Source organism: Bos javanicus, chromosome 18 (genome assembly GCF_032452875.1).
Source record: "Bos javanicus breed banteng chromosome 18, ARS-OSU_banteng_1.0, whole genome shotgun sequence".
Lineage (NCBI taxonomy): Eukaryota > Metazoa > Chordata > Mammalia > Artiodactyla > Bovidae > Bos > Bos javanicus.
This window is the reverse complement of record NC_083885.1, coordinates 66,263,882-66,329,841: the sequence shown is the minus strand read 5'-3', so window position 1 is coordinate 66,329,841 and position 65,960 is coordinate 66,263,882. Positions and strand designations below refer to the sequence as shown.

Below are 65,960 nucleotides of genomic sequence, written 5' to 3'. Positions count from 1 at the left end.
GCCTGGCCCTGGCCCTGGCCCTGGCCTGGCCTGGCCCTGGCCCTGGCCCTGGCCTGGCCCTGGCCTGGCCCTGGCCTGGCCTAACCCTGGCCTGGCCCTGGCCTGGCCCTGGCCTGACCCTGGCCCTGGCCCTGTCCCTGGCCCTGGCCCTGGCCCTGGCCTGGCCTGGCCCTGGCCCTGGCCTGGCCTGGCCCTGGGCCTAACCCTGGCCTGGCCCTGGCCCTGGCCTGGCCTGGCCCTAGCCCTGGCCTGGCCCTGACCCTGGCCTGGCCTGGCCCTGGCCTGGCCTGGCCTAACCCTAGCCTAGCCTAGCCTGGCCTGGGCCTGGCCTGGCCTAGCCTGGCCTAACCCTGGCCTGGCCCTGGCCCTGGCCCTGGCCTGGCCCTCACCCTGGCCCTAGCCCTAACCCTGGCCTAGCCTGGCCTGGCCTGGCCCTGGCCCTGGCCCTGGCCCTGGCCCTGACCCTGGCCTGGCCCTGGCCCTGGCCTGGCCTGGCCTGGCCCTGGCCCTGGCCCTGGCCCTGGCCCTGGCCTGGCCTGACCCTGGCCTGGCCTGGCCCTGGCCCTGGCCTGGCCCTGGCCCTGGCCCTGACCCTGGCCCTGGCCCTGGCCTAAGCCTAACCCTGGCCTGGCCCTGGCCCTGGCCTGGCCCTGGCCCTGGCCTGACCTGGGCCTGGCCCTGGCCTGGCCTGGCCTGGCCCTGGCCCTGGCCTGGCCCTGGCCCTGGCCCTGGCCCTGGCCCTGGCCTGGCCCTGGCCCTGGCCCTGGCCCTGGCCTGGCCTAACCCTGGCCCTGGCCTGGCCCTGGCCTGGCCCTGGCCTGGCCTGGCCCTGGCCCTGGCCTGAGCCTGGCCCTGGCCTGGGCCTGGCCTGGCCCTGGCCTAACCCTGGCCCTGGCCCTGGCCTGGCCTGACCCTGGCCTGGCCCTGGCCTGGCCTGGCCCTGGCCCTGGCCCTGGCCCTGGCCTGGCCCTGGCCTGGCCCTGGCCTGGCCCTGGCCCTGGCCCTGGCCCTGGCCCTGGCCTGGCCTGGCCCTGGCCCTGGCCCTGGCCTGGCCTGGCCTGGCCTGGCCTGGCCCTGGCCCTGGCCCTGGCCCTGGCCTGGCCCTGGGCCTGGCCTAAGCCTGGCCCTGGCCCTGGGCCTGGCCCTAGCCTGGCCTGGCCTGGCCTGGCCCTGGCCCTGGCCCTGGCCTGGCCCTGGCCCTGGCCCTGGCCTGGCCCTGGCCCTGGCCTGGCCTGGCCCTGGCCTGGCCTGGCCCTGGCCTGGCCTGGCCCTGGCCCTGGCCTGGCCCTGGCCTAGCCCTGGCCCTGGCCTGGCCTGGCCTGGCCCTGGCCCTGGCCCTGGCCTGGCCCTGGCCTGGCCCTGGCCCTGGCCTGGCCCTGACCCTGGCCTGGCCTGGCCCTGACCCTGGCCTGGCCTGGCCCTGGCCTGGCCCTGGCCTGGCCCTGGCCCTGGCCCTGGCCCTGGCCCTGGCCCTGGCCTGGCCCTGGCCCTGGCCCTGGCCCTGGCCCTGGCCCTGGCCTGGCCTGGCCCTGGCCCTGGCCCTGGCCCTGGCCCTGGCCTGGCCCTGGCCTGGCCCTGGCCCTGGCCCTGGCCTGGCCCTGGCCCTAACCCTGGCCTGGCCCTGGCCTGGCCCTGGCCTAACCCTGGCCTGGCCCTGGCCCTAACCCTGGCCTAACCCTAACCCTGGCCTGGCCTGGCCCTAACCCTGGCCCTGGCCTAACCCTGGCCCTGGCCTGGCCCTGGCCTGGCCTAACCCTGGCCTAACCCTGGCCTGGCCCTGGCCCTGGCCCTGGCCCTGGCCTAACCCTGGCCTGGCCTGGCCCTAACCCTAACCCTAACCCTGGCCCTGGCCTGGCCTGGCCTGGCCTGGCCTGGCCCTGGCCCTGGCCCTGGCCTGGCCCTGGCCCTGGCCCTGGCCTGGCCCTGGCCCTGGCCCTGGCCCTGGCCTGGCCCTGGCCCTGGCCTGGCCCTGGCCCTAACCCTGGCCCTAACCCTGGCCCTAACCCTGGCCCTGGCCCTGGCCCTAACCCTGGCCCTAACCCTGGCCTAACCCTGGCCCTGGCCCTAACCCTGGCCCTGGCCTGGCCTGGCCCTGGCCCTGGCCCTGGCCCTAACCCTAACCCTGGCCCTGGCCCTAACCCTGGCCCTAACCCTGGCCCTGGCCTGGCCTAACCCTGGCCTGGCCTGGCCCTAACCCTGGCCCTGGCCCTAACCCTAACCCTAACCCTGGCCTAACCCTGGCCTGGCCTGGCCTGGCCTAACCCTGGCCTGGCCCTGGCCTGGCCTGGCCTGGCCTGGCCTAACCCTAACCCTGGCCCTGGCCCTAACCCTGGCCTAACCCTAACCCTGGCCCTAACCCTGGCCCCTGGCCCTAACCCTGGCCCTGGCCTGGCCCTAACCCTGGCCCTAACCCTGGCCTGGCCTGGCCCTAACCCTAACCCTAACCCTAACCCTAACCCTAACCCTAACCCTAACCCTAACCCTGGCCCTAACCCTAACCCTAACCCTAACCCTAACCCTAACCCTAACCCTAACCCTAACCCTAACCCTAACCCTAACCCTGGCCTGGCCCTAACCCTAACCCTAACCCTAACCCTAACCCTAACCCTGGCCCTAACCCTAACCCTAACCCTAACCCTAACCCTAACCCTAACCCTAACCCTAACCCTAACCCTAACCCTAACCCTAACCCCTGGCCTAACCCTAACCCTGGCCTAACCCTAACCCTAACCCTAACCCTAACCCTAACCCTAACCCTAACCCTAACCCTAACCCTAACCCTAACCCTTAGCCTAACCCTAACCCTAACCCTAACCCTAACCCTAACCCTAACCCTAACCCTAACCCTAACCCTAACCCTAACCCTAACCCTAACCCTAACCCTAACCCTAACCCTAACCCTAACCCTAACCCTAACCCTAACCCTAACCCTAACCCTAACCCTAACCCTAACCCTAACCCTAACCCTAACCCTAACCCTAACCCTAACCCTAACCCTAACCCTAACCCTAACCCTAACCCTAACCCTAACCCTAACCCTAACCCTAACCCTAACCCTAACCCTAACCCTAACCCTAACCCTAACCCTAACCCTAACCCTAACCCTAACCCTAACCCTAACCCTAACCCTAACCCTAACCCTAACCCTAACCCTAACCCTAACCCTAACCCTAACCCTAACCCTAACCCTAACCCTAACCCTAACCCTAACCCTAACCCCAACCCTAACCCTAACCCTAACCCTAACCCTAACCCTAACCCTAACCCTAACCCTAACCCTAACCCTAACCCTAACCCTAACCCTAACCCTAACCCTAACCCTAACCCTAACCCTAACCCTAACCCTAACCCTAACCCTAACCCTAACCCTAACCCTAACCCTAACCCTAACCCTAACCCTAACCCTAACCCTAACCCTAACCCTAACCCTAACCCTAACCCTAACCCTAACCCTAACCCTAACCCTAACCCTAACCCTAACCCTAACCCCAACCCTAACCCTAACCCTAACCCTAACCCTAACCCCTGGCCTAACCCTAACCCTAACCCTAACCCTAACCCTAACCCTAACCCTAACCCTAACCCTAACCCTAACCCTAACCCTAACCCTAACCCTAACCCTAACCCTAACCCTAACCCTAACCCTAACCCTAACCCTAACCCTAACCCTAACCCTAACCCTAACCCTAACCCTAACCCTAACCCTAACCCTAACCCTAACCCTAACCCTAACCCTAACCCTAACCCTAACCCTAACCCTAACCCTAACCCTAACCCTAACCCTAACCCTAACCCTAACCCTAACCCTAACCCTAACCCTAACCCTAACCCTAACCCTAACCCTAACCCTAACCCTAACCCTAACCCTAACCCTAACCCTAACCCTAACCCTAACCCTAACCCTAACCCTAACCCTAACCCTAACCCTAACCCTAACCCTAACCCTAACCCTAACCCTAACCCTAACCCTAACCCTAACCCTAACCCTAACCCTAACCCTAACCCTAACCCTAACCCTAACCCTAACCCTAACCCTAACCCTAACCCTAACCCTAACCCTAACCCTAACCCTAACCCTAACCCTAACCCTAACCCTAACCCTAACCCTAACCCTAACCCTAACCCTAACCCTAACCCTAACCCTAACCCTAACCCTAACCCTAACCCTAACCCTAACCCTAACCCTAACCCTAACCCTAACCCTAACCCTAACCCTAACCCTAACCCTAACCCTAACCCTAACCCTAACCCTAACCCTAACCCTAACCCTAACCCTAACCCTAACCCTAACCCTAACCCTAACCCTAACCCTAACCCTAACCCTAACCCTAACCCTAACCCTAACCCTAACCCTAACCCTAACCCTAACCCTAACCCTAACCCTAACCCTAACCCTAACCCTAACCCTAACCCTAACCCTAACCCTAACCCTAACCCTAACCCTAACCCTAACCCTAACCCTAACCCTAACCCTAACCCTAACCCTAACCCTAACCCTAACCCTAACCCTAACCCTAACCCTAACCCTAACCCTAACCCTAACCCTAACCCTAACCCTAACCCTAACCCTAACCCTAACCCTAACCCTAACCCTAACCCTAACCCTAACCCTAACCCTAACCCTAACCCTAACCCTAACCCTAACCCTAACCCTAACCCTAACCCTAACCCTAACCCTAACCCTAACCCTAACCCTAACCCTAACCCTAACCCTAACCCTAACCCTAACCCTAACCCTAACCCTAACCCTAACCCTAACCCTAACCCTAACCCTAACCCTAACCCTAACCCTAACCCTAACCCTAACCCTAACCCTAACCCTAACCCTAACCCTAACCCTAACCCTAACCCTAACCCTAACCCTAACCCTAACCCTAACCCTAACCCTAACCCTAACCCTAACCCTAACCCTAACCCTAACCCTAACCCTAACCCTAACCCTAACCCTAACCCTAACCCTAACCCTAACCCTAACCCTAACCCTAACCCTAACCCTAACCCTAACCCTAACCCTAACCCTAACCCTAACCCTAACCCTAACCCTAACCCTAACCCTAACCCTAACCCTAACCCTAACCCTAACCCTAACCCTAACCCTAACCCTAACCCTAACCCTAACCCTAACCCTAACCCTAACCCTAACCCTAACCCTAACCCTAACCCTAACCCTAACCCTAACCCTAACCCTAACCCTAACCCTAACCCTAACCCTAACCCTAACCCTAACCCTAACCCTAACCCTAACCCTAACCCCAACCCTAACCCTAACCCTAACCCTAACCCTAACCCTAACCCCAACCCTAACCCTAACCCTAACCCTAACCCTAACCCTAACCCTAACCCTAACCCTAACCCTAACCCTAACCCTAACCCTAACCCTAACCCTAACCCTAACCCTAACCCTAACCCTAACCCTAACCCTAACCCTAACCCTAACCCTAACCCTAACCCTAACCCTAACCCTAACCCTAACCCTAACCCTAACCCCAACCCTAACCCTAACCCTAACCCTAACCCTAACCCTAACCCTAACCCTAACCCTAACCCTAACCCTAACCCTAACCCTAACCCTAACCCTAACCCTAACCCTAACCCTAACCCTAACCCTAACCCTAACCCTAACCCTAACCCTAACCCTAACCCTAACCCTAACCCTAACCCTAACCCTAACCCTAACCCTAACCCTAACCCTAACCCTAACCCTAACCCTAACCCTAACCCTAACCCTAACCCTAACCCTAACCCTAACCCTAACCCTAACCCTAACCCTAACCCTAACCCTAACCCTAACCCTAACCCTAACCCTAACCCTAACCCTAACCCTAACCCTAACCCTAACCCTAACCCTAACCCTAACCCTAACCCCAACCCTAACCCTAACCCTAACCCTAACCCTAACCCTAACCCTAACCCTAACCCTAACCCTAACCCTAACCCTAACCCTAACCCTAACCCTAACCCTAACCCTAACCCTAACCCTAACCCTAACCCTAACCCTAACCCTAACCCTAACCCTAACCCTAACCCTAACCCTAACCCTAACCCTAACCCTAACCCTAACCCTAACCCTAACCCTAACCCTAACCCTAACCCTAACCCTAACCCTAACCCTAACCCTAACCCTAACCCTAACCCTAACCCTAACCCTAACCCTAACCCTAACCCTAACCCTAACCCTAACCCTAACCCTAACCCTAACCCTAACCCTAACCCTAACCCTAACCCTAACCCTAACCCTAACCCTAACCCTAACCCTAACCCTAACCCTAACCCTAACCCTAACCCTAACCCTAACCCTAACCCTAACCCTAACCCTAACCCTAACCCTAACCCTAACCCTAACCCTAACCCTAACCCTAACCCTAACCCTAACCCTAACCCTAACCCTAACCCTAACCCTAACCCTAACCCTAACCCTAACCCTAACCCTAACCCTAACCCTAACCCTAACCCTAACCCTAACCCTAACCCTAACCCTAACCCTAACCCTAACCCTAACCCTAACCCTAACCCTAACCCTAACCCTAACCCTAACCCTAACCCTAACCCTAACCCTAACCCTAACCCTAACCCTAACCCTAACCCTAACCCTAACCCTAACCCTAACCCTAACCCTAACCCTAACCCTAACCCTAACCCTAACCCTAACCCTAACCCTAACCCTAACCCCAACCCTAACCCTAACCCTAACCCTAACCCTAACCCTAACCCTAACCCTAACCCTAACCCTAACCCTAACCCTAACCCTAACCCTAACCCTAACCCTAACCCTAACCCTAACCCTAACCCTAACCCTAACCCTAACCCTAACCCTAACCCTAACCCTAACCCTAACCCTAACCCTAACCCTAACCCTAACCCCAACCCTAACCCTAACCCTAACCCTAACCCTAACCCTAACCCTAACCCTAACCCTAACCCTAACCCTAACCCTAACCCTAACCCTAACCCTAACCCTAACCCTAACCCTAACCCTAACCCTAACCCTAACCCTAACCCTAACCCTAACCCTAACCCTAACCCTAACCCTAACCCTAACCCTAACCCTAACCCTAACCCTAACCCTAACCCTAACCCTAACCCTAACCCTAACCCTAACCCTAACCCTAACCCTAACCCTAACCCTAACCCTAACCCTAACCCTAACCCTAACCCTAACCCTAACCCTAACCCTAACCCTAACCCTAACCCTAACCCTAACCCTAACCCTAACCCTAACCCTAACCCTAACCCTAACCCTAACCCTAACCCTAACCCTAACCCTAACCCTAACCCTAACCCTAACCCTAACCCTAACCCTAACCCTAGCCTAACCCTAACCCTAACCCTAACCCTAACCCTAACCCTAACCCTAACCCTAACCCTAACCCTAACCCTAACCCTAACCCTAACCCTAACCCCAACCCTAACCCTAACCCTAACCCTAACCCTAACCCTAACCCTAACCCTAACCCTAACCCTAACCCTAACCCTAACCCTAACCCTAACCCTAACCCTAACCCTAACCCTAACCCTAACCCTAACCCTAACCCTAACCCTAACCCTAACCCTAACCCTAACCCTAACCCTAACCCTAACCCTAACCCTAACCCTAACCCTAACCCTAACCCTAACCCTAACCCTAACCCTAACCCTAACCCTAACCCTAACCCTAACCCTAACCCTAACCCTAACCCTAACCCTAACCCTAACCCTAACCCTAACCCTAACCCTAACCCTAACCCTAACCCTAACCCTAACCCTAACCCTAACCCTAACCCTAACCCTAACCCTAACCCTAACCCTAACCCTAACCCTAACCCTAACCCTAACCCTAACCCTAACCCTAACCCTAACCCTAACCCTAACCCTAACCCTAACCCTAACCCTAACCCTAACCCTAACCCTAACCCTAACCCTAACCCTAACCCTAACCCTAACCCTAACCCTAACCCTAACCCTAACCCTAACCCTAACCCTAACCCTAACCCTAACCCTAACCCTAACCCTAACCCTAACCCTAACCCTAACCCTAACCCTAACCCTAACCCTAACCCTAACCCTAACCCTAACCCTAACCCTAACCCTAACCCTAACCCTAACCCTAACCCTAACCCTAACCCTAACCCTAACCCTAACCCTAACCCTAACCCTAACCCTAACCCTAACCCTAACCCTAACCCTAACCCTAACCCTAACCCTAACCCTAACCCTAACCCTAACCCTAACCCTAACCCTAACCCTAACCCTAACCCTAACCCTAACCCTAACCCTAACCCTAACCCTAACCCTAACCCTAACCCTAACCCTAACCCTAACCCTAACCCTAACCCTAACCCTAACCCTAACCCTAACCCTAACCCTAACCCTAACCCTAACCCTAACCCTAACCCTAACCCTAACCCTAACCCTAACCCTAACCCTAACCCTAACCCTAACCCTAACCCTAACCCTAACCCTAACCCTAACCCTAACCCTAACCCTAACCCTAACCCTAACCCTAACCCTAACCCTAACCCTAACCCTAACCCTAACCCTAACCCTAACCCTAACCCTAACCCTAACCCTAACCCTAACCCTAACCCTAACCCTAACCCTAACCCTAACCCTAACCCTAACCCTAACCCCAACCCTAACCCTAACCCTAACCCTAACCCTAACCCTAACCCTAACCCTAACCCTAACCCTAACCCTAACCCTAACCCCTAACCCTAACCCTAACCCTAACCCTAACCCTAACCCTAACCCTAACCCTAACCCTAACCCTAACCCTAACCCTAACCCTAACCCTAACCCTAACCCTAACCCTAACCCTAACCCTAACCCTAACCCTAACCCTAACCCTAACCCTAACCCTAACCCTAACCCTAACCCTAACCCTAACCCTAACCCTAACCCTAACCCTAACCCTAACCCTAACCCTAACCCTAACCCTAACCCTAACCCTAACCCTAACCCTAACCCTAACCCTAACCCTAACCCTAACCCTAACCCTAACCCTAACCCTAACCCTAACCCTAACCCTAACCCTAACCCTAACCCTAACCCTAACCCTAACCCTAACCCTAACCCTAACCCTAACCCTAACCCTAACCCTAACCCTAACCCTAACCCTAACCCTAACCCTAACCCTAACCCTAACCCTAACCCTAACCCTAACCCTAACCCTAACCCTAACCCTAACCCTAACCCTAACCCTAACCCTAACCCTAACCCTAACCCTAACCCTAACCCTAACCCTAACCCTAACCCTAACCCTAACCCTAACCCTAACCCTAACCCTAACCCTAACCCTAACCCTAACCCTAACCCTAACCCTAACCCTAACCCTAACCCTAACCCTAACCCTAACCCTAACCCTAACCCTAACCCTAACCCTAACCCTAACCCCTAACCCTAACCCTAACCCTAACCCTAAACCCTAACCCTAACCCTAACCCTAAACCCTAACCCTAACCCTAACCCTAACCCTAACCCCTAACCCTAACCCTAACCCTAACCCTAACCCTAACCCAACCCTAACCCTAACCCTAACCCTAACCCTAACCCTAACCCCTAACCCTAAACCCTGACCCTAACCCTAACCCTAAACCCTGACCCTAACCCTAACCCTAAACCCTGACCCTAACCCTAACCCTAAACCCTGACCCTGACCCTGACCCTAAACCCTGACCCTGACCCTAACCCTAACCCTAACCCTCTAACCCTAACCCTAACCCTAAACCCGACCCCTGACTCTCAACCCTAACCCCTGACCCTAAACCCTAACCCCTGACCCTAAACCCTAACCCCTGACCCCTGACCCTAACCCCTGACCCTGAACCCGACTCCCCCCCCGAACCCCGACCCCCCCGACCCCTGACCCCTGACCCCAACCCTATATAACCCTAACCCTAAACCCTCATCCTCACCCTCACCCTAACCTCTTAACCGTACCCTGTCCTCTATGAACATCTGTAATCACAGAGTCCCTCACAGGTCTTTCTTTAAAGATTTAGCTGGCAAATGCGGGTAATTTTCCTGGCTCAAATCTAGGATTTGCCGTTAACTACAATTACTTTCCTCTGGAGCCCGCGTGCTGCAACCACGGAAACCCCGGCACCTGGGGCTTGCGGTCTGCAGGAAAAGAAGCTGCCTCACTGAGAAACCTGTGCACGCAACTGAAGAGTGGCCCCTGCTCCCTGCAACTAGAGAAAGCCCGTGTACAGCAACAAAGACACACAGCACAGCCAGAAAAATAAATGAATACAATGTTTGCAAAGCTTCAAATTTTATGTAAGGTACTTTTATTCATCTCCTACTCACTGTATGAGGATGGCCGTTAGAACATACTTACTTTGCCTGCAGATAAGCAGAAAAACGATGGAATCTGACAATATTCTTTTTCCCACATGATTTCCAAAACCAAGAGGTAGGTGAGGACAGACCCCAGTCCCTGTTTCTGGACAAGAGAGTGGTTTGTGGGAATTGTGGAGGAAGGGGCAATCGCTCCTCGTTTGGGACTATTTCTTCCAGGGCATTGGAAGCCATGGGATTTCAGGACGTCTAACCTCAGCAAATAAGGGCGAGGTGACCTGAGTCTGAATCCCCCCACTGGAAGCCCAGGCTCCGGGCGCTCCCTGGACAGAGGAAGCGGCATCTCCGCTGCCCGAGGGCCCAGCGAAGGCTCTCACGGCGCTGACACAAGGGAAGCACCAGGTCTGCGTGCCCTTCAAGGTCCACGTACCACGCCAAGCCCCTCTGTGACCCAGGGGCGGTGACGAGACAGCTGGGACCGTAAACACTGACGGAAGATCGTCCCTGTTGCCTCATTTTCTGAAAATTGTACCTTTAAGAAACACTTTTAGAAATGACGCAGGGAAGGACATGATTTCCTGAAAATGCTGCAGTGTAACTCACACTGAAGATGTGAGAGACACATCCAACCACAGGGAGGAGAGAAATAATAAGGAAATAAATACAAACAGTCAGGCAGGCAAGTGTGCACACAGGACGTCGTTCAGGGCCGGGCAGACGCTGGGGCTGTGCTCTGCCTGGGGGTCGTTGTCCCCGATGCCCCGCAGACCAGAATCCACCTATGCTCGGGCCTTGATCAGGTGCCCGGAGAGCTGTCCTCGCCCTCCCCCGGCTGCCGCTGCCGCTCCAGCCCCGCCAGCTCCTCGCTGGACGGCTCTGCGCCCCTGGCCCTCGCCCGCGGGGCACGGAAGACCCTCCGCAGAGAGCAGGCCTTGAACGTGGCGAGCAAGCCGTGGGTGGGTGGCTGGCTGGCTGAGGGCTGGGGCATCCGTGGGCAGGTCCTCCACTCGCACGTCGTCGGAGAGGTCGTCCAGGTTGCCAGGGCGGCGGGGAGCGCGGTCCAGAACGAGCAGCGCTTTGAACAGGGGCGCGTGCGTGGCGCAGTACCTCTCCACCGGGGCAGGACAAGTCCCCGAGCCGCTCCTGGAAGAAGCTCCTGGTGACCCGGGCCCCCTGTGCGAGCGCCACAGCGCGGGCATGTTGGGCTTGGAGAAGCCCCCTGAGCGCACCCGGGTTCTCCGCGAGAAACACCAGCAGCGGCAGGGTCAGGAGATAGCGGGCGCCTGTGAGCCCAGGGTCCGGCGTCTCCGCCACGGAAGGGCCCGTCCTGCTGGGCAGCCGCCTCCAGAACAACCGGGTCTCCTCCCCCACGGAACACCTGCCGGGCCGCGTCGCCGCCGTCCGGGATCTGTCTCTGCAGCGGCGCCGGGCACCTGCGCGCAGTCAGAGCAGCGCCTTTAAGCGCGCGAACCAGCCACAGCTGGTCTCGACGGTCTCAGGCCCAGCCCCGCGCCTTGCGCCCGCTTGAGCTCCGCGAGCAGGCTGCGGGCCCTCTCCTGGCCCAGCACCGCGCTGCCGGGCGCCGCGCACCTCCTCGGGTCCTCGATCCGCACGCTCAGCAGCCGCTCCATGATCTCCATCACCAGGCTGCGGCTGTGCGTCAGCCTGGCGGTGGCGCGCGGCGTGGATGCTTGCGAACTCGCTCGGATCTTGTCCTTGTCGCGGATAGTAGCCACGGGGGTGGCGGACAGCCCTTGAGTCCTCCTGATCCCGCTGAGCTTCTCTCCAGCTCCAAGAGCCGCAGCACCTCGAGCTTCACCTGCAGGTCAATGGCCTTGCAGTCCCGCTTCGCGCTCTGGCGCTGGCGCGCACGCGGCGGCCTCTCCAGGGCGGGCTTCAGGCCCACACCGCTCTCTCCAGCATATTTCTGCTCCCACCTTGTGGCTGCCGATTTCAGGACCGCTGCCGCCCCTGCCCCGGCCCGCTGCAAAACGGGTGACGGCATTTACTGGTGCTAAGTGCCCACGGGCCTGGGGGAAACCATCAGAGGTCACCAGCTGGTGTCTCGCTCTAGGTGGGGGATTTCAGGCCATATCTGGCCGGAGCTCGCTGCTCACGGGATGGATTATTGCCCAACGGACCACAGAAACTTCACCAAAAACCCACTGCCACCTGCCCGGGCTCCCAGTACTCGCAGGCCTCAGTGAAGCCTCCAGGGTGGCAGGACACACCGCAAACTGATGTCAGACCAACCACAGAAATTACCAGAGGTCAGAACTTGGCCCCAGGGACGGCAGCCACAGTACACGACCCCAGCTCCCCGTTTGGCAGTGGCCAGGCAAAGGAGAGGAGCCAGCCAGCCAGCGGCGGCTGCCACGTCAGGGCCCTGACTTACCAGACGTGAGCCGTGTCGCTAAGGGTGTCAGGACTCAGGGATTTTGTTTCTGGGTGTGTTGTGGGTTTTTTTTTTTTTAATTCACTTATTTTGGGGCCATGCCACAGGGCATGTGGGATCTTAGTTTCCCCAACCAAGGTGGAACCCGAGCTCCCCGCTGTGGAAGAGCGGAGTCCTAGCCCCTGTACCCCTATGGACATCCTGTGTTTGTTTCTATGGAGGAAATGCTTGTGCAGAGGAAAGCCGCCCAGACGGCGTACTGCAGGCCCTGCGTCCTTCCACAGCCCAGCGCTCAGAGGCAGCCCCGCAGTCAGGACGGGTGATGGGAGCCTGACCCGGGAGCACCCCAATTGGTCTCAGAGTTGCCGGCAGGACACCAACTGAGCCCGACTCGGGCAGGTCTGGCAAGGCCGCTGCAGATGCTCCCAGGCCCGGCAGTGTCTCAGGAACACCCAGGAATGGCAGTCGGCAGTGGGGAGGGCCGGGGTGGGTTCCCCTCTCCCCCCTCATCAGGCCACGCTCCTGGGCTGGTCTGCTCTCCTTCCTGCGTGTGAACAGGTTCCTCTCATCATGGGGCAGACCCTGGGTTACCCACCAGGATCACAAACACGCAGGAGCCCCTGACAGAGAGAGATGTTCTGGTCCCATCCAGAGGACAGGCAGACCCGGAGTGAAGAAGAGCCCAAGAAGGCAGAGCCAAGATAATGCTGTGTGTCTCAGAATGACAGGCGAACAGCAGCCCTCATGCCCCATCAGCCTGGGCAGACAACTCCAACAGAGCCACTAAAGGCTGGGGCTGCCTGCACCACTGGAGGGGAGCCCGGCACGAATGAAGTGACAGCAGTGGGCTGCAGAGTGTGGATGGGGCTTTCTTTTGAAACATCTATGTGGCCCACATTCACGCACACATCCATGTGTGCACTGCCCGTGTGTACATGAGGGATGAAGGACACACAGTGGGTGACAGTGACCATCTCCAGGGAGGCAGACTGAGTGTGAGGCCTAAACTTTATACACTTCTGCTGAGGTCTGAATTACTATAGAATGCACCTACATTTTACATTTTTCTTTAAAATCAGAAGACATAATTAGCACTGTATTTCTATCTTTGTCCAACAAAAACTGCTAAACTATAGTAAGTCCCCTACATAAGAACAAGTTCTATTCCAAAAGCACATCTGCAGGTCCAACAAAGTTAGCCTAGGGACCTAACTAACACAACTGGCTACACAGTACTGCAACAGTACTGTATTTAGTACGGCTACATAATACTACAATAGCACTGTATATAGTACTGGCTACATAGCACTGCCATAGTACTGTATATAGTGCTGGATACATAGTACTGCCATAGTACTGTATATAGTACTGGATACATAGTACTGCCATAGTACTGTATATAGTACTGGATACATAGTACTGCCATAGTACTGTATATAGTACTGGCTACACAGTACTGTGATAGTACTGATATAGTACTGCCTACATAGTACTGTGATAGTACTGTATATAGTACTGCCTACATAGTACTGTGATAGTACTGAATATAATACTGGCTACACAGTACTGCATAGCACTGTATACAGTACTGGTTACATAATACTATAATAGTACTGTATGTAGTATTGGCTACAGAGTATTATAATAGGTTTATAATACTTTTCACATAAATAATACATAAGAAACACATAAAATAAAGAAAGCATCTTTAATCTTACAGTATAATACCTTAGAAAGTATAGGAGTATAGCACAACACCTGATTAGAGGGACTGGCATGGAGTGAACAGGCAAGAAGTTACTGGTGGAGCTGGGCGAGGAGGGGGAGCTGGCAGAGAGAAGGACCGTCAGCAACGGAGACGGCAGGTGGGCTGTGACGTCACTCAGGCCTGACTTCGAGGCACAGGTTCTGGCTCCTTGCTGGATTCAATTCCATCTCCCTCTTTAAAAGCCGATCCAGGGATGTCTGGGCAGTGGCTCTTTTCTTCTCATCATAGATGACACGGTAGCACTGGATTGCATTCTGAACGGCTGCCTCAACCTTCGTGTACCGTTCTACATTTGGGTCCTGGGCCTCAAAAACGAACAGTGCCTCCTCAAACAGAGCGAACCCCCTGGCCATGTCCTGCATGGTGAATCTCTTCAGCTCTTCACCTCGTTCTTCCTCCTCCTGTCTCTCTTCGTCCTTTCTCTGGGCCTCAAGTTCCATCAGGTCTTCATTTGTGAGCTCCTCGTGTTGCACGGCAAGGAGTTCAATGAAGTCATCCTCCTGCAGATCCAGCTCCAGCTTCTCACTGAGGGTCACTAAGTTGCTGAAGACCTCTCTGGACTCCTCATCCACCTTCTCGAATTCACGAAAATCATGAACAAAGTGCGGGCAAAGGTTCTTCCATACACCATTCATGGTGCCGGCTGTAACCTCACGCCAAGCAAAATCAATGTTTTTTATGGCTTTGTAGATGTTATAGTCCTTCCAAAATTGTCGCAAGGTTGTTCCTGACTCATCACTCGCCTTTACTGCCTGACGAAAAGTGTGACGTAAATAATATTTCTTGAAAGTTGATATAACTCCCTGGTCCATGGGTTGGATAAGGGGTGCAGTATCTGGTGGGAGACGCACTACTTTGACATTGGGATGAAAATCGTCCATGAACAGGGGGTGGCCTGGAGCACTGTCAAGCAACAAAAGAATGTTGAATGGGATGTCCTTCTCCAAGCAGTATATCTCTACCTCCGGAATAAAGTGGTGGAAAAACCAGTCCTGGAAAATGGCCTGCGTAACCCAGGCTTTGGGGTTACTCTTCCACACAACAGGAAGAGAGCCCTTGGCTATATTTCTAAGGGCTTTTGGGCTCTCTGAATGGTAAACCAAGAGAGGCTTCAGCTTCATATCTCCAGAAGCATTGCCACCAAACAGCAGAGTCAGCCTGTCCTTTGCTGCTTTATAACCTGGCATCAACTTTTCCTCCTTACTGATGTAACTTCGGTCTGGCATTCTCTTCCAGTAGAGTCCTGTCTCATCCACATTAAAAACCTGCTCTGGTAAATATGCCCCTTCATCAATAATTTCTCGAAGGATCTCAGGAAATTCCCGGGCAGCAGCCACATCTGCACTCACTGCCTCGTCACTTACTTTTACACTGTGAAGATTGGCTCTGGCCTTGAACCGATAAAACCAACCACAGCTGGCATTAAAAGATGGGCCGTCTGATTCTTCACCGTATTTCTTCTTCAGGTCTTCATACAGGCTTTTAGCTTTCTCTTGAATCAGCATTATGTTGAGCGGGGCTCGACGCTGATGCTGGTCCTGCAACCACACACTGAGAAGTTTCTCCATCTCCTCCATCGCTTTCCCACGCCGCTTGGATATGATCGTCGACATCATCGACACAGCAGACTTCACGTGTTCCAGGATCTTGTCCTTGTTCTTGACGATCGTGCCAATGGTTGAACGGTTCAAGTTAAACGAACGAGCTACGTCTGTCATCTTCTCGCCTCGCTCCACTCTCTCAATTATCTTCACTTTCGTTTCCATCGTTATCGCATGGCGCTTCTTAGCAGTACCAGCTACATCACCACTGCTCTTACGCTTGCTTCCAGACATCCTGGGCTTGAAATAAAGATACTGTACTACTGTACTGTGAAGTACACAAAACACACAACCCCATGTAGAGGCTGCACACATGTGACAATGTACCCCAGACACATGAACTAACTTACGTGACGGGACATGCAAACACATGTTCACATCTTTAAAAGTGTGCAACCGGCAAATTCACATACAAGGGACTTACTGAACTCTGTATATGATGGTGTGAGCCTGGACCAGGGTGCCAGGCAGGGGCCAACCCAAGGGTGAGGGACCAGGGGCGGGGGGCCAGGGGGTGCTGGGCATAGCTGCTTACGGTGACCTTTCCAGGGCTGGGGTGAAGAAGGGTTGGGGGGCAGAGTTCAGCAGGATATGGCATCTCTGACTGTGAAGGACTCACAGCTCACCTGAGCTCCATCCGAGAAGGGCTTGGCTGGCTCTGCGAGGTCTGCAGGCTGTTGGTCCTCAGGAGGGGCCTGGACCAGGGCTGAGGGGGAAGGGGAGTGTTAGAGTCTGCAGCCCCGCCCCACGGACACAGGGGTCGGACACCCAGAGGTCAATGTGCAGCTGGACACTGGCCGGGGACTCAAAGTTGGATGAGACCTCGCTGCCCTCAGACTCACAGAGGGTGGCAGCCCCTTCTGACCCGCACACGTGTGACCTCGAGAGCACACCCAAGGCCTTTGAAACCCAAGTCACTGAAATGCCAAAGAAACAGTCATCAGATGCTTCCTTCGGCTACAGCTGGGTAGTCGGTAAAGAGCTGTGTCAGCAGGCCTGAGCTGTCCAAGCCCTGCACACTCCCAGCAAAAGTCTGGCCCTTGATCTGCTCCCAGTAGGGGACCTCAAAGCCCTTGGAAGATTCTGCCTGGTAACATCAGGCAAGATCCCCGGGGGACAGCACCCCAGGCATGCTGCTGCACATCACTGCCTGGGGAACTAAGCATGACCCACACAGCTCCCACAGGACAGGACTCTGGAATCTCATGCCTGGTGTCTCACAGACTGGGCACCTGTTCCCACTGCTGACTTTAATCTGCATCCTTTCACTGTAATAAACGACAACCAAGACTATAACAGTCTTGTCGATTCCTGCAGCTCCTAGCAAATCACGAAGCCTAAGGGGTGGTCTTGGGGACCCTGAATAAAAACATCTGTCTGCACAAACAAAGTATACATAAGTTCACATGAGCATTAACCCTAATAGCCAAAAGGTACCAACAACCCAAACATCCATTAACACTTAAAACAAAAACAGACTGTGCTATAACCATACAATTGGATATGACAAGGCATAAGAACGAATGAGATACTGACATACTATACCATGAACGCGGAAAACATTACGCTCAATGAAAGAAGCCCATCCTCTAAGCCACATACTGTATGACTCCACTTACTAAGACATCCAGAGTAAGAAAATACACAGAGACACCAAGCACGTTAGCGGCTGCCAAGGCACTGGGAGAGGGCAGAACGAGGAGTGACTGCTGCTGGGCACAGAGTTCATTTGAAGGTGATTACACTATGGTGTTAGACACGGGTGGTGGCTGTACAACCTCGTGAATGTACTAAAACCCATGAACTAGACGATTTTTTGACATGTGTGTTACAGCTTACTAAAGATGGGTTTTTGTTTGTTTGTTGAAGTGCTATGGTTTCCACCCCTTGATACAAGGCGCCAAGCAGGCAAAGGAGCTGCACAGACACTGAGTGAATGAGTACACAAAGGCCACGGGGACCTGATGGCTGTCACCAGCCATCTCTCCTGCCTGCTGCGTGGCTGTCACCTCCTCAGGTGTGTAAGTGCACATCCAGACCAAGGTGAAGACATTGTACAGCACGAACCGCAAAGCCACCCTTGGCCGGGCTTTCCCCACTCCCTCCAGAAAAACGAGGACACCCTACTTGTGACTGGAGGGTCTCATCATCCAACTCTCAAACCAGACTGGACTCCACCAGGCCAAGGACCTTGCTCTCTCCCCTCCCCACTGGACCCACAGGGCTGGCACATGCCATGCACTCAGTGAATTTTCCAGGAAGAAAAAGAAAAAGAAGGCTCAGAGTACCCTCAGAGGGGGAAATGCCACAGCAACTGCAGGCTCGCACCTCTGGGAGGCTCACAGGCTAGGAAAGTCTTCAAACAGGTCATGGCTTCTGAGCCTTCTTCCCAGCAATGAGGACACAGAGGGCCGGGGCACAGTGAGCAGGCATTCAGGACCTACGGTCATGGGCTGGGTCCCCCTGCACATTCCCCTGCCCCAAGCCCAGTCCCTGGGGCTCACCAGTCTCCTGAAACATCTGAGCGAGGTCCTCCACGAGCGCCACAGCCTCCTCGCCGCTCTCGGGGCACTGGGACTCCACCCAGACCCGGGTGTCGGGGGGCAGCATGCCCAGGAACTGCTCCAGCACCAGCAGCTCCAGCATCTGCTCCTTGGAGTGCACCTCGGGCCTCAGCCACTGGCGGCAGAGCTCCCGGAGCTGGACCAGCGCCTCGCGGGGCCCCGCGGCCTCCTCATAGCGGAAGCTGCGGAAGCACAGCCGGGGGTCCCAACCGAGAGCAGGCAGGGGGGTGTGGGGCTGAGGCTTGGAGAACGGTTCCGGATCCCATGGGACGTCCTCGTCCTCCTCCACCTTGATGATCACGAGCTCCTCCTGACCGAAGGGTGCCGGGTCAGCTGCCATGGTGAGGCGTGGGGAAGCTGGCCTCCCCGTCTTCACTCAGCCACACGCACCGTCTTCCTGGGACACACACACACACCCAATCAGGGCTGTGGACCACCCACACCTCTCCACCCACTTACACCCTGCAAGGCCACTTGCCGTGAGGGAGAGCATCCCCAAACCCGGCCACCTGGGCAGCTGGTGGAGGACACCTTGTACTGAGAACCTGGTTAGGACAGTGAGGGAGAGGGTCCTGGAGAGAAGCCTTCAGGAGTTCAGGCCAGACTGGGCCAAGGAGGAGGGCTGCTCCTGGGGAGGGAGCGTGGACATGTCCAGTGTCTCAGTGACAGAAAACCCGGTCAGCAGCCAGGCAGAGGTGTTAGCGGGAACTAGCGGAGGCCCAGTGACCAGGGAGGGTCCCAACCCAGGGACCAAGCGCACAAGTGCAGGATGCAGTCTGCGGGGCACTGGAAGGAGCGACAGAAAGGAGAAGTGCACGACACGGCAGCTGGGGACAATGAGAGCAGCCACACAGGCAGAGCAAGAGCGGGCGCCTACCCTGAGGGCCTTCCTTCCTTCACCTTAGGCTCCTTTGGGGCCCGGCCCTGTTGAATGGTAAAATTTCCAAACAGCAAACAGGAGCTACTGCTGTAAGTGTTCACCAAAAGATCCTGAAAACCAGCAATTCCTCAGCTGGCAACTCTGGGGAAAGGAATTGGAGGAAGACATCTGCTTTTCCTTTTGTAACGTCTGCAAAGCATCTGAATTTCTATCTTTCCACCGGTCATTTGCTACCACTGTAACTTAAGAACATAGATCATTTTCCGTGCCAACGCATGGCTTTAACAGGGTTTGTCAGGGATCCCCTGAGCCAGGCCGCTCAGTCCAACAACGCCCAAACACCCGGGTTCTGACCCCCGAGTACCCTGCCTAGACCCGCCTGCACTCTCACCTCAGGGGGGCACGCGCGCAGGTGCAGCGGAAGCAGGGAGGTGCCCTGAGCTGCAGAAATCCAGGAAGACTTCTCAGGAGAGGTGCGTTTAGGGGGAGCTAGGCGGAAAAGCTGACCCAGTGTGTCCACAGAACTGGGAACCGCCGGCCGGAGGCCCAGAAACTCCGCCAAGAAAGCGACCACCGCGGATGCACAAGAACTGACCCTGAAGCGCGGCGAGAGCCCAGCTCCTCGCGGATCACTTCCGGCCCGCGACTCGCTTCCGGGACAGGCCCAGTCCCACCGGACTCCATGTCCCAGCAGCCCCCGCGCCGCCGATCCGAGGAAATCGCTGAGGGACTCAGGGAGCGGGTGGTGCTCCTACGCCCTCTTGTCCCGCGCCCTCTGGCCAGCTGCATACCCTGCCTCGGGCTTTTCCCCCACGCGCCTGCTGTCTCCCGCGGACTCACTGCCCTCGGGAGCTACGCCGGCTGGCGTGGAACAACGCCACCGTGCAGAAAAGACGACCAAACACCCTGGGGTCCCAGGACCAGGAGTTTTCTGGCTGCCCCACGGACTATTTCCGAAGCCTTGTTCCCACCCCGCCCCTCGCCCCCTCTCCCGAGCCCCCAGCCACCTCCCCACGACGCTGCACGCTAGCCAGCGGAGGTGAGTTGGGGTAACCCGACGCTTCTGCAGCTCTATGACAACCTCCCGCGCCGGGAAGTGGAATTGGCGCGAGTCCCGCTCCGCCTCTGAGGCCCGCTGGGAAATGTAGTCCTTGGCTTGTCACAAGACCCTCCCAGCCCAGCTGCGGATACTACATTTCCCAGGGGGCAGCTGGGGAATGAAGTTCTTCAGGGCCCCGAGACCGGTGCTCCACTGCTCTTGGGCTGAGGTCCGGTCCTGTCCCTTGTTCTGAGGAAAGCAGCCGATGGGTCGACGCGCGCGCGGCCTGTCCACCATGGCCTGCCTCACGACCTCACCTGCGTCTCTACCCCTCCCTCCGTTAGGATGTGGCATCTCCTCGCACTGGGTCCTGTCTCTTCCAGCCGCTGGGCCACACTCCGGCTCCACCGGGGCTGCTTCTGCCTCCCCGTCCACAGGCGTTTACCAGCCACACAATGCTGGGCCGCCTCAACACGTCCCTATCTGATGCCTGGCATTTTGAAATGACCGGCTTCCAAAAGCTGGGCACCACCTCCCAGAAAACCTCCCCTATCGGTCCCGCTGGATTTGGGTCCCTCCCCGGTCACCCATCGTAGCCATTGTCACACAGAACGTAACCGCCTCTGGACTGGCAGCTCTGAAACCAATCTCTCCCACCCTGGTCTCCCCACACCCAACATGTTACAAATGCCCATAATTTGTGTAATTTATTAATATAGTCAGTCACCAGGCTCCTCAGCAAAGCGCCTTCTCTTCTTGCCATCCCTTTTGCTGCTCTTGCTAGGAAAGCAGGCCAGGGGCCACATCTGACCTTTCTCCCTGGAAGGCTGGACCCCTGCCGTGGCTCAGGCTGCTTTTATGTGCTGACAGCACGCCCACCACTGCAAGTGCTAGCTGAGTGACAGGAATGCTCTCTCCCAACTTCACTCTTGGTGTGTCTGCGTGTGCATGTGCACATGTGTGTACAAGTAGGTGTGTGAGCATGCACGTGCACCCACACAGGCACAGATACCTGTGTTGAAAGGAGGCCAGACAGCCATGTCTCACCACCTGGGGCTCATCTAGTTGGGGTACAAGAACACCTTCCCTTGCAGACTTTGTGTTGATAATCCATATGGTATGTCTGCAGACTCAGGCGGATACCCCAGTGTACGTCAGACATCACTTTGCTGATAAAGGTCCGTATGTCCATCTAGTCAAATTATCATCTTTTCATCTTTTCCGATGTGAGAGTTGGACCATAAAGAAGGCTGAGCGCCCAAGAATTGATGCTTTCGAATTGTGGTGCTGGAACAGACTCTTGAGAGTCCCTGGGACTGCAAGATCAAACCAGCCAATCCTAAAGGAAATCAACCCTGAATATTCATTGGAAGGACTGATGCCGAAGCTGAAGCTCTAATACTTTGGCCATCTGATGCAAAGAGCCAACACACTTGAAAATGACTGATGCTGGGAAAGACTGAAGGCAGGAGAAAGGGGGTGACAGAGGATGAGATGGTTGGATGGCATCACCGAATCAATGGACATGACTTTATGCAGACTCCAGGAGATAAAGGCATAGCAACCCACTCCAGTATTCTTGCCTGGAGAATCCCATGGACAGAGGATGCCGGTGGGCTATAATCCATAGGCTGGCAAAGAGTCAGACATGACTGAAGTGACTTAGCACGCACAGCACCAGGAGATGATGGACAGAGAAGCCTGGTGTGCTGCAGCCCATGGGGTTGCAAAGAGTCAGACACAACAGAGACTGAACAGCAACAAGGGGACAGAACAACAAGCTGAACGTTGAGGCCACTGAACCCCCAGGAATGACTGAGTTTTTACAAAGAGCTCTAGATCTGGAAGACCATCAGAGTGACAAAAGTTCGGCCTCAGAGGCTAGAGGGAAGCCAAGATAACCACAGCACAGAAACCCAGGGAAGAAAAGATCTCCAAAGCAAGGAATGGTGCCTGGTATCAAAAGCCACACATGCCCATAGGCTCTGGCACAGTGCAGGCTCAGACAACACAAGTCATAGAAGCCCAAAGGGGTGAGGATGGCATGGAAGGTGAGCCAGAACAGTAGGAAACCCCCATCCAGAACTGGTGGGAAGTCACAATAGGGCACAGTCAGTCAGGGCTGGCAAACAGGAGAGGCTCGTCTCAACCATGGCCCCTCACCACAAGGAAGGCTGCTCTGGTGGGCTGTGCTTGGCAACTGCTGTTCTATAGGGTGTGTCTCTGACATGGATGGGCACTCCTGGGTCCCGCAGCTCATCTGCCAATCAGAAAACACTGCCCTCAAGCCTAGTGTTCTGTGTGCCACTGTACAAAGTTGGCCGTGCATGAGGTACGAAAACCATGAGTCAGACGTGGCAGGGTCTACCCTCCAGAAACAAAACTCATCAGACAAAGCACATCTGCAATCAGGCCCAAGCCTCAAATCACACAGGTCATTTAAAGAGGTCTGTCCTTCAGAGTCTGTGGGCCCCACCTGGGCTGAGTGCAGGCTTCCTGACGCTTTTGTTGCCACCATCAGGGGGCCTCTGGAGGCCCTGCAGCAGCCCGAGCCTGTCGCCTCCTTTCCCGGAGCAGCTCCCGGAGGTGGGCAAGGGCACAGTGGACAGCCCGGGCCACCCACAGGCTGCGCTCCCGGTTGGGATCGTTCTCTGAGAGGACCTGCAGGCCAGCAGCGAAGTGGGACAAGGCCCGGGCCAGGTGCTCTGAGCACAACGCAACCACAAGTGTGTCCTCGGCCTCCGCACCCCCTGTGGCCTCCGACTCCGGTCTTCTAGAGGCCAGGCCCTTCCCACACTGGCAGGGCAGCCGAGGGCCACGGGCGTGCCCACCGTCCGTGCCCAGGGAGGTGGGCGTGGGCTCCCCGCGGGCCTGCAGCAGATGGCTAACATCGGCCTCAGCCACGTCGCCCAGGCCTGTGCGGCTGGCTAGTGTCTCGATGCTGCGGGGGAGCTGGGGCACGGCGCTGGGCTCGGGAGCACCAGCCAGCACGCACTCGGGCCAGAGCTTCCTCCAGGCACTGTTCATGGCAGCGGGCTGCAACTCCGCCCAGGCCTCAGCGATGTTGTCCACAGCAGTCATGACAGTGTAGCTGCGCCAGAACTCCCACACGGAGGGCCGGTCTGCACCGCCCATCTCCTGGGCCAGCTGGCTGAGCGTGCGGCGCAGATACTGGGCCTTGAAAGCAGTGATGACACCCTGGTTCATGGGCTGGATCAGGGTGGACGTGTTCTTGGGTAGGAACTCGACCCGCACATGGGCTGAGAGGCCACCCAAGTGGGCAGGGTGGCAGGGCGCACTGTCCAGCAGCAGCAGGGCACGGTGCGGGAGGCCATGGCTGGCACAGTAGCTTTCCACAGCAGGGCAGAAGCAGCTAGTAAACCACTCCTGGAAGATGACAGGCGTCAACCAGTCGTTGCGGTTGGAGCGCCAGACCACAGGCAGGCTGGCCTTGGAGCAGCCCCTGAGGGCACGCGGGTTCTCCGAGGGGTACACCAGCAGGGGCTTCAGCTTGAAGTCACCAGCCGCATTGCCACCGAGCAGCAGGGTCAGGTGGTCCTTAGAGGCCTTGGGCCCGGGCCCAGCTGTCCCCTCCAGCGCCAGAAGCATGCGCTCAGGGAGCCGCTTCCAGAACAGGCCCGTCTCGTCCACGTTGAAGACCTGCCGCGGTGAGTAGCAGCCCTCCTCCAGGATGGCGCGCAGCACTGCCGGGTAGCGAGCGGCAGCCTGGGCGTCGGCCACAGCGGGCTCCTCCGTCAGCAGCACGTTGTGGCGCACCTTAAACCGGGCAAACCAGCCGTTGCTGGCCCCAAAGGTCTCGGCCCGGCTGCCGCCGCCCTGCTCGTGCTGCAGCTGGGCGAAGAGCCGGCGTGCCTGGTCCTGGATGAGCAGTGTGCTGACCGGCAGGTTCTGCCGCTTCTGCTCCTCGATCCACAGGCTCAACAGGCGCTCCATGTGGCCCATCAGTGCACCCCGGCAACGTGTGAGCTGCGTGGTGCAGACGGGCGCGGCTGCCTGAGAGCTGGCCCGGATCCTGTCCTTGTTGACACGGATGGAGGCGACCGTGGAGGTGGCCAGCCCCAGGGCCCGGGCAATCTGTGTCAGCTTCTCCCCCTCCTCAAAGCGCCGAAGTACCTCCAGCTTCACATGCAGGGTGATGGATTTCCGGTCCCGCTTGGCACTGTGGCGGAGGCCAACCCCGAGGGGTGCCTTCCCCAAGCCCTGCGGCTGGGGGGGCTTCAGGCTGCCTCCCTGAGCCATGCATCTCAACACACTCTCTTCCCTCTGCCCGTCGGCGGTACCCAGCGTCGTGCCACAGTGGCCCCTGGGCCTCTCCTGCCACTCCATCTCTGCCTGAAGAGGGGAACACACGGGAGTTACTGTGAGTCCGAGAGAGCCGAGACCAGCACCTGGCCCTCCCGTGCTATGACCTAGAGCCCGCAGCCCTGTGGCCCACTGCCTTGAAGGCAGGTCCAGTCCCTTCTCTCCCTAATGCGAACCAAACTGCATACACACTTCTGAGCATTCTTTGCAACCAGAGAAGCATTTCACTTAGTTTTCGTTTATGAGGTCAAAAAGGTCTGCTGGAGGGCAGCAAAGGTGACACAGACATAAAGAACAGACTTTTGGACACAGTGGAGGAAGGAGAGAGTGGGATGATTTAAGAGAATAGCACTAAAGTATATACATTACCATACATAAAATGGATAGCCAGTGGGAGTTTGATGTAGACACAGGAAACCCAAAGCCAGTGCTTGGTGACAGCCTAGAGGGATGTGATGGGGAGGGCATTCAAGAAGGAGGGGACATATGTATACCTATGGCCAATTCATGTTGCTGTTCAGCAAAAGCCATCACAATATTTAATTGTCCAGTAATTAAAAAATAAATGAAGAGGCTGAACACATCAAAAAAACAAAAACATCTGTCAGGTGACTTTGCTCTTCCCCCAGCAAAACTCTTGAAACCATAAGGGAATGTGAAGAGAGTCTAGAAATTCTGATCCACCTCCCAAACACAGATGAGCAGAAGCATCTCCATGCTTCTCACTTGGTATGAGAAACTGAATAATGCCTCCTAAACACATCCACATTCTAATCCCAGGAAACAATGAATAAATGACCTTTCAAGGCAAAAGGGACAGGTGTGATTAAGATAATAATCTTAAGAGGCAGAGATTATCCTGGATCATCCAAGTGGGCCCTACACAAATCAGGGATCCGTGTAAGAGGACGCAAAAAATGTCACTCACTCAGAAGACAATGTGAGAAAAAAAAAGAAAAGGCAATGTGACCACTGAAAACTAGAGCTTCAGAAGGAACCAGCCCTGCCAATACCCTGATGTTAGCCCTGAATCTGAATACTGCAGATTTCAGAGCTCCAAACTCTTAATAAACTTGTGTTGTTTGAAACTAAGTCTGTAGTAATATGGTACAGCCATGACAGGAAACTAACACAGAAGGGAACTTCCTTAAATCATGCCACCACTGTGGAGCACGTCGGGACAGAGAAGGTGGTTCTCCACACAGCAGCCAACTTCTCCACACAAGTCAGGGTGGAATTACCTGGCGGACCAGTGGTTAAGACTCCACGCTTCCACTTCAGGAGGCACAGGTTTGATCCCTGGCTGGAGAACTAGGATCCCCACAAGTTGCGAAGTGCTGCCCTCCCCACCAAAAAACCAATGGCGCCTCTGCTAAGGGTCCTCCCAGGCCTCCCACCCCGAGTCAAAGCCACAATCATCACCAGCTGTGTCAAGGGCCTCTAAGCCTCCTTCTCTCCTTTGCTTACTCATGACCACATCCTTAGGGCAGGCTAAGGGCACCCCCAGCCCAGGGCCTTGGCTACTGTGGCTCTGGTGCACAGCAGGTCGCCCTTCCCTCTAATAGGCAGGGCTTATTCCCTCTTCTGCAGGCCTTTGCTCAAATGTAACCTGATCAGAGAAGCCCTCCCCACCTTTATCATGCATCCATCACACACTGCCTCAGGGCAGGAGCTGTGCCTACAGAGTACTCCAGCTGAGTTCCCAGCGGGAGAGCCTGGCACTCTGGTGGCATTCTATGGTCATGTGCTAAGTTATCAAATGAAGCACCCTGAAGGGATGCTTTGTCCCTTTTGCATTTCTCAGTTTGTCCCTTTTGCATTTCAAACCATGTGAAAGTAGCACCTGGTCAAAACAGTAGAAGTTTTTTGAAGGAAAACTTGTGAAAAACAAGGACAGGTACCTGACAGGTCTTTGTGTTTTGGGGAGTGCCTATGGCACCCACGAAGAGTACTTCCAGGGACCCAAAGGTTGCACCTGGGGTACAGAAGCGTAGGCACGGGGAAGGCTTCCAGGAAAAAGGCACCGAATTCCGAACAAGTCACGCGCCCATCCCTCTCTCTCCATATCGATGCCTTCGCCTCCTCACCCACAATTTTACACTCCTCCGTATATGCACACATTCTCTCCCTCGCCCTCTACAAAGTCCCCAAGCCCGCCGTGGAGGGAGGCGCGAGACTACATTTCCCAGAAGGCGGCGGGGCCGCCTAAGACTCCCATTGGCCCCTTTCCCGCGCGTCCGTTCCCTTCTCCCCACGAGAGCTGAGTGTATGGGCGCCTCGGCCCCTTGCCACGGAGCCCCGGCTTCCGCGCGGCCGACGGCCCTCACCTCCGGACCGCGACATGGGCCGGCTGCCTCAAATGGGCCGGCGGGGCTGCAGAGCCTCCTCATCTCCTGCCTAATTCGCCGCTTTCCAGAGGCGGACGAGCCCAACCTTCATCTTTAGCGGCGGAGGCGGAGGTTGCCGGGCGACGACCAGGATTGGAGGGGGCCGCGTTGGTCCCGCCTACTGCTGTGTCCGGTCGCCCAGGGCCTGCTGGGAAATGTAGTTCTATGAGGAGCCCGACCAGACCTAAGTCCGAGCGGGGGAGCTCAAAGCCGTGTCTATCCAAGGGTGACTTTCTTGCCTATTAATTTCCTTCTCCTGTCTTTTCTGCCGTCTGCTTTCCATCACTTTCTTTTTTCCTTCCTCTTTCATGAAATTTTTAATAATCTACTTTTCTTATATGTATGCTAGTAACCTGTGAAATGCCAGGCTGGATAAATCACAAGTTGGAGTCAAGATTGCCTGGAGAAATATTAATAACTTCAGATATGCCAATGATACTACTGTAATGACAGAAAGCAAAGAGGAACTAAAGAGCCTCTTGATGAAAGTGAAAGAGGAGAGTGAAAAGCCTGTTTAAAATTTGACAAAGATCCGTATAGTCAAAGCTATGTTTTTTCCAGTATTCATGTATGGATGTGAACGTAGGACTATAAAGAAGGCTGAGCAACGAAGAATCGATACTTTCGAATTCTGGTGTGGGAGAGAAGACTTGAAACGGAGCAGGATATGGTCCTTGCCCCATCACCACCACCACCACCAAGTCCTGTGCCTGCCTTTTTTTCTGTGGAAAACTTTAGTCAAAGAATAAGTTTAATCAGAGATGAGAGAAATGCTGAAACAAAACAAAGGAGACTAAATAATAATAATGTAGTCATTAAGCATAGTCATGGAGAAGGCAATGGCGACCCACTCCAGTACTCTTGCCTGGAAAATCCCATGAACGGGGGAGCCTGGTGGGCTGTGGTCCATGGGGTCGCTAAAAGTCGGACACGACTGAGTGACTTCACTTTCACTTTTCACTTTCATGCATTGCAGAAGGAAATGGCAACCCACTCCAGTGTTCTTGCCTGGAGAATCCCAGGGACGGAGGAGCCTAGTGGGCTGCCGTCTATGGGGTCGCACAGAGTCGGACACGACTGAAGCGACTTAGCAGCAGCAGCAGCAAGCATAGTCAAGGACCTTTAGTTTTTTCTCAAGGGCTATAGATAATATTCTGAGCCATATCCTGTGAGATGTCTTATAGATATCAAAACACCAGGTGGGAGAACTACATGATGACCAGACTACACCAATGATATGAGCTGCCACAGTTCCAAGAACTGGCTGCAAAGAAATGGGAACAAATGGACCCTAGAACTGAAGATTAACTATACCTAAAATAACCAAGATCATGTTGGTCAGACCACTGATGACCAATTTGAAGATGACTGTTAGAGGTGACCGGAGAAGGCAATGGCACCCCACTCCAGTACTCTTGCCTGGAAAATCCCATGGACGGAGGAACCTGGTGGGCTGCAGTTCATGGGGTCGCTAAGAGTCGGACACGACTGAGCGACTTCACTTTCACTTTTCACTTTCATGCATTGGAGAAGGAAATGGCAATCCACTCCAGTGTTCTTGCCTGGAGAATCCCAGGGACGGGGGAGCCTGGTGGGCTGCTGTCCATGAGGTCGCACAGAGTCGGACACGACTGAAGCGACTTAGCAGCAGCAGCAGTTAGAAATGACTGTGCCATTTCTGCATGTAGCCACCCCCCTCCTCTGTCTATAAAAGCTCTTGCCCCCTGCTTGTTGGGGGTGAGGGTGAGGGTGGGAGTCCGCCTTTGGACAGATGTCTGACACCCTCCACCCCCAGTTGCCAGCATCTGATATGAAGCAAACGTTCCTTTCAACCAAGCTGGCCTGTTTATTGGCTTTTGAGCGGTAAGGAGATGGACCCACCACACATTCTTCAGTAACAGATTTTTGAGAGTCCCTAGGACTGCAAGGAGATCAAACCAGTCAATTCTAAAGGAAATCGACCCTGAATATTAACTGGAAGGATTCATGCTGAAGCTGAAGCTCCAATACTTTGACCACCGGATGCAAAAACCCGACTCACTGGAAAAGACCCTGAGGCTGGGTAAGATTGAGAGCAGGAGAAAGGGGCGATAGAGGATGAGATGGTTGGCTGGCATCACTGACTCAGTGGATATGAGTTTGCACAAACTACAGGAGACCACTTTGGGTTCCCCACCAACATCAACTTCCAAAGTTGATACATATTTTCAGCCTTTGAAGTTCCAAATCTACTTCCTCATGGGACACAACATCTTGTTTAATTTCTTCCCATTCTCCATATGGGTTTGATTTTTAATTGTATTTATTTGGGCTGTGCTGGGTCTTCATTGCTGCACAGGCTTTTCTCTAGTTGCAGAGAACAGAGCCTACTTTCTAGTTGCAGTGCGTGGGCTTCTCGTTGAGGTGACTTCTGTTGTGGAGCATGGACTCCAGGGCTGTGGGCTTCAGTAGGTTTCCCGGGCTCTAGAGCACAGCCTCTATAGTTGCGGTGCATGGGCTTACCTGCTCTGTAGCATACGAGATCTTCCCAGACCAGGAATCGAACCCAGTCTTCTGCACTGGCAAGCAGATTATTTACCACTGATCCACTATATATATATTTTTTTTTCTTTTTCTTAATGAGTTTTGGATTTTCCTTCATTTGGACCTGATGAACTCTTCCTTTAGGTATTTGTTTTCTTTCTGTTTCTGGTTCAGTACCTTTATCACTATTTTTAGTTTCTTCTTTAAACTTTATTTTTAGCTTCTTCCTTAAACTATTTTTAGCTTTTACATTGCTGTAGAGACCTTTCCTTCCCCTCTCCCTTTTTTGCTTCCTGTTCCACCATCAGTAACTATGTGACTCTGATAGTTTGGACTCTTCCAGGGTACCAAGAAACTTTTAATTGACTTTACTAGATAAGAGATCACCAGACTGTGGAATGAAATCTTCAGGATTTTCCCATCTGGATTCCCCTGACGGTTATAATAATATGTATAACCATCTTCACTTAATCCTTCTACCCAGTCTTCACTGCTGCTTTTTTAAGTTTCCTTGAAATCCTTCAGGTTTTTCCCACTGAGGTCCTCCTGTGATAAGATCATGATAGAAATGGTAACCCTCAGAGATAACTCATTCTGCCCATCTGCCCTTTGAAGGGTCTTTGTCTTCCTGCTGATTTTGATGCAGAGATGAATGGAACAGCACTGGTCACTAACGATATGCTTGGCTCTGAAATTTCTGACTCTGAGCCAAACCTTTTCAAATCCTGTTAGTATCCCTGCAGGGCAGCTACCTCCACTGCAGCAAACTCCTCTGATCCTTTTTCTTCTTCCTTTCCCGTCTCCAGGCTTTCCTGTTTAATCTCACATATCCTCCTTGACACATTTTCTTTATGATTCTTTCCTCTTTCAAGAAAGTAAACACTAGGCCTATTGTACACTATCAAGCACCTGCAGTACTCACAGAATTTCTTTGGTTGTGACTCCCAGTAGTCTTCCATGGACTGGACCAGCCGCTCTGAGGGTCATCCCCAGGCCTGGGTGAGGCTCACATTCCCTATGCGGGATGAGTTGGGGCCCAGCTCACCGAGAGGCCCACTGGAGCCTCTGAGCCGGGACCCGGTCTCTTTCTTTCCATCATCCTTCGTACCGCCTTCCTTCCCTGGGTCTCTCTCACTGTTTTCTCTTTCTTCCTATCTGTTCCACATTCGGGGAGAAATGGTTGCCTTCAGACTGTCAAAATTTTAATTTTTGAAACCGCTGAAAACAAACTCAGTGAGCACGTGTCAAAGAGGTATTTACCGCCGGTAGGAACTAGCAGGATGACACAGGTGGTTCTGGGAAGGTGAGAGAGAAGAAACAACAGAGAAGGTGAAAGAACAATCAAACACTGAAATAATAGCGCAAAGTCGGATTGTCGGTGTCCCACACAGGAGTGGGCAGGCATCTTAGTGTCCTACAGGGTGGTTAAAAAAAAAAAAAAACTTGGGGTACCCTTCTCTCCTGGTCAGAAAGCATTTACAACCTATCAACCTTTTACAAGTTAGCATCTAACGTCACAGTATCTGAACTCTGATCAAAAGAGTTGCTTCACTTAGGGAATCAGACAACCTGAAGCAGTCTTACTAGAGACGGTGCTAGGACTTCGAGCCATCTTTTTTCTCTTATCGGCAAGTTTTGGGTAAGTTTCCTTAACAAGTGTCCCTCCTGCTCCGTCTGTCTCTCTTCTTGCTGTCACCCTTCTCTGAGCCCTTGAAAACTCTCGACCCATTTCACTCTATCTCCAATTTCTGTCCACATCTTTCCTCTTCCTTCTGTACTCCTGATCCTCGTCTGTCCCTTGAATCTCGCGATCTGCACGTCTCGCTGTAAATCGATTCTCCCTTTATCTCTCCTTTCCCTCACCATCCCGGCCCTGATTTCTCTACCTCTTGTTAACTGTTCTGACACACGTCTGACCAGCCCTGACTCTCTGATCTAGGTCTCTGAGAGTAGGAAGGCCTCTCCGCTGTCTGTCCTGCCTGTGTCTCTGTCACTATGTGTTCACTTACTTTCACTCTCTCCTCGCTATCTCGCTCGCTCGACATCTCTACCCTCACCCCACCTCTCCCATCCTCTCAGACACCAGCCGGTACACGGGATTGCCCTAGAAACCACCTGCTCAGCCCACCGGTTACCGTGGAGACGCCTGGGGCCCGCCTACCGCCGATGACAACAAAAGAGCGTCAAGGGGCCGCGCAGGCGCGCGGAAGGCCAACCGACCACACCGCTCGGGCCCGAGGCCCCTGCTCTCTGTAGGGGGGATGGGGGGATGGGGAAGCAAAAATGGCAGGCTCGTTTGCGGACCCCAGGGCGGAGGAAGGGGTGACCCAGTCTCGGCAGGGAGTCTCCATGGAGACGGGGGCTGAGGGCGTCCTAGCGAGGGCCGTGATTGGTGCAGAGCCCTAACTCCCGGAAGCCCCGTAGAGAATTCGGTAAGCTTGCCGGGGAGCATGCGCTGCCCGGAAGGCGGTGCTGGGCGCATTTCCCCGAGCAGCTTGCTCGCGTCGACGGGTGCCGGGACGCCTGGAAGTGAGGCTGGGAGAGCGGGGAGACAGGGCCCCGAGAGTGGCCCAACCGTCCGGAAAAACACTGCCCGGCACCACAGCGGGAGGAGGGTAGAAACTGAGGGGAGGGTGAAAACAGGCGGGGGGCGGGGGCGCGAGGCGGCGCTCGCGCTGCTGCGCGGAGCACTCTGGGAGCTATAGTCTGGCCCGGAGGGGAGGTCGGCGAGTGCGCAAGCTCCGGAGCCCGGTGCGGCCAGCTCAGCGCCAAGGTGAAGGCGGGGGCCCCTGGGCCGGGAAGGTTTGGACAGGGACCCGGACGGCAGCCCTGCGGGGCGCGGGGCACGGGGCAGGGGCCTGGCGCTCCCTGCGGACGGGCCCGGGGTTGTCGCGCGCCGAGCAGCAATCACCGCGGGTTGCCACGGCGATAGAGCCTGGAGTCCCCGCCCCGTTTCCATGGCGGCACCGGGATCTGCCCCGGCTCCTTGAGGCAAGCGCCGCCCGCCCGGGCTGCTATTCGATGTAGTTCGGGAAGCTCGGCAGGGTCGCGGAGGCCCAGCCTTCCCCTGGGGTTTCAGGCCGACTTGGAGCCTTGAGGAGCCAAGGTCAGACTCACGGGATCAGGCCGCCTCGAAATCGAACGTAATAAACGCCGGTTTCTTCCCAAAGCTCGCACCGTACCTCCAGCTGCAGGAGCAACGCGAGTGGAGCGGGGTCGCCCCCGTTTGCATACGGGGGAGCGGAGATTCACAGTGGCACAGCGACATGGCAGGATTACGTGGCAAATAGGCTGGGTCGGGATCTCCGGCTCTCCTCGCAGGCTCCGAGGCCAGCGGTCTCGGGCGCCTGACACCCCTCTCTGAAACGCCATCACCCGCTAGCCCCACCTGAGTCAGGAGGTCGAGGAGATAATGGGGCTCATAAAAGGGGGCTGGGTAGGGGGAGGATGGCGTCAGAGTGCTGTGCCCTACAGTGGGCCTCGCACAGGTGTGGGCTGGGGCCGCTGGACGGGGGCTGCCCTGTGAAACCACGCTGGGGGCAACAGTCGGAGAAACGGTTTACGCAGGAGAGTGGATGGCAGTGATGGGCCGGCGCTGGCTGGGGCGAGGTGGCGGTGGTGCGGACGCCCGGCGGCGGGGGTCGTAGGTGTAGGTTCCTCTCTTGCCGGCAGAGGGCTGAGGGCAGGGCTCAGGCGATGCGTGTAGACGGGTGGGATTTAGCGGGCAGAGGAGGTGCCTTCTGGGCCTGAGAACCAGCCCCGAAACAGGGGGTTACCAGAGACTGCACACGCCCAGCTAGAGGGGTTCAGCGAGGGCTGGCCGGCCCCACGCGCCAGCCTCTGGCCTGAGCGGCACGCCACTGTCCCCATCGCAGCGGCCTCCGTGCGCTCCTCCCTGGGGGTGGACACTGACCTCAAGAGCCCCAAGCCTGGTCTTTCCGATGAGGCCGGCGGCTTTGGGCTCCCCGGGCCGCGCATCCCTAGAAGATGGGCCCGTCACGGTGAAGCTGGAGGACTCTGAGGAGGACGAACCCGCTGCCTGGGATCTGGGCCCAGAGGCCGCAAGGCAACGCTTCCGGCGCTTCCGCTATGAGGAGGCCGCGGGGCCTGGCCAGGCGCTGGCCCAGCTCCGGGAGCTCTGCCGCCAGTGGCTGCGGCCCGAGGCGCACTCCAAGGAGCAGATGCTGGAGCTGCTGGTGCTGGAGCAGTTCCTGGGCGTGCTGCCCCCCGAGATCCAGGCCCGCGTGCGGGGACAACAGCCAGGCAGCCCTGAGGAGGCCGCGGCCCTGGTGGAGGGCTTCCGCCGGGAGCCAGGAGGGCCCCGCAGATGGGTGAGTCAGCCAGAGGCCTGGGGTCTCTGCCTCATCCTGGGGGCGCCCTGCTCAGCAGGACGCTAGTCCCCCACGGTCTGGAAGGGGTCACCTATAGCAGAGCCTGTGCCAGGGCAGCCGCGGTTCCGACTCTAGCCCTCCATCAGCTGGAGTCAGGACTCATGGTGTGAGGGGGGGGTGGGCGATGTCGGCAGAGGAGAGCAACTGTAGGGCGTCCCTGCCCTCCTTGTCAGTCCCTGGGGACCGTGGGTCCTCAGAGGCCGAGTCAGGACCCCTGGGATCCCGAGAGGGTGGAGGCCAGGGAGCTCCCTTCCTGAGCTCCTGATGGGGGGCACCTACCCAGGTCACAGTCCAGGTGCAAGGTCAGGAGGTGCTCTCGGAGAGGACGGAGCCCCCCGACTTCCAGGCCCTCCCTCAGCCCATACCTGAGACTCCAGAACCTGGGCTGGAGATGCTCCCTGGGGCTACGGAGCAGTCAACACTGGGCCTGCGGGTGAAAGAAGAGTCCGAGGTTACCGAGGAGCCAGGTAAGGGCAGGCGGTGTGCCTCTGTTTCAGCGGCCCCCACATCCTGCCCAGCCAGTGGTGGCCATTCTCCCCTGTGGGCCAAGCCTGCCACAGCTGTGGTTCCTTCCATGTCCTCAGTCAGCATGGCGCTGGCTCCTGGGGTTTCCGTGTGTAGGAGACAGGAGTCCTCTCCCCGAGGACATCTGCAACAGTGGGGGCATTAGCCAACTGCTGCAGACCAGACAGCAGACCGTTGCGTGGGGGGGGCCCCTAAGTGCTGGGGGGTGCCCTTCTCTCCTCCACCTCCCAGGCAGGTGCCAGACGCCCCCACACCGCGTTCCTGTGTGACCCCGAGAGCCCCCTGCCACGCCAGCTCCAGGTCCCACCCCACCGGATCCCAGCACCAAGCACAGCACTGAGGAGGGCGGCGGGGTGGAGTGCCCTGGAGCTTCCTGATCCCACCCTCCTTCTCCAGAGCCACTGCATCCTCGGCCTCTAAGCAGCCTGCAGGGGACCCCTTTCACTCTGCTCCCCGACCAGGCCCGGGTGAGTCCCTGCTCTGGGAGCCTCAGAAGGTGGGGCTGGGTGGGTTCCTCCTGGCAGGGCCTGGTCACACAGACCAGCAGTGACCACTGTGGTTTCAGGACTGTGTCGTGGTGCTGGACCAGGCCTCCCCGCATAGTGAGCCTGGGCCTGAGGTTTCCTCCTGGAGGCAGCACCGTGGGGCCCTGTGGCAGGAGGAAGCTGGGGGCATCTTCTCCCCAGGTGAGTAACACAGGGCCCCCTTTCCTCCAGCGCCACCTACGCGCCCGCATTGCCTGGGCGGCCCCTGCAGTGTTCAGCCTGCTTCAACATCTGCCCTTCAAAGCCAAGCCCTCCATTAACCTCCCAGCCCCGTAAACCCTCCTGAGAGGAGGACTCACGTTCCTCACCTCCTCTCCCAGCCATCCTCGATGGCCCCCAGCTTCCAGGCCTTAGTCCCACCAACTGGACAGCAGGTCAGCAGGGTGGACAGACAGGAGGGACCTTCACACCTTCACACAGGTGGGGACTGGGCGGGACAGTGCAGTGTCCCACCCAACCGCCCAGGTTCTCAAGCCAGACGCCTTGTGCGGTCCACCTCGGTCACATGCCTGCAATGGCCCACCATCGTCCAGGCCCCATCTCATCTTCATCACCATTCCCTGGGCCCCGCCACTTCTGGGTTTACTCCCATGTTCTGGGGGACATTCCTGTGAACTCTGGAGCGGGAGGTAAAGTTCTGAGAGGTGTTACATATCTAAAACACATTCGTCTAACACTCCCCGTTACACTGAATTTTGGCTGAGTGAAGAGTTCTTTTTATTGACTCAGTCTCCAAACATTTTTTTCTTAACTGCTGTAAAACTGGGTCAAAACATTTTTTATCATCACTGTTGGTGAGTCTCTTTAACTTTAAATTCAATTTCTCAATTGTGGGAAGCTGGCCTGAATTGTTTCTTTGAGTTCCTTCCCCTGCATTGTTCTATTCTCTTTCTAGAATGCCCGTTACTCGGTTACTGGACTCTAGGGCAAATGCACCAGTGTTCTGTTCTCTGCAACTTCCCATCCCTTTCTTTCTGCTCTATCTTCCAGAAAATTTCTTCATATATCCTCCAGATTCTCCTTTTGAGATTTTCACATCTGCTAGTACAGTTTCAGTTCCCACCAGTGTCTTCTTTCCCTGAATACTTATTTAAGCCACTTTCTGTTCTTACAGTTGTAACATCTTTCCTTATTTCTCTGAGGATAATAGTTTGTTGTTCAATCGCTAAGTTGTGTCTGACTCTTCTCAACCCCATGGACTGCAGCACCCCAGGCTTTCCTGTCCTTCACTATCTCCAGGAGTTTTCACAAATTCATGTCCATTCAGTCAGTGATGCCATCCAACCATCTCATCCTCTGTCCTCCCCTTCTCCTCCCACCTTCAGTCTTTCCCAGCATGGGGGTCTTTTCCAGTGAGTCAGTTCTTCACATCAGGTGGCCAAAGTATTGGAACTTCAGTTTCAGCATCAGTCCTTCCAATGAATATTCAGGACCGATTTCCTTTAGGATGGACTGGTTTGATCTCCTTGCAGTCCCAGGGACTCGCCAAGAGTCTTCTCCAACACCACAGTTCAAAAGCATCAATTGTTCAGTGCTCAGCCTTCTTTACATTCCAACTCTCACATCCATACATGACTACTGGAAAAACCATAGCTTTGACTATATGGACCTTTGTCAGCAAAGTGGTATCTCTGCTTTTTAATACGCTGCCTAGGTTGGTCATAACTTTCCTTCCAAGGAGCAAGTGTCTGTTAATTTCACAGCTGCAGTCACCATCCACGGTGATTTTGGAGCCCAACAAATGATGACTTGTCTTCAGGCTTTCTCCCAGTGTGCTCTCTGATGTCTCTGGCAGGTGAGAGAGGGCGGCTGGGAGAGATGAAGGGTTTGCTCCCCACAGAGACCCACTTCTTGGGAGATGTGAGTGGGTGGGTGGAGCAACCATGGATGCCACTGAAGAAGTCATAGGGCACCCTGGCTGGGCTGTGTGGAAGCAGGCGCCCTTGCTGTGAGGGTCTTCAGTTCTTCGCTCTGAGTGTCCTAAGAAGGCATGTCTAGCTTCTTGCCTGCATCCTGGCTGGGAGACAGGTTGGCATCTCAGTCCCCTGGGTGGCTTCACTTACCCCTCGACTTCCTCAGTGTTGGTGCACACCCTCAACCCAGCCTTTTGCCAGGATGGGAGAAGAGATCCAGAAATCAGAGCCACTGCAGTGCCCACCCGCATCCTCCATTTCCTCAGAATTGTGTGCAGAGAGGGCCCAGTGCTGTTCCCTAAGGTAGCCCAGCTTCAGCTTGAGTCAGCTTCCCCCGCCCGCCTGGTGTCCCTGCCCCTTTACCTGCATGGCCAGAGGGACCTGGTCCTTCCAAACCCTGAACTTTTCCAGCCTTTGAGATCAAACAGGTTGATTTCTTTCCATTTTCCCCACTGCTGCACAGTTACTGTTTGCTCGGTCTGCCATCCAGAGTAGAAATATCAGGGGTTGCTTTATTTCCTTTCCTCTTCATCTTTGTGGATTTTATACCTTGAAGAAAACCAAACAAAACCTTTATGGTGGTTTTTACTGCCGTTTCACAATGAAACCAATTTAAACAGATACTATTATTACCCAGAAGTCCCCATTTGCTGTTTTTATCAATAAAGGGCCCAAACTCATTCTTTCTTCATGGATGCTGACCCATCCTTTGAAAACCTGGACATACCTGATGTTATTTCTGGACTTGTTAGCTAGCTTGGTTTCCTGAGGTGCAAGTGCTCTCGCTGGTTCACTGCGAAGAGCCTGCCCTTCACGGCTCGGGGACCTCCTCGTCTGTCCCTACACTAAGCATCATCCTGGGTGACAGGCTGCCACAGAGTCCATCATGACTCTAAACTGGAAGACTCACCTGGGCCCCCAGCCATTCAGTGGAGATCCCTCTGCAGGCTCACACACCAAAGGTCTGTGGGTGGACTGGGCTCACCCAGGCCAAGTCCTCAACGCCCTGCTTCATGGCAGAACCTGGCCTCGGCCACCTGGTCTTTACAGCCTTAGTACTTGCAAGCACAGTGCACAAGCTTTGGACAGTCCTTTCTTACTTTGGAGCTGCCCCAGGTATTTTTAAGGTTCTTCTCTTATGCTCTGTCAGTGCTGCATACTGAAGCTGAGAGGAGGTCTGGCAGCCACCCCTTCCGCTGTCCCAGCTTTCAGCTAGTGCCCTGCCTCTCTCAGCACAGTGCAGTCTCTGCTCTCTCCAGCCACACTGGCGCCTCTGCCTACGGCTCCTCGGCGGGTCTTTTCTCTGCAGCCCTGGTCTTTCCTTGGGCTGCACTCGCCCACAGACAACCACAGCCCCCGCTTCAAATACCGGTTCCCTCAGCCACTGTGGGCTCCACACCACAGGGTGTCCTGGCTGCTCCCTTTGCCCTCCACGGAACGTCTGTGCAGCCAGTGTTTTCATCAGGAGAACATTCTGAATAGGTAGCATTCATGTTAGAAAATTCAGAAGGCCCGAGGGCCTATACAGCAGAGCACCCCTCCCCTGCCTGAGTCACACGGTCCTGCACCCCAACAGCCAGCAGCACTGGTCTTTTGTGTGGACTTACAGAAAGATTCTGTGTGCAGGAAAGCAAATACAAATGTGGATGCATACTCATTTGCCGTCTTTAAAACACACGTCTTTAAATTGTCACCCTGTTCCCCGCCTGACATTTTTCATGCATCTTCCCACTTGAACACACAGCAGCAAGCGCCCTCCTCTTTGGACAGCTCCCCACGACACACCTGTTTACCCATCCAGGCTCCCACTAACACTCTTGAGTTACTTTTTAGTGAGAACTGAGAACCCTCCTATAACAGTCATTTCACACAGGGAGGAACACAACTGGTGGAGAAGTACTTAGAAGTGGAATGGTTGGATTAGCCTACGGGAAATTTATCGTTTGATGTACTTGGCGACGCCAGCTTCTATCTGTGCTCACCAGCAATGCACACAGACACTTGGGTTCTGGAGTAAGATGTGGAACGGCAGATGAGTATGGCCCTAATGTGCAGTTTTCTTATGGGGGGAACTAAGCATGTTTTAGGGAATTTAAGCAACAGTGACGTTTCCTTTCCTTTTCTAGTCTTCTGCCCACAATCTTTCCTGTTCACTGATTGCTGCTCTTATTTTGGTTAATTAGACCCTTGACTCTGGAGGGTTTCTCAGTTTGTCATTCATCTTTTGACTCTTGAGGGTTTTTGCTGAGCACAAATGATTTCCTTTGATGCAGTATAATTTATCTGCGTTTTCCATGGCAACTTACAGATTTTCTGTCATCTCTGAAGCCCCTGCTCCTCTCTCTCTCTCTGTCCCTGATGTAACTCCCTCCTCCTCTGTGCCGGGCTCACATCTCCTCCCTCCTCCAGCATCTAAGGATGGAGTGCTCACAGCCTGGCTGGAACCTGCTCCTTTGAGCCAGACGCCCAGCCCTGTCCAATCGCAGGCAGGCCCAGGGCCCCGTGTGCCCTGTAAATGCCACGGCACTACATCCACATTTCCCTACAGATGGGGCCAGACTCTCCAGTGGCTGCACAAGGTCTCAGCGGTGCCTCAGGAGCCGCGCGGTCATCACAGGCCTGGCACAGCAGACAAAAGTCCTGGTGCCTGCATTTCCCGCCTGTTCGCTCCAGTTCCAGCCTCCCTCAAACCCACCCACTTCTCTGCATCTGTGGGAACCAAAATCACCCACCTGCCCAGTGCAAGGGCCACTTTTGCACTACAGCCCTTCCAGAAAGGCGGTTTTGCAAACTTAAGCCACACATGAAAAGCCCATCGCCCGTTTTTAGTCTTCCACCTGTCTGTCCCATCCTTACCGCCTTCGGAAGCTTGCTCAGAAAGAACCCCTGCCCCTGCCCAGATGACTTCTGTCTGCCTCCTTGGGCAGTTTTAGGTCGCTCCATTTCACACCCTTTCCCCAGGGCTGGAGAGTCTCTGGGCACCAGCGGGTTCTCTGTCATGAATGAGTGGATCCCCTTGTGCCATGCAGGGTTTACACTCCAGATGGACAACGTCTCTGTGGACCCTGACATCATGAGTCCCCACGTCCACCTGCCCTGGGACCTCGGCGAGGCCAGCCTCACAGGCCGACTCGAGTCAGCCTCCCGCGAAGGTGGCTTTTCACAAGCGCTAGTGCCCTCCAGCGACCTGGGAGGTGAGCCGGACCCCACGGAGGATACCTGCCAGGGCCTGAGCCACGGGCTGGGCGCGGCGAGCTGGCGTGCCCCCAGGGGTCGCAGCCGGGCTCGGGGGCGCCCCGGCACAGGGGCCGGAGCTGAGCGAGGGGGCCGCTGTGACGTGTGCGGGAAGGTGTTCAGCCAGCGCAGCAACCTGCTGCGGCACCAGAAGATCCATACCGGGGAGCGGCCCTTCGTGTGCGGCGAGTGCGGCCGCAGCTTCAGCCGCAGCTCACACCTGCTGCGCCACCAGCTCACGCACACAGAGGAGCGACCCTTCGTGTGCGCCGACTGCGGCCAGGGCTTCGTCCGCAGCGGGCGCCTGGAGGAGCACCGGCGCGTGCACACAGGCGAGCAGCCCTTCCGCTGCGCCGAGTGCGGCCAGAGCTTCCGCCAGCGCTCCAACCTGCTACAGCACCAGCGCATCCACGGCGACCCGCCGGGCCCCAGCGCCGCGCCCCCCGCCCCTCCCGGCGCGCCCGAGCCCCCCGGCCCCTTCCCGTGCAGCGAGTGCCGCCAGAGCTTCGCGCGGCGCGCCGTGCTGTTGGAGCACCAGGCGGTGCACACGGGCGACAAGTGCTTCGGCTGCGCCGAGTGCGGGGAGCGCTTCGGCCGCCGAACGGTGCTGCTGCAGCACCGGCGCGTGCACAGCGGCGAGCGGCCCTTCCGGTGCGCCGAGTGCGGCCAGAGCTTCCGCCAGCGTTCCAACCTCACGCAGCACCGGCGTATCCACACGGGCGAGCGGCCCTTCACCTGCGCCGAGTGCGGCAAGGCCTTCCGCCAGCGGCCCACGCTCACGCAGCACCTGCGCGTGCACACGGGCGAGAAGCCCTTCGCCTGCCCCGAGTGCGGCCAGCGCTTCAGCCAGCGCCTGAAGCTCACGCGCCACCAGCGGACGCACACGGGCGAGAAGCCCTACCGCTGCCCCGAGTGCGGCCTGGGCTTCACGCAGGTCTCCCGGCTCACCGAGCACCAGCGCATCCACACGGGCGAGCGGCCCTTCGCCTGCCCCGAGTGTGGCCAGCGCTTCCGGCAGCACGCCAACCTCACGCAGCACCGGCGCATCCACACGGGCGAGCGGCCGTACGCCTGCCCTGAGTGCGGCAAGGCCTTCCGCCAGCGGCCCACGCTCACACAGCACCTGCGCACCCACCGGCGCGAGAAGCCCTTCGCCTGCCAGGACTGCGGCCGCCGCTTCCACCAGAGCACCAAGCTCATTCAGCACCAGCGCGTGCACAGTGCAGAGTAGCCAGAGCAGGCGGCCCCACCATTATCCACAGTTGGGGGCGGGGTGTGTGTGGAACACCTACCTCATGGGGTTGCATGAGATCGCGTGGGTACAAGCCAGCTCTCTTAGGGGCCGGCTCCCAGTAGGTGCTCAATAAACAATGCACAGAATCTCCGTCTGGGTCTGCACCCACTCAGTGTCTGCCTACCTGCCTGGACCCCTCTCAGCCCTCACTACAGGTCTACCACCTTCTCTGTAACCACGTGGCTCCTCCAAGACCCAGGGCTCCCGGCAGATGTGGCCCCTAGCAGGGCCTGCCCACGTCTGCAGGACGTCGCCTCACAGCGTGGCTCCTGTACTATTTGCTTTCGACCCACCACTCTGCCCGCCAAGTCAACGACCAGGAGAGGACCCCGGAGGGCACAGCCCTGCCAACCAGCCAAGATCATTGGGTGCTAAAGCATCAAATGGGTGCCCATTCGGCCACCGCCAGCCTGAGTTTATGTGTTTATAAAACCGAGGAGGCCATATCTTAGCTGTAAAAGCTGTAAGGTTTTAAGTGGGAATCTAGTCTTAGGAGACTTTCCTCTGTTCCCGCAGACTCCAGCTGGTCTGAGAACCAAAGCTGGCAGCAAGGCCAGGCCAGTTCCCCAGCCCTCCAGGCGCTGTCGTAGGCTGTTCTCTTCCCTCCCTGGCCCCAGGCACAACCCCTAAGTACCCCCCAACTGGAAGGTCTCTATCATGTGTGTTTGGTAACTAGTCACAGGACACACCAGCTGCTGACATACAGGTGGACAGACATTGGCAGCTCCAAGTCAGAGTTCTGCAGACTTTAGGGCAGGACCTCTGGACCCCTCCCTCCTTTTCCTGTGCCACTGCTGCTTTTGCCCTGTCCTCCCCTTCCATCCTACCGCTGGGGCCTTAACACAGCCCCCAACTCCCCCACTGAATGGCGGAAGTACCAGAGACCGTGGGTGAAAGGCACTTCCAAAAAGGGGATCTTCATGCAGCAGGGTCTGGCTTGGGACTTAAACCTCACCCTAGGCTGGTGTCAGCCTGATCTTGGTCTAGAGGTCTCGAGGGTTCTAGGAACAGCCCTTCCAGAAGCGCACCTGCAATTTCACCTGCCACTTTGAGTCACCCCAGTCCCTACAAGACTTGGGCCCTGGTATCAGGAAAAGACAAGCAGCCTGGGCCAGAGGCTTCCTATCAATATGGGAGAGAAGGCCTGCTCCAAGCCTCAGCCCCCCTCCTCCCCAACTCTACCCCTCTCCTTCCCCCTCCCTGCTAGTCTTGCCCCAGCCACAACCAGAGCCATTCTTGGCATCTACTACATCCGGCAAGGTCAGCCACTCCCCCAGGCAGGGGCACTCCTGTGTGGCACAATCAGGACTGAACAGGGCGGGGGGGGGGGGGGGTGTCCCTGGGCCCTTTGACAGCACTCAGTTCTCTGGTCACAAAGGGTTCTGAGTAACCTGGTGTGGGACATGTACAGTCAGAGGGAAGAAGAAGACAGGGAGGGGCTGAAGAATCAGATCAGGGAAGACACACAAATGAACACAAGTAGCCAGTAGCTAGTGGTCTCAGGTTGGAGTGTCGCAGGAACTTTATAAAATCCTGTAATGTGGATTTTTTTTTTTTTTTTACGACTTGTGTGACTTATAATCTGAAACAAAGAAAACTCATCTTTGGTCATCTTTGTGTTCATCATGAAATCTGTGCAAATACAACTACATAAAAACATGAAATTCCACACAGGAAAAATTACAACAAACGTGAAAAGCACAGAGACATCCGGATGGGACCTCACACCCAAATCCTTGAGAAGTCCAGGGATCCACCTCCCAAAACAGCCCTCTGGGAAGACGTCAACGTGAACAGCTATGTGAGGGCCACCCATGAAAGGTCATTTCTGCAGCTGACCAGGAACACCTCTGCAATCCAGTCACACGGCTACAGGTCAAGACCCAAGTGTTACTGCGCAATCAAGACTGAGGGCTTGGACAGAATGACCATTTGGCCAGAGCCATAGAAGAACCCAGGAGAGAAATACACAAGCACTGGTCATCTAAGAAAGTTACAACAGTGCCTAGCCAACCTGTCCCCAGACTGTCTGTATCCGAGTTCATACTGTCCACTCCCAAGCCCAGCCGGCTGCCCCATGCCACATCTATCTAGTTATTCTCATCAGCACCCCAGCCTCCCAAATTTATCCACTGTCTCCACCCATCAGCACTGCTCTGATTCCAACCATCCACCTCTAGCCTGGAGGCCCACAGCACTCAGCCTCCCTGCCCTGCCCACCCCTGCTCCCTCATTCCCTGGACAGACCCTTTCTTCCCAGCGTCAGGACCAGAGGCTAGGCTAACAATTGTAGGTGCACTTTCACCCTCACAACCCACTCACCAGGTTCTGCCCGGTCCTCTGCCTGGTCCCTCCACAGCACTGGCCCCAGCTTCCCTCGGGGCCTTTGCACGTATTAAGCCCCATGCTGCCTACCAACAGGTGGCAGGACCAAGGGCCACAAGCACCTGTACCACCCAAACCACCTGTGCCTTTTCACCACTTGAGTGAGCACGAAGGTGACAAGCTTAGCTGCACCACCTCCAACGCAGCTGCCTGCCTCACTTAGGCCATCCCCTCCTCCTCGGTCCAGACACTATGGCCCCCTTTGCTTAGCATTTTGTTTCATGATCAAGTCTTACCCACTGCACGGTGGGGAAGCCACAAGATCAAAGATCACACGAGTCTAGCTGTGGACTGTTACCTCTCCAGGGAATCAATACTCTATCCCGAGATGGGACCATAGCTGAAGGGTCTCAGCAACTGGCCTGAGGGTGGACACATGAACCAGGCTGGCCAATAAAAACCATCCCTGAGACTTTGGTTGGAATCTGTAGGTTGGTCATCAACCCTCACGTCCTGTACAAAAATAATCACCAAGAGTACAGCGGATGAGAACAGAAAGAGGAAAACTGAGTTTGGAAGAGGCCTCCGCGTCCCAGGACCAGTCATGCCTGAAGCCTGAGAACACTAGGATGGTTGCAATCTCATCCGCCCCAACCCTGAGGTTTTCTGCAGCTTCCGATAGCTCAGCCTCACCCCAGCACCTCTCCAGCACACAGCTCTCAAGGAAATCAACAAAGCCGGCAGTGTGGGGCGAGGACGACCAGAGGGTTGAAGGGGGGGCTTCTGGAATGGCGGAAAGAGAATGCAAGCGGGAGAAAAAGCGAACGGCTGCACAGCCACGACTGGGATCTGAGACCACGGAGCCCAAGGACGCCAAGGGTCCCCGGGAGGAGGCTGGGGTCGGCAGGGACGCCAAACCACGGCCCGAAAAGGTGGAGGTTACTTTCTGAGGTGAGGATCGGGCCGGGGTAGCCAAGAGGAGGCCATGGGCTGAGCCTGCCCACCACTAGCGCGGGCCCAACTGGGCCGCCGGACTACTCCCAATGTGCTCCAGAAGACGGCGACACGCCGCCTCAGCGACGGGATGGGTCGTGCGGCAGGAGCCTCATTCGGACGCGGGAAGGCTGAGGGGCAGAGCCCCGGCCGCCCCGCGGGCCCGGACCCCCGCCCCGACCAGCCCTGGTGGCGCCGCTCACCGCCTGACGGTGTCCTTGGTGACAGCTTGAAGTCGCAGAGCCGCTCCGCACCGCCTGCTCCCGCCTTCCGACGCACGCTGAGCTGCGATTGGAGGGGAGGCTGGCTCCGCCCACCTCGCGCACGCAGACGGCGGAAGGCCGGGGATCGCCTGCGGGGGGACTCTAGACCCTCGCGGAGGGCTGCCTCGAAGTGTGTGAGCCCGTGAAAATCTCCAGTGTTATACTACCCTCTGTTATACTACTCAATACACGTTTTATTTGTTAGTTTGCCTCAACCAAACTCTCTGCGAGCGGGTTCTCTGGGCCTGAGATGGGACACCGAAGGTTCTGAGTCACGCACTCTAGGCCTGGCTCCTGGCTCTGACCCTAACCCTGCCTCGGTCTGTGGCCCCTTGGAGACAAGCCCCTTGTTTGGCCCGCCTACACCGCCGTCCGCACGACTGCGAATGATCATAGCGGCCCGCAAGTGACGCGGCCTGCATCTGCCCCACTTAAATATGGCGGTGACACCGCCACACGCCCCCCCCCCCCCCCCCCCCCCCCGCTTCCTGGACTCGCGGGCGTCCCCGGAAGTGACCGGCCCGGCCTGCACGAACGGAAATACCCGAACCAAGCCGAAGGAGCCCGATCCCCAAGTCCCAGCGCGGAGCAACGTGGGGCGGTGGCGGCGGCTGCGCAAGCGCATAGCGCAGGCCGGGCGGGAAGAGCCGAAGCAGGCAGGCGACGGAAATAGCCGAAGCGGTGGGGCGCCCGAGGCCGTTGCGGACCTCCGCGCCGAAGCCGCTGCTGCCACGGAAGCCGGCCCTCCTATCTAGTACACGGCCACCGCAGCCCCCGCCTCCCCGTTCCGCCTCGAGCCGCAGAGCCCTCGCGAAGAGAGAGAGTGACCAGGCTCAGGGACACGGCCTGAGGACCCCGCGTCCGCAGCCGAGCCTGAGGACGCCGGAGCGGACGGCCGGGAGGAGGGAGCGGCGGGTGGGGGCGGGACCGAGTGAGCCCGAGAACAGCCGAGCGGGCCCGAACGCCGCCGAGCGGGCCCGAGGCGCCGGGCCAGGCCAGAGCCGACTACGGGAGCCGACGCGGGCCGCGCGGTGGGCGCGGAGCAGCGCGGCAGGCCCGGCGGGCGGCGGCAGCAGCCAAAGAGGCCGCGGCGGCGGGTCCGAGTGGCGGAGGCGGCGCGGGCGGCGGCGGGGGGCCGGGTGGCCGGGGTCCCGGGCCCCGCAGCGGCGGCAGCGGCGGCGGCGGCAGGATGATCAAGCTGTTCTCGCTGAAGCAGCAGAAGAAGGAGGAGGAGTCGGCGGGCGGCACCAAGGGCAGCAGCAAGAAGGCGTCGGCGGCGCAGCTGCGGATCCAGAAGGGTAAGGGGAGTCGGGGGATGGGAGTGGAGGTCGGAGGTCAGAGCCTGGCTCGGGGTGATACGGGAGTCAGGTGTGGAGTAATGCGGCTGCCAGGGGTCAAAGGTGTCAGAAACGGGGAGGCCGCGGATGTGGGGATCGGAGACCAGGGCCTGGGGGCCGAGGGGCCGGGGGTGGGGTTACAATATAGCCACCAAAGTGGTCGGAGGTAGGGGGACCGAGCAGGGGGCACTGAGCGTATTCGGAAAGCTAGGCGTCTGATACTAGGGACCGAGAATCTGAGGGTGGCAGCGGAAGGGGGAGACGGGAACCTGGGCGACAGGAAGAGGAGATATGGACAGTGAGGCCGAGGATTGACGATCGGGGTGGGAGATTTAATGTATTAACGCTAGAGTCACTGGGAATCAGAGTCAGGCCTGGTGAAGTGGGTTCTGGGGCCTGGATGTCGTGGGTCTGGGGGAGTCACATGTCAGTTTGGGGTGACAGGAGGAGGGAGGGATACTGGGTGCCGGGGATTATAGAGACAGGAGTACGGTTGGGTTCAGACCATCCTGCTAGAGATGCTGGAAATCTTAGGCTGAGAATAGTATAGGGTAGGAGGCTTGGGAACTCACAGATCTGGAGGTCAGATGGGAGGATCCTGAGTTTAGGATGACAAGCAGAGAGGAGTGTATGGACAGTGGGGGCCAGGGATTGGGGGTGGTGGTGACTTAGGGTGAGGAAGGGGAATAAGATCCTTGCATCTGGGCAGACAAGTAGAGACTCCTCTAAAAAGCGGAGGTCACGGTCAGGATGCTGGGTTTGGGGTAGTCAGAGTCTCTTGGGGGGCACATAGGAGTGGGAACATGTATGACTGTGGATTCAGAAGAGTTGGAGCTTACCCTGGGCCAGGAGTTCAAGCATGTCTGCAATGTTCCATAGATATGGAAGAGTCTACCTGGAGATGTGAAGCAGGAGGAGCAGGGAGAGGGTGGGGGATGTGGCCCACTGCCCAGGACAGAACCGGGGTCCTGGGAGAGGCTGTGGAGGCTCTGCTGGCACCTGCTCTGAGCACCCCCTCTCTCTCCCTTTCCCGGCCTGTTTCCCTTTTCTGCTGTGAAAACCCAGACATAAACGAGCTGAATCTGCCCAAGACGTGTGACATCAGTTTCTCAGATCCAGACGACCTCCTCAACTTCAAGCTGGTTATCTGTCCTGATGAGGTGAGGGCACGCTTAACTGGATTCTCAGGCACGGCAGGTGACACCACCTCAAGTTGGCTGGTTCACCTGCCAGGCCTTGCAGAGTGGGGTTCTGACTCCTCTCCTCTTCCTTCACAGGGCTTCTACAAGAGCGGGAAGTTTGTGTTCAGTTTTAAGGTGAGTCTCAGGTGGGCAGGGGTGGCTCCCTGGGCTGAGGAAGCAACAGCTGAGGCCCCAGCCAGGCACTGCTGTGCACCTATCCACCTGCCCTCTCTTCTCCTGGAGCCAGGTGGGCCAGGGTTACCCGCATGACCCCCCCAAGGTGAAGTGTGAGACGATGGTTTATCACCCCAACATTGACCTCGAGGGCAACGTCTGCCTCAACATCCTCAGGTGAGGGCGCTGGCCCTCCACTACGCTGCCCAGCCCTGCCTGCCAGGCCCCCTTCGTGACCTTGCACTATACCAGTCTCTTTCCCTTCCCTCCTCCTTGTGGTATGTGTGTCCCTGTTTCGTCAGCTCTGCATTTTCTTCCTCATGGCTTGACCTTGGCTTTCTGGCCTGTGCTTCTCTGCACCCTCCCGCTAGCATTTCCCGACCGTGCTGTCCCATGCCCTGGGCCTGACCTGTCTGGTCCCAGCAGGGCCTGTGGTGGCAGCCCGCTCACCAGCCCCTATCATGATGCTCTCTGCCCACAGAGAGGACTGGAAGCCAGTCCTTACGATAAACTCCATAATTTATGGCTTGCAGTATCTCTTCTTGGTGAGTAGGGGTCGGGGTGGGAGGGCAGCTGGGGAAGGTTGGCCCTCTGCCTTCTGGGCTTGTTGATCTCCCGCCCCTCCGCCCCCCCATACCGGCCACAGGAGCCCAACCCTGAAGACCCACTGAACAAGGAAGCCGCCGAGGTCCTGCAGAACAACCGGAGGCTGTTTGAGCAGAATGTCCAGCGCTCCATGCGGGGTGGCTATATCGGCTCCACTTACTTCGAGCGCTGCCTGAAATAGGGCTGGCGCATACCCACCCCTGCCAGGGCCACCAGCCCCGGCGTCCCCTGCAGATATTTATTGGGGGCCACAGGTGGGGGGACATGGGGCGGCCGGTGGGGGAATCCCATGCCCTGGCCGGCCACCCCTCCCTGCTACGCGCTCCTAGTTTTTTTTTTTTTTTTTAAACCACCATGTGATTAAGGTCGGCGCTGCCTCCCCCGACCCGCTCAGCGATGGGAAATGAATTGGCTTGTGTAGCCCCCCGCTGGGTGCTGTCCAGCCCCACCCCCTACTCTGAGCTCTGGGGTGGGTGGCCATGGGGATTTGGGTGGCTGGGGACCCGGCACCCCACCCCCTCCACCACTGGAGGTCCCACCAGGCTATTAAAGGGGAATGTTACTGCATGGCTTCCGCCTCTTCCTTTTGTGGGGTGGGAGGGGCAGATGATGGCCGCCAGAGCTCCTGCAGCAAGAGTGGTGGGAGTTGTGTGCTCACCGGTGGTATGAGGGGACTCCCCCCTCGGGCAGGGTGAGATGAATCCCACTCTGGGACAAAGGAGGGGCAGGATCCAGTGACCACTGGCTTCCCGGCCAGTGAGCCGGCACAGGGTCTAAGCCCGCACTGTCTGCTGTTCTGCCCTCCTGCCGGAGGAGGAAAACTGCCTGGTGCCACTGGGTACCTGAGGTTCGGAAACATCAGCGCGAGTTCTGGGTCCCTCGGATGAGCAGGGCTCTACAGTGGGTGACGTGGTGGGGTGCAGGACCACCGGGTGGCTGGAAGGAAGGCGCCCGAAAGGGCACCAAGCCCACGGGGCCAAGAGGGGACAGGGCTCCGCTCCCTTAAGCTGGACTTGAACCCGCGGAATGCCAAGCCTGCGGCAGCGAGACGGAAGCTGCGGCGCATGCGCTTGTGGCCGGCACGTTCCTCGGCGCGTGCGCACGCGCGTTCTTGTCCCCGCCCAGTATTCCGGGCGCCGGCGGGGCGTGTGACGTCAGGTGGTTTAATCCGGAAACGGCGGTGACGGCCGAGGCGACAGAACCGAGGGGCTGTCGTTGGTGGGCGCTCCAAGGCTCTGAACGAGAGAAGCGTGACCCGGAAACGGAAGCGAGTCCCCATCCCAACTCCGGTGAGTCGCCCCTACTGGGGTGCGGGCCCTGGGTGGGCGCGTGGGCGCGTGGGCGGCGGCGTTCGAGGGCCTCGCCCCTCCCTTGGACCCTCCCTTATCCTCTGGGTCCCCATGCTGTTTTGCCTTCGGTGCTCAAGGCCCCGAAAGGCCCCCAAGAGTTTACTGGGTGGACAAGGCACCCCATCACCTAAAATCCCGCCATCTGTACAGGGGTCCCCAACATCCCCCAGGCTTATTCTCCGCACCCAGATTCCCTCAGCATTTAAGCCCTCCGCCCTAAACTGAATGCCATCCACGCGCTGTCAGCTTCGGAGCCCCCACATCGACCCTGTCTGTAGCACTTGCGGCCTCCAGCTTCTCATGTTAGGCACCCTGTCAACTGGCCTTTCCTTGGCGCTCCGGGTTCCGAGCCCCCTCTCCCCGCGCCCGTCCCCCTGCTGCATGTGTGGAACATGGTTATCTCCAGCCTAGGTCCATTGGACATTCTAGGGTCTCATCCTAGAGTCAGGAGGAGATTGCAGCCCAGGACCTCTGTAGGGGCACTGTGGGGTAAGAGGAGCTGGGGTGGCTGTGGCTCCCCAAGTTCCAGGCTCCACTCTTTCGCCTTTCCATTCATTCGTTTTCTCCCGGCTTACCCTTTTCCGTTTTGTGAGTCCTCGTCTGTCCCCGCCCATACACAATGTGACCCCAGCTGTGCCTCACACCACCCTGCAGCCAGGTTTCACGCTAGCCCCAGGCTTACTGGTAGGCTCCTGCTGCCATGGACCTGTTGTTTGGGCGGCGCAAGACGCCAGAGGAGCTGCTGCGGCAGAACCAGCGCGCCCTGAACCGGGCCATGCGAGAGCTGGACCGTGAGCGACAGAAGCTCGAGACCCAGGAGAAGAAAATCATCGCGGACATCAAGAAAATGGCCAAGCAGGGCCAGATGGTAAGCTTGATTGGGAACAAGCGGGGACTCTAGGCCAGGTGCCGTCACTTGGTCAGACCCTGGAGCTGCAGCAAAACAGGACATGTGTTCTAGGGAAATGGAATGAAGGGTTCGGGTGGGGCTTTCCTTAGTTTCAGAGTCCAAAACTGCTGCCTCTGTGGAGTTGGTATTAGAGCCTTGAGTAATTAAGAGAGCGACCCTGCGAAGAGCAAGTGTCAAGTGTGTCAGAACAGCACATGTTCGGTGAGGGAGTGATAGGGAAACTCAATACAGTGGTCCATGCCAGACCACTTAGAATCTTGGTTAACAGTGGGAGCTGAGGGCTGAGTTAGAAGTAGTTACTTCAATAGATGTGGTCTGGGATCCACTTGCCCTGAGGGCCCAACTAGCAAGAGATGGCTGAGTTTTGGCCTGAGCAGCTTGTTTGAGGAGGTGCCATTTCCTGGGATGAGCAAAGCAAGGAGGAGCTTTGGGGAGGAAGTCACAGCTGAGGTTGGATGCATTTGTATGTAAATCGGGATTTGGTTCTTGCCTGTGAGGGGGAGGGGGAGATCTTTGGCCAGGATTGAAATTCAGGAATGGGTGTTGACTAGACATGGAAGAAAAAAGATTCCTGAAGGGTGGGCCCTGCTTTTCTTCTGGATTCATGGACAAGAGAGATGAGAAGCCTACAGAGGAATCTGTGCAGCGGTGACTCGAGACACATGGGGGTAGAGGGGAGCAGTGAGCACTGGGGCAGGTCCCCAGGAGCCCCTGAACGCCTCACTGGGCACACCCCCAGGTCTCCCTTCCTGCTCTCTGTCCCCTCCTCAGGACGCGGTCCGGATCATGGCGAAAGACCTGGTGCGCACCAGGCGGTACGTCCGAAAGTTTGTGTTGATGCGGGCCAACATCCAGGCTGTGTCCCTCAAGATCCAGACACTCAAGTCTAACAACTCAATGGCACAAGCCATGAAGGGCGTCACCAAAGCCATGGGCACCATGAACAGACAGGTTCGCCTCTCCCCATCCCCCCTCCCCCCTGCTGACATTGGGCCCAGACTCACCCTCCTCCCACTTTCAGCTGAAGTTGCCCCAGATCCAGAAGATCATGATGGAGTTTGAGCGGCAGGCAGAGATCATGGACATGAAGGAGGAGATGATGAACGACGCCATCGATGACGCCATGGGGGACGAGGACGATGAAGAGGAGAGGTTCGGAGACGGCTGGCAGGAGGGTGGGGAGGGATGCCTGGCTCTGCCCGATTCTCACGAGCATTCTCTCCTTATCTAGTGATGCTGTTGTAGCCCAGGTCCTGGACGAACTGGGGTTGAGCCTGACAGATGAGCTGTCAAGTGAGTGTTTACACCTTGGGCCCTGTGTTAACCCTGTGACCCAGCCACCACCTCCCTCTCCCTGCATTATTCCCTTCTGCATGGGCGCTCTTCCTAACCCCCACTCTTTGCAGACCTCCCTTCCACCGGAGGCTCCCTCAGCGTGGCTGCCGGTGGAAAGAAAGCAGAGGCTACAGCCTCTGCCCTGGTGGACGCAGACGCAGACCTGGAGGAGAGGCTCAAGAACCTTCGAAGGGACTGAGTGCCCGTGCTGCCCCAGGGAGCCAGTGGATGGCCTAGCGTTTTCATTGTACCTTCTGTAATAAAAGAGGTTGGACACTAGTTCTGGGCCTGTGCGACTGGCCTGACGTGAGCAAGGCTGGGTTAGGAAGTCATTCAGGAGGCTTGGTAATGTGCCAGTCACTCAGGGTGTGGGATAGAGGGCTGGAATGGTTTCACCAGGTCCTCAGGAGGTGACGGTGAGCTGCGAACACTGGCCCAGCACCCCTCCTGCCTCAGCCTCAAGGCTAGCACTCTCAAAGATGGTAGGTCCCCCCAGATCTCTTGCCTATACCCCAGGGATACGGTACCCAACTTTATTAGCCCAGTGGAAGTCTCAGCCCACCCAGCTCGCTGTGATACCCCATCTGGTTATAAGAAATGTTCTGCCCCAGTCCAGGGTGCAGCATGCACCTAGGGATTCCCCTGCCTGCCCACCATGTAACCCTCCCCAGACACCAGGTGGCTAAAGACACGTGCCCCACCCCCACCAAGGTGTTTGGCACGAGGGCTTCAGTGAGGGACTGATGGCAGGCAGACAGCAGGCCCAGGACCACTGTCCCCACCAACCAAGACCTGACTAATCGGTGAAGTTTTTATTAAATCCACAGAAGTAAAAACCATATCGTGAGGGACTGGGGTATGGGCCACCAAGGAGCGGGAGCCAGGCCACTGGAGAGAAGACGAAGGAGAGGGGAGGAGTGACAGGACATAGAACAGAGCCAGGCTGGGCTGGCTCAGGGGCTGCCCAGCCTCAGGGGCCCTCACCAGGGCCAGTAGAGAGGTCCTGGGCACTCAGGCCAGCACCAGGCAGGCTCAGCGGCGGGGGCTCCACCAGCACAGCGGAGAACTTGGTGTCCCCGAAGGCCTCATTCATGCGGGTCTCAAAGAAGCGCTGTAGGCCAATGATGGACTGCACGTCGGCCTTGTCCTGCCAGGCAGATTACAGTGGATGGGTCCTAGCTCTGCCCCCCAGCCTCCCCTCCTCCAACTCACCCCCATCCCCACAGGCTCACCTCCGTCAGTTTGTTGAACTGCTTGAACATGCGGCCCACATCCTGGGCAAACTCCTGGGGGGAGCTGTAGGGGGGTGACAGCTTCTCCTGGAGGCGGGCTCGGATAAGGGTCAAGTCCAGGGTGTCACCAGGCTGATCCTGCAGGCAGAGGCCACAGGCTGAAGGTGAGGCCGAAGAGCCCCTGGACCTCCCACCCTCCCAAGCCCCAGAACTCACTGGGGAGAAGGTGGAGTCAGTAGCCAGCTGGTGCAGAGGCCGGCAGGGCTCGTGGCAAAAGAGGGCCAGCAGGACGCGCTCACACTTCTGCAGACAACACAGACGTCAGAGTCAAAGGGGAGTTGGGGGCTGCAGGAAAACCCAGCATATGGGTGCCCCCCCCTCACCTGCTGGTTGGCTGGTGAGAGCTTGGCCACCACTCCGGTACTATCCCCCCCATCCAGGTTCAGGTTGCCATCCTCCTCCTTCAGGTCAGGCAGCACGTGGCAAAGAGAGCAGCTCCACTCCTCCCTGGAGTAAACAGAGAGGTGAGGGGCTGCACAGGACCTGGCCCAGCCCTCCACCCTGCAGACTCCACAGCCTCGCACCCTGGCACATCCTGCAGGGCAGGCAGGTGGCAGTCCAGGTGGAAGCAGAATTCGCACTGGTTGCACATGACCAGGTCACCTGGCTTCTGGCAGACACGGCAGATGGTGGCACTGTCATCCAGGGAACCTGGGCCACCAGCTGGGACTGAGGTGCCCTCTGGAGCCACCACCTCCAGACCTGAGCTGGTGCTGCCACTGGGTGAAGCCAGGCGGGGACCCTCCGCACCAGGGCCCTCCCCCAGGGCCATCAACACAGGTTTGGTCTCCGGGCCCTCGGTGGCAGCTGGTGGAGCTCCAATGGCAGCCTCTGTTTCTTCCTCCTGCGAGGAGGCGAGGGGTGGTTTAGTGGAATGCTAGCTGGGACAGCAGACCTCCACTCTCTAGCCACAGTAGCTTGAAGCAGGCTCACCTTGACAATGGCCATTCCAGGCAGGGGAGGGGCCCCAGGGACCCCCGAGGGCGCAGTCCCAGGCTGGCCAGCAGCTGCGGCGGCAGCACCTCGCTCGATGACGATGAGGTTGTAATCCTCAGTGGTGTTGCCTGGGAAGACCTTAAAGACTGGTGGCTGGCTGTCAGCCGTGAGATCCAAGTCCAGGCGTTCGAGGCTCACCCGAGGCACCTTGCGCATGAGGCCACTCACCTCGCCGTCACCTGAGCGGGGTCTGTGGGTGTGGCTTGGCGTTGAGCACCCCTGTCCCCATGACCACCCTGTCCCTACATGCACCAAAGGACAATCACACTCACCGCTTCACCCCTGACACATGGGGCTCAGCACTCGAGTAAGGGTCATCTGCTCAGGACACAGAAAAAGACAGGTTGGATGAACCTAGAACATTGGATTTCTCCTACCTACCGGACAGAAACCACTCACCTGATCCGAAGCCGTAGCCTTCCTGCACCTCCATAGGCTGTAGGAAAAGCAAGACAACCTCACCAGGCCGGCCCCCAGCGGGCCTCAGGCCCCTCTCCTCCCCCATGGCCCCCTCCCCTACTCACCTGGCTGCTGCCAGAGCCCTGCTTGCCCAAAGGCCCCGGAGCCCGAGGAGGGGCCATTGGTGCTGGGCCCGTGGAGTTGGTTCCAGGACGCTCTGCAACAATCTTGCCTGCAGCAAGGAGGTAAAACAGCTTAAGGCGCAGTTCCTGGGAGAGCAAGCTTCAGTGAGAGCAAGACAAACACCCACCAAAGGCCTCTGCACTCTTGGTCCAGGCGTTGAGGTCCCACTGAAATTTCATCTCGCCGTGGGGCTCCACGGGGTCCACGATCATCTTAAGGGCCCGGTGCAGCTGGAAGTAGATCTGGGGGGAGGGCGGTACATGAGCAGAGGCAGAGAACAGCATTCCAGGGCCTTGGGAGGTGCTGACCCAGAACCCACCACCTGGGTGCCCACCAGCACACACCAGCTTCTTGGAGAGCAGCAGAGCCGTGTTGTTATCACTCTCCAGAGCCCAAGAGGCAAAGCGTAAGATGTGTTCCTGGTGCTTCTGGATCTTGGTCATGGTCCAGTGCTGCCGTTCCAGGCGCTCCTGCTGCCCCTCTGTTACCTTCTGCAGGTTGAGAGCAGGAGAGGTCAGGGAGGAAACGGCACTAGAACCTCTCCCCCAACCCAAGGATGGCATCAGCGGCCAGCAGAGGGAGCCAAACCCCCAGGACGCCGCTACCAGAGCTACGGCGAGCTGTCAGCAGACAAGCACCACACAGGAAGTACCTGGGCGTCGTTGACCAGCACACGGCCCCGCTTGTTCAGTTCCTTCATTATCTGCAGGATGGCCATCTTAACGTCCACTTGCACACGCTTCTGTACGTCGGACACCTGGCGGATCCTGGGGGGTGGAGGGTGAGATCAGGGCCAGTCAGGCAAGTACTCACCCCAGGACCTCCCCCATCACTCTGGCCTCCACTTACGAGCTGCGAACCTCCTTGGTGTTCTTCTGCAGTGTTGCATGCTTGTCCCCGAGGCGCTTCACCAATGAGGCCAGGAGCTTGCGCTGGTTTCTCACTGCATCCTCCAGGAACTGGTACCTGAGGACAGACAGAGGTGGGCCCGGGCGCCCAGCATGGGAATGGGCAGCACCCACCCACCATGCCTCAGGACTCACTGGTGGTCTTTGTGGGCGTTGAGCTGGCAATCCCGGCAGGTGAGGGTGTCGCAGCTCTCGCAGAACAGCACAAGGGGCTCGTGCTTGTGCACATTGCAATACACAGTGCGCTCACCGTCCCTCGACTTGGCCGGCCCTGAGGAATGGGGTCTATGAAGCAGGAGCTGGTCCTCACCACCTCAACTCAAGGAGCAGACAGACCGGGGCCTCACATCGTGTCTGTCCTGCAGCCCTAGCTTAGCTGCTAAAAAACGCAGAGGGCCTACAGCAGTGGACAGGGAAGGGCCCAAATCCTTGCTCTGAACACCCTCTGCCCTAATCTTGACCAAGAGATCCGCACTCCCGCTCTTTCAGCTTCTGGGAATGACAACTTAAAAGTGTAAGGACGATGGCCTCTGACGACCACCCCACTGCAAACTCCTCCAAGCAGACACTCAAGAGAGCTTCTCCGCCTCTGCAGCCCCCACTGCTGGGCTCCCTTTCTCCTCCATTCAAAAGACTCTGCCACAGGGGAGGGGACTCTGGCAACCATGGCATCCGGACACACGCAAGAGTTTTCTGGCTCAGACAGAAACCAAACGAGGACCTAAAGACATGTCAGGTACCTTTTCCTCCTGAGCCACGCCTGGAGACCTCTTCTCTCTTCTCTGGTAAAAGGAGACCACACCATCTTAACAACCCACAAGGAGCCTCGCAAAGCCTTCTCAGGCTGGACAAAGTTGATGTCAGACCAGGACCCTCTGAGAGGGGTCAGGCCTCCCACACAGGGAAAAGGGTCTGAAAGTGCTCAAAGCAACAGCCCCCAAAGACTAATACACCACAGTGACCCCCACCGCTTCCCAGAATCTGCTGCCATTAGATAACTGCTTGGGAACAGCCAGCCCCTTCCTCCCCAATCAAGTCTCAATGCTACACTGACCCAGCCTGAGACATAAAAACATCAAAATACAGATAAGGCAAACCTCAGTGCCCCCAATTCAGAGCCCTCCTGCACCCTGATCTTTGCTTAGAACCCAGGATCCCCTTGGAGACCCCTGCCCTTCCCTCCTGGCTCCTCATGACTCACAGCAACCACCTCCATCTGGATTTTCCCATCAAAACTGTCCTCTAGGCTGCAAGAGCCACAGCATGACTACCAAACCACCATTCACGGGCAGTTCTGGATGAAAAACCAAGCCCAAGCCCCTCTCCGAAGAACAGCCACCAGGTTCACAGAAAAGTCTGAAGAAAGATATCTAGTTAAGACTTTGAAACATCTGCGATCTAACAATAAGAACATTTAGAGCACTCACTGGTCAGTGCCAGTCTGAGGACACTCATGGCTTATGAGGACACAAGGCCCAAAGACCTCACTTTTCCTACGGAGCCTTAAACCACATTCCAGGGAATCTCAGGCCTAGGAGATCCCTCACACCATTCCCCAACAGCCTGCATTTCCCTATCGGTACATGTGATCCCTCCACCTCTGGAGGAATATCCCCTGCCTGGGGATTCCGTGAAGTGCTTCCTCAAAGCCTTGACACACCCTCTACTGCAGCATGAGATCCCCTGTGCACTCCACACATTTCCTGCCTGTGGCTTTTCCCCTTCTATCCGGAGGGGCAGAGGCAGCCTCCCCCTTTTTGAATTCCGCCCTCAGGCCTTTCACTTGGTACCCCCTCAGAAATTCCCTGACACTCCACCGCCATCTGCAACCAGCATCAAAAGCAGCTGGACAAACATATAGGGGAAGAATCAAGGCAGCCCCCTCCGTGTTGCATACCAGTGGAGCGCACGGTGTGGTCCTTGGTGTACTTCACCCGCTGGTGCGCCTCCACACACGTCTCACAGAGCGGCTCAGAGCACTCCACACAATAACTGGTGGCTGGGGCATTATCCTCACAGCTAGTGCAGCACTGCTGAGCAAAGGCAGAGTCAGAGGAGACAGCACCACCAGACACATCTGCATTCAGACCCAGAAAATACAACCTGGTAAGATGATGCCTTTACTTAGCCTAAACAACCTGCTAAAGCCGTAGTAAAGCCTGGAGCTGGTACTATGCTCTGCGCTGCAGATTCCTACCCACGTCCAGAGGCCTTCCAGGGATTGCTTGGGCAACACATACCTGATTAGCATCCTGGGAATCCGTGGCGGCCTTACCGCCACAGTCTCGCATGAAATAATTCTCCACGATATCTTTGGAGAAACATTGCTGCTTACATACTGGACAGTCCACCACTGTGAAGAATAGAGGAAAACAAGATCACCGCATTTTCACATCCAGAGTGCGATACCATCCTCCACAGGGACCAACTTCCACCCCATGCTAGGCCAACCCTCCGCTCCGGGAGAAGCAATCAAACCCTTCCTTGGCCTAACTTGAAACAGTCGCCCCATCCGAATACGAGACCCACAGCCCGCACCCGTTTTGGCCACTGTCCGGTCCCGACCCTCTCACCCAGATGACCCCTGCCATTGTGACGCTGGGGACCGACCCCCAATACCCGAGCCACCTCCGAACCTTGGCTGCAGGGTGGGGGAGGGGCCGCCCCTGGTCCGACCTCACTCACCAGAACCGTCGCCCGCTGCACCTCCATCCCCCGAGCTGTTGGCGGCTGCAGGCGCCGGGGGCCCGAGGCAGGCACTGCAGGCCGAGTGCAGGCAAGGTAGCAGGCGCGGCTCCCTCTCCGGCCGCAGGCGCTCCCGACACACGCCGCAGTGCTCCAACAGTTCCAGCGCCTCGCCGCCGCCCCCCGCGGGTGACGACGCCGAGGCGGATGCCGCCGCCGAGCCCGATGCGGAGCCCGCGGCCGAGGAGGCGGCGGCGCGCTTCTCGGCGCCCGCCGAGCCCTCACTCGGGCCGGGGCTGCCGGAGGCGGCCGCCGCCGCCGCCGAGGCCGCCGCAGCCGAAGCCGCCATTCACACGCCGCCGGGGGCGCCCAAGGAGGGAGGAGGGGCGCGGGGCCCGCCACGCAGGCGCAGAGGCGTTCGCAGCCAACGGCTGGGCCGCTGCAGCCGCGAGGCCTAGCGCCGCCAGGCAAAGCCTGGGGCGCCGCCCGCTGCGCGCGGGGCGCTACCGAGGCTCACCCGGCCGCTGCCCGCTCTCCCGCCGCCGCCGCCGCCGCCTGCGCCGCCGCCTCAGCGGCTGCTCAGATCAGCGCCACACGGCACGCGCACAACCGCTCGCCCGCGCGCCCGCTCGCAGAAAGAGCCACTGTCGGGGGGCGGGACAGAAATAACTGGCGCCGACGCCGTCGCGCACGCGCGTTGAGCACCTCGAGCCGGGAGGCGGGGCCGGAGCGCGCGAGGCCGCGAGTACGCACGCGCAGCCCCGGGCCCCTCCCAGCCCCGCCACCACCCCTCGCACCGCCTCACCTGAGGCAGGGGCCGGGCAACTGTGTCTCCACCGCCTAAGCCTGACCCGTGGGCCGGGCGCGTGCCCGCTACTGTAGTGCCCGCTTCAGGCTGCTTGCTGCGCAAGCGCGCACGTGGTCGGCCCCCGCCTGGGTCCCCGCCTCTCGGGCGGTCGGGAGAGGTCGCCAGCAGCTACGTCACCAGGCGCTCTCAGGAGGGGGCGGGGTCGAGACCTAGCGGAGATGCTGGCCGGGGCGGAGGGGCCAAGCGTCCCCACCCCGTGGCCGGGCCGCTTACTGGCGTTCTAACCTTTTTATTGTTTAACGTGAGAAACACTGAAACCTAAGTCAGCTAGCTCCCAAGGGGCTCAGAGCAGCGAAACTGAAATTCCGCCTGGCCCCCAAGGCCCCTGGCCACCTTTTAGCCAGCCAGCCACTGCGCTGGCTTTGACACTCTTCGGGTGGGCGGACTGAAGAGGGGAGCGGAGTCTGTGGGGAGGTCCATCCGAGGATGGAGGCAGGATCTGTAGGGCGGGTAAGCCTGCCTCAGCCGGGAGCAGGATCTGCGTGGGAGGCGGGTATGCCTGTCTGAGGAAGCAGTGTCTGGGAGAGTTCTGTCAGGTGGGGGAAGCTAGGCCTGGAGGAGGAATCTTAGTTGAGACAAACATGGTCTTTCTGTGAGAATCCTGTCAGAAGCGGAGTCTGGGCGGAGAATCCTGTGGGTGGGGCGGAATCTGTGGGGGAAGAAGGGCCCTGTCGGCACGCGCGGGCAAGGGAGCAGGGACTGCGGCTGGAGCTGGGGGAGGAGGGGTCCTGAGAGGAAAGCAAGGTCGTCGGGAGGGCATCTGTCTGGAGTCACCGGGCAGAGAAAACCAGAGGCACGGGCGCCCTGGAGCTGTGCGTGGGGTGGGCCTCCATCCCTGCGCGGGGCTCCCGGCCCTGCGGCCTCCAGTCCGGCAGGAGGCTCGGCGGCTACTCTGCGAGGACTCAGAGAACCTGAAGGGCCGTCACGTCCGGCGTCCAGATCCGACTCTGCCTGGCGCGGGCTCCACCGATCCCCAAAAAGCTCCAGGGAAGCGGGGCGCGGCCTCCCCAAACCGACTCCCCAGGAGCCCGCACGCGGAGGCGGCGCTGGAGATGCCTCCGGCGCGGCCCGGCCGCCGGGATCTTTGGCCCCCGCAGAGCCTGGGGGCCGCGGGGCTTTGTCTCGGCGCCGGCCTTTGTTTCGGCTCGGGCGCGGCCCCCAATCCCGGCCCCGCCCGCCGCAGCGCCCGCCCCTCCCCCCGCCGCGGGCCTTGCCCTCCCCCGCGGCCTGGGCCTAGACCCCGCTTCCCTCCTAGGAAGAGGGAGGAGGAAAGTTGGTGGCTGGCCGTGAGCTGCCTGAGGCGCGGAATCCTTTAGTAATTATTTGCTGAGCAGTTTCCATGACCCCAATCCAGCACTCTGTGCTGGGCCCCAAAATCACCGGGTTGCGTGGGGTAGGGATGAGCCATACCTATCCTGGCCCAACAGTCAAAATACGTAGGTGATGGTCAAGAGTGTGGGACTCAGGGCTGGCCCTAACAGTTAGGGGAAGAACAGTTCAGTCACTCAGTCGTGTCCGACTCGTTGGACCCCATGAAACGCAGCATGTCAGGCCTCCCTGTCCATCACCAACTCCCGCAGTTCACCCAAACTCATGTCCATTGAGTCGGTGATGCCATCCAACCATCTCATCCTCTGTGGTCCCCTTCTCCTCCTGCCTTCAATCTTTCCCAGCATCAGGGTCTTTTCAAATGAGTCACCTCTTCTCATCAGGTGGCCAAAGTATTGGAGTCTCAGCTTCAACATCAGTCCGTCCAATGAACACTCAGGACTGATCTCCTTTAAGACGGACTGGTTGGATCTCCTTGCAGTCCAAGGGACTCTCAAGAGTCTCCTCCAACAGCACAGAACAGTTCAGGCAGAAGCAAGTGCACAGGCCCTGAGGCAGGCAGGCACTGAGGCAGCAGTGACCAAAGAGGTGGGAAGTGCCTAGAAATTGCTGGACAGGTTGGGTCCTGCGGTGGCCCCGGTTACTGTCCCTTCACTAGACTCCGGCAAGGCAATTCTTTCAGAATAGCATCAGTGGAGGCAGGTTCGAGTGGAAATCAGGCTCAGACAAACTGGGGGAAGTGTGATGGTGGAGACAAGTGGGCTTGCAGGAGGGCAAGGCCAGGCCAGAACCTGCCTCTGAGTCCTCCCTGAGGAGCCAGCCTGTCCAGAAGAGTATGGCAGGGCATGATCTTACTCCCCAGTAAGCTGGTGTCACATTATACCCTTAACCCCTGTGTTCTTTGCCACCCTCTACAGCATCTCACCCTTTCCAATCCTGGACCACTAGAAACTGTCTATATTCCGGCTTTGCAGACAGTGTACCTGCCTGCAAACAGCCATCCTTACTGCCTCTTCACTTGCCAAACTCCATGCTTGCACAGGACTCAACCTCCAACCTTCGGGTATTACCCCCAAAGCCACTTCCTGGGGAAGTCTTGTAGCAGGATCACTCCGATCTCTTTCTCCATCTTCACAGGTTCCATTTGGGAACAAGACAGTTGTAATAGTTGCACATCATCAATGTACTTTATGCCACTGAATCATATACATAAAAAGAGTGGAAATGGCAATTTTATGTATTTTACCATGCATATAACAATCACACTTTGATGAGTCTGTCCCTTCTGACCTCTGATCTCAACACTCAGCTCCAACCACACAGGCTGACCCATTTGTTCCCACCTCATAGCCTTTGCACTTGCTTTTCCTTCTGCCCAAAACGTTCTCCTACCTCTCTTTCTGACTCCTCTTCTTTCACGTTTCAACATGAGAGAATCACAAAGACATGAGGTCCAAACTGTTTACATCACTGCCCTGTCTGCTGCATCTCACCTGGGGCCTGCTACACAGAGGGCACTCAGTCAGTGAGTAAAAGGACAACTGCTTGAAGATGATACCAGTTCTGTAGGCTACAAGATGAGATTTGAGGTCTATTACTTTTTAAAACGGAGAGGGCAATGGCACCCCACTCCGGTACTCTTGCCTGGAAAATCCCATGGACGGAGGAGCCTGGTGGGCTGCAGTTCATGGGGTCGCTAAACTTACCTATTTATTTTTGGCTGTACTGAGTCTTCATTGCTGTGTGGGGAGTTTTTCTAGTTGCTGAAAGCGGGGACTACTCTCCCGTTGTGGCACTCGGCTTTTCAGTGCTGTGACTTTTATTCCAGAGCACAGTCTCAATAGTTGTGGCACACAGGCTAAGTTGCTCCATAGGATGTGGGATCATCCAGGACCAGGGATCAAACCAGTGTCTTCTGCATTGGCAGGCGGATTCTTTACCACTGAGCCACCAGGGAAGCCCCTTCTATTACTTTTTAAACCTTTAAAAAAAAAAAAAAAAAAACACTTAAAATTCACATATCACACCCATCAATTTATCTATTTTGAAGAGTGAAATCAATGCCATTTCATACATTCACAATGTTGTACAATCACCACTTCATCTAATTCCAGAACAGTTTCATCACCCCAAAAGGAAACTCTGAATCCGTCAGCACTCTCTCCGTTCCTGCTTCAACCAGCCAGTGGCAACAGCTGATCTGTTTTCTGTTTCTGTGAACTTTTAAACCTTTTCATGGAGCCTTATGATATGTAGAGAAAAGCATACACATCACATGTACAGTGAGCATCCATGGTAACCAGCTCTGATAGCAAAATACAAAAGGGTCTTTTCCAATGAGTTGGCTCTTACAATCAGGTGGCCAAAGTATGGGAGCTTCAGCTTCAGCACTGGTCCTTCCAATGAATATTCAGGGTTGATTTCCTTGAGAATTGGCTGGTTTGATCTCCTTGCAGTCCAAGGGACTCTCAAGAGTCTTCCCCAACCCTAGAATTTCAAAGCACCAATTCTTTGGCACTCAGCCTTCTTTATGGTCCAAATCTCTCGCTGTCTAGCTTTGTCATAGCTTTTCCCCCAAGGAGCAAGGATTTTTTAACTTCATCCACAGTGATTTTGGAGCCCAAGAAAATAAAGTCTGTCACTGTTTCCAGTTTTTCCCCTTCTATTTGTCATGAAGTGATGGGACTGGATGCCATGATCTTAGTTTTTTGAATGTTGAGTTTCAAGCCTGCTTTTTCATTCCCCTCTTTCATCCTCATCAAGAAGCTTTTAAGTTCCTCTTCACTTTGTGCCATTAAGAGCTGTATCACTGTATTGTTATGTAGGAAGTTCGGCATCAGCAACTAGGAGTGGCCTAGCCAAAAACCATGCAAGCTGATCGCTAAACCCCATCCCAGACACACCCAGGAGATCTCACAGATATGTTACAAAAATAACCACATGTATGGCAAAACCAATACAATATTGTAAAGTAAAAAAAAGAAATTTTAAAAAAAGAAATTTTAAACAAAAAAATTAAATAAATAAAAATAAATAACAGAAAAAAAAATAGTAATAACCACAGGCTTTTCCAGCTCCTGCACAGGGGCCATCAGCACACAGTGAGTGGATACAAACTAACCACAGAGGTTTCTCCCACTCTGGCAAAAGCACCCTTGATGCACAGCTGTGTCCTCAAGTAACCTTAGGCAGCTAGGAGCCCATTACGGGCTCATAAATATTCTACACATACATACATCTGATTATAACAGACTGAATTATGGGAAAGACATGTGCAATAGAGCCTGTAAGTGCTCAGTACACTCCCACCTGTATGAATATGTAAAAAGCTCTATTTTGCATGAGCCCAGACACACCCCCTTCCCTGATTGGCCTTGAGCATATGCCGCTTTGCATTTTTGCACAGGGCAGAACCAAGAGGAGAAGATAAGGGCTATAAAAAGGAGAAAGACAGAATCAATTTTTCTCTTGGGCCCCAAAATCATTGTGGATGGTGACTGCAGCCATGAAATTAAATGACAGTTGCTTCTTGGAAGAAAAGCTATGACAAACCTGAAAATGAAAGTGTAAAAGTATCAGTCACTCAGTCGTGTCCAACTCTGAGACAGCATGGACTGTAGCCCTCCAGGCTTCTTTGTCCACGGGGATTCTTCAGGCAAGAACACTGGAGTGGGTTGCCATGCCTTCTTCCAGGGGATCCTCCCAACCCAGGGATTGAACCCAGATCTCCCGCATTGCAGGCAGATTCTTTCTGGTCTGAGCCACCAGGGAAGCCCAAGAATACTGGAGTGGGTAGTATACCCCTTCTCCAGGGGATCTTCCTGACCCAGGAATCCAACCGGGGTCTCCTGCATTACAGGTGAATCCTTTACCAACTGAGGTCCAGGGAAGCCCATGACAAACCTAGACAGCTTATTAAAAGCAGAGACAACACTTTGCTGACAAAGGTCCATATAGGCAAAGCTATGGTTTTCCCGGTTTTCCCAGTAGTCATGTACAGATGTTGGACCATAAAGAAGGCTGGGCTATGAAGAACTAATGTTTTGAATTATGGTGCTGGAGAAGACTCTTGAGAATCCCTTGGACTGCAAGATCAAACCAGGCAATTCTAAAGGAAATCAATCCTGAATATTCATTGGAAGGACTGAGGCTGAAACTGAAGCTCCAATACTTGGCCACCTGATGCAAAGAGCCGACTCACTGGAAAAGACCTTGATGCTGGGAAAAATTGAGGGCAGGAGAAGGGCGCAACAGAAGATGAGCTGGTTGGATAACATCACTGACTCAAGGGACATGAGTTTGAGCAAACTCCCGGAGATGGTAAAGGACAGGGAAGCCTGGAGTGCTACAGTTCATGGGATCGCAGAGTTAGACCCGACTTAGCAACTGAACAACAAAAAAGGGATCATGGTCAGTCCTTCAGTGTCAGTCAGCTCCCATGTCTCAGAAGTGTCCTACCTGCTGCCTGTTTAAGAAAGGATCTGTCTGCTTGAGCTGTAATTAGTCTGTCATTCCAAATATCATCTCCATACCTGAAGTTGTTGATATTTGTCCCAGCAATCTTGATTCCAGCTTGTAATTCATCCAGCCTGGCATTTCGCATGATGTACTCTGCATATAAGTTAAATAAGCAGAGTGACAATATACAGCCTTGTCATACTCCTTTCCTAATTTGGAAAGTCTATTGTTCCATGTCTGGCTCTTACTGTTTCTTCTTGACCTGCAAACATGTTTCTCAGGATACAGGTACAGTGGTCTGATAGTCCCATCTTTTTAAGAATTTTCCACAGTTTGTTGTGATCCACACAGTCAAAGGCTTTAGCATAGTCAATGAAGCAGGTATTTTTCTGGAACTGTCTTACCTTCTCAATGATCCAACGAATGTTGGCAATTTGATCTCTGGTTCCTCTACCTTTTCCAAACCCAGTTTGTACATCTGGAAGTTCTAGATTCACGTACTGCTGAAACCTAGCCTGAAGGATTTTGAACATTACCTTGTGAGCATTTGAAATAAGCGCAGTCATGCAGTAGTTTGAACATTCTTTGGCATTGCTCTTCTTTGGGAATGGAATGAAAACTGACCTTTTCTAGCTCTATGGCCACTGCTGAGTTTCCCAAATTTGCTGACATATTGAATGAAGTACTTCAACAGCACCATCTTTTAGGATTT

At 56.6% G+C, this 65,960-nt stretch overlaps 7 protein-coding genes across 10 annotated transcripts; 4 read left to right on the top strand and 3 right to left on the bottom strand.

Moving 5' to 3' along the window:
- Positions 1–14,359: 14,359 nt before the first annotated feature.
- LOC133229804 (tigger transposable element-derived protein 1-like) lies at positions 14,360–18,943 on the bottom strand. The gene is made up of 3 exons (XM_061386556.1): positions 18,544–18,943; positions 16,666–16,745; positions 14,360–16,279 (listed from the first exon to the last, which is right to left on the bottom strand). The coding sequence occupies exons 1-3, from the start codon at positions 18,941–18,943 to the stop codon at positions 14,549–14,551; spliced, it is 2,211 nt and encodes a 736-aa protein (XP_061242540.1). The 3' UTR covers positions 14,360–14,548.
- LOC133229811 (tigger transposable element-derived protein 1-like) lies at positions 18,921–30,759 on the bottom strand. 2 transcript variants are annotated; one of them, XM_061386571.1, is made up of 3 exons: positions 30,678–30,759; positions 22,999–24,875; positions 18,921–19,000 (listed from the first exon to the last, which is right to left on the bottom strand). In XM_061386571.1, exon 2 carries the CDS (start codon positions 24,867–24,869, stop codon positions 23,040–23,042), a length of 1,830 nt encoding a protein of 609 aa, XP_061242555.1. In that variant the 5' UTR covers positions 24,870–24,875; positions 30,678–30,759; the 3' UTR covers positions 18,921–19,000; positions 22,999–23,039. The 2 variants fall into 2 exon arrangements, with proteins under 2 accessions (XP_061242555.1, XP_061242553.1); XM_061386569.1 differs by lacking the exon at positions 30,678–30,759 and adding an exon at positions 27,173–28,856.
- Positions 19,251–21,253, top strand: LOC133229514 (uncharacterized). Its single transcript, XM_061385879.1, has 3 exons — positions 19,251–19,300; positions 19,995–20,522; positions 20,867–21,253. Exons 1-3 carry the CDS (start codon positions 19,251–19,253, stop codon positions 21,027–21,029), a joined length of 741 nt encoding a protein of 246 aa, XP_061241863.1. The 3' UTR covers positions 21,030–21,253.
- Positions 30,760–33,696: 2,937 nt separating the features above from the next.
- On the top strand, positions 33,697–41,740 carry MZF1 (myeloid zinc finger 1). The gene is made up of 5 exons (XM_061386557.1): positions 33,697–34,086; positions 34,430–34,613; positions 35,068–35,138; positions 35,237–35,357; positions 40,159–41,740. The coding sequence occupies exons 1-5, from the start codon at positions 33,697–33,699 to the stop codon at positions 41,592–41,594; spliced, it is 2,202 nt and encodes a 733-aa protein (XP_061242541.1). The 3' UTR covers positions 41,595–41,740.
- Positions 41,741–46,325: 4,585 nt separating this feature from the next.
- On the top strand, positions 46,326–49,103 carry UBE2M (ubiquitin conjugating enzyme E2 M). 2 transcript variants are annotated; one of them, XM_061386610.1, is made up of 6 exons: positions 46,326–46,536; positions 47,641–47,735; positions 47,853–47,891; positions 48,004–48,107; positions 48,412–48,475; positions 48,577–49,103. In XM_061386610.1, the coding sequence occupies exons 1-6, from the start codon at positions 46,428–46,430 to the stop codon at positions 48,715–48,717; spliced, it is 552 nt and encodes a 183-aa protein (XP_061242594.1). In that variant the 5' UTR covers positions 46,326–46,427; the 3' UTR covers positions 48,718–49,103. The 2 variants fall into 2 exon arrangements, with proteins under 2 accessions (XP_061242594.1, XP_061242595.1); XM_061386611.1 differs by having other exon boundaries at positions 48,357–48,475; positions 48,577–48,684.
- Positions 49,104–49,672: 569 nt separating this feature from the next.
- On the top strand, positions 49,673–52,409 carry CHMP2A (charged multivesicular body protein 2A). 2 transcript variants are annotated; one of them, XM_061386608.1, is made up of 7 exons: positions 49,688–49,825; positions 50,315–50,374; positions 50,540–50,753; positions 51,567–51,746; positions 51,817–51,947; positions 52,027–52,088; positions 52,202–52,409. In XM_061386608.1, the coding sequence occupies exons 3-7, from the start codon at positions 50,586–50,588 to the stop codon at positions 52,327–52,329; spliced, it is 669 nt and encodes a 222-aa protein (XP_061242592.1). In that variant the 5' UTR covers positions 49,688–49,825; positions 50,315–50,374; positions 50,540–50,585; the 3' UTR covers positions 52,330–52,409. The 2 variants fall into 2 exon arrangements, with proteins under 2 accessions (XP_061242590.1, XP_061242592.1); XM_061386606.1 differs by lacking the exon at positions 50,315–50,374 and having other exon boundaries at positions 49,673–49,825.
- Positions 52,410–52,927: 518 nt separating this feature from the next.
- Positions 52,928–59,233, bottom strand: TRIM28 (tripartite motif containing 28). Its single transcript, XM_061386546.1, has 17 exons — positions 58,594–59,233; positions 58,149–58,261; positions 57,806–57,938; positions 56,044–56,179; positions 55,850–55,966; positions 55,653–55,767; positions 55,345–55,491; positions 55,128–55,242; positions 54,943–55,049; positions 54,818–54,854; positions 54,691–54,736; positions 54,356–54,608; positions 53,947–54,266; positions 53,746–53,869; positions 53,579–53,665; positions 53,363–53,500; positions 52,928–53,277 (listed from the first exon to the last, which is right to left on the bottom strand). Exons 1-17 carry the CDS (start codon positions 58,940–58,942, stop codon positions 53,101–53,103), a joined length of 2,514 nt encoding a protein of 837 aa, XP_061242530.1. The 5' UTR covers positions 58,943–59,233; the 3' UTR covers positions 52,928–53,100.
- Between the last annotated feature and the right edge of the window lie 6,727 nt (positions 59,234–65,960).

What these genes read in the sequence shown, in the direction of transcription:
- LOC133229804 (XM_061386556.1), bottom strand. Translation starts at nt 18,943, where the DNA reads ATGGCAGCTGACCCGGCACCCTTCGGTCAGGAGGAGCTCGTGATCATC. An exon ending in TCAGATGTTTCAGGAGACTG is followed by an intron (nt 16,746 to 18,543) that starts GTGAGCCCCAGG and finishes CTTCCCCCTCAG; the next exon opens with CCCTGGTCCAGGCCCCTCCT. An exon ending in CCTTCTCGGATGGAGCTCAG is followed by an intron (nt 16,280 to 16,665) that starts GTGAGCTGTGAG and finishes CTTTATTTCAAG; the next exon opens with CCCAGGATGTCTGGAAGCAA.
- LOC133229514 (XM_061385879.1), top strand. Translation starts at nt 19,251, where the DNA reads ATGTCCAGTGTCTCAGTGACAGAAAACCCGGTCAGCAGCCAGGCAGAG. An exon ending in GTCAGCAGCCAGGCAGAGGT is followed by an intron (nt 19,301 to 19,994) that starts GTTAGCGGGAAC and finishes AAGCTGACCCAG; the next exon opens with TGTGTCCACAGAACTGGGAA. An exon ending in CTGCACGCTAGCCAGCGGAG is followed by an intron (nt 20,523 to 20,866) that starts GTGAGTTGGGGT and finishes TCCCTCCGTTAG; the next exon opens with GATGTGGCATCTCCTCGCAC.
- LOC133229811 (XM_061386569.1), bottom strand. Translation starts at nt 27,235, where the DNA reads ATGAGGAGGCTCTGCAGCCCCGCCGGCCCATTTGAGGCAGCCGGCCCA. An exon ending in GCCCATGTCGCGGTCCGGAG is followed by an intron (nt 24,876 to 27,172) that starts GTGAGGGCCGTC and finishes TCCCCTCTTCAG; the next exon opens with GCAGAGATGGAGTGGCAGGA.
- MZF1 (XM_061386557.1), top strand. Translation starts at nt 33,697, where the DNA reads ATGAGGCCGGCGGCTTTGGGCTCCCCGGGCCGCGCATCCCTAGAAGAT. An exon ending in CAGGAGGGCCCCGCAGATGG is followed by an intron (nt 34,087 to 34,429) that starts GTGAGTCAGCCA and finishes GCACCTACCCAG; the next exon opens with GTCACAGTCCAGGTGCAAGG. An exon ending in CGAGGTTACCGAGGAGCCAG is followed by an intron (nt 34,614 to 35,067) that starts GTAAGGGCAGGC and finishes CTCCTTCTCCAG; the next exon opens with AGCCACTGCATCCTCGGCCT.
- UBE2M (XM_061386610.1), top strand. Translation starts at nt 46,428, where the DNA reads ATGATCAAGCTGTTCTCGCTGAAGCAGCAGAAGAAGGAGGAGGAGTCG. An exon ending in GCAGCTGCGGATCCAGAAGG is followed by an intron (nt 46,537 to 47,640) that starts GTAAGGGGAGTC and finishes GTGAAAACCCAG; the next exon opens with ACATAAACGAGCTGAATCTG. An exon ending in GCTTGCAGTATCTCTTCTTG is followed by an intron (nt 48,476 to 48,576) that starts GTGAGTAGGGGT and finishes TACCGGCCACAG; the next exon opens with GAGCCCAACCCTGAAGACCC.
- CHMP2A (XM_061386606.1), top strand. Translation starts at nt 50,586, where the DNA reads ATGGACCTGTTGTTTGGGCGGCGCAAGACGCCAGAGGAGCTGCTGCGG. An exon ending in GAGGACGATGAAGAGGAGAG is followed by an intron (nt 51,948 to 52,026) that starts GTTCGGAGACGG and finishes CTCCTTATCTAG; the next exon opens with TGATGCTGTTGTAGCCCAGG. An exon ending in CCTGACAGATGAGCTGTCAA is followed by an intron (nt 52,089 to 52,201) that starts GTGAGTGTTTAC and finishes CACTCTTTGCAG; the next exon opens with ACCTCCCTTCCACCGGAGGC.
- TRIM28 (XM_061386546.1), bottom strand. Translation starts at nt 58,942, where the DNA reads ATGGCGGCTTCGGCTGCGGCGGCCTCGGCGGCGGCGGCGGCCGCCTCC. An exon ending in ATTCCCAGGATGCTAATCAG is followed by an intron (nt 57,939 to 58,148) that starts GTATGTGTTGCC and finishes TTTGCTCAGCAG; the next exon opens with TGCTGCACTAGCTGTGAGGA. An exon ending in TCTCACCAGCCAACCAGCAG is followed by an intron (nt 53,666 to 53,745) that starts GTGAGGGGGGGG and finishes TGTTGTCTGCAG; the next exon opens with AAGTGTGAGCGCGTCCTGCT.